At 41.8% G+C, this 60000-nt stretch overlaps 1 protein-coding gene across 1 annotated transcript; it reads right to left on the reverse strand.

Annotated features, from left to right (window-relative positions):
* Positions 1-8466: 8466 nt before the first annotated feature.
* On the reverse strand, positions 8467-34449 carry LOC308285715 (prohibitin-2-like). Its single transcript, XM_080726561.1, has 10 exons — positions 34392-34449; positions 30926-31061; positions 30141-30225; positions 29162-29241; positions 28332-28516; positions 23729-23858; positions 20430-20533; positions 15195-15272; positions 12477-12559; positions 8467-10982 (listed from the first exon to the last, which is right to left on the reverse strand). Exons 1-10 carry the CDS (start codon positions 34410-34412, stop codon positions 10955-10957), a joined length of 930 nt encoding a protein of 309 aa, XP_080582687.1. The 5' UTR covers positions 34413-34449; the 3' UTR covers positions 8467-10954.
* Positions 34450-60000: the final 25551 nt, after the last annotated feature.

Raw genomic sequence — 60000 nt, forward strand, 5'->3', positions numbered from 1 at the left:
CTCTGGCCATGTAACTAACCCTAACCCTCGTTTATAAAGGCCAACCTTTTTACAAGAGGTTTTCCAAAACAGCCGATCTACAAGCTCACAGCCGTCTCTGCACAACTTGTCCGTTTCACTGCCAACTGAATGGGATTTTATAGTCTGTCGGGCAGAAACCTTGTATCTCCATATTTAAACTTGATTTATTTGAAACATTTTTGCACATTAATGCCATACTTCACCATAGTAACAGTGTCACAAAAGTTGCAAAAATAGCAGATCTACAAGCACACTAATCACTTTTCAAGCATGGTGTGGCTCACAGCAGATGACAGAGTACAGCATCTTACAATGGGCCTGGTGTACAAGATACACTACATCACTAAGATACCCATGCACCTGACATGAATACTTCCTAAAGGTCAAGGATGTCCACAATTACTGTACAACACCAGAAGCAGCTCCACAGATCATGTTCAACCCAGATTTGGCTCAAACAAAGGGTCAAATTCATTCTCCTGCTATACCGCTAACATATGGAACACCTTACGGAAGGCCTTAAATGGGTGTAAATCCTTATACCTTCCTTTAAAACCGCTCTGAAAAGCCACTTACAGGCAGCTGCTACTCCCAAACTGGTCTTAACCTAACCTTACCTCCCCGACCTTTCTATTGTAAATACCATTTATTTTTGCATCGTGTTTTTCACCTTTTTCTTCGTGCATAGTACTGTGTTCTGTCAGTCATTCAATTATGAGTTAAAAAAGGGTCTCAATTTAAATAAGCCATGTGCTTTCTTGAATATATCGTTTTAGTTGACCTTGTACCAGTGAACTGTACTGTCATGAAACTGTACCTTTTCCTAAGCAAACTTCTAATAAATTCTTCAATCAATCAAAAACATCTGGTTTGTGCTTGTAGATCTGCCATTTCTGAATTAGAATTCTCAAAAGTAACAGTTTTGGACATAATATGAGGTCCCCCCCCTCCCCAACAGCAACAATATTTATCTTCACATAGCCTTTGGTAGCGACTTATAATTGCAATATGCATCGTAAGCATGAACTCCAGTCGCCAAACAAGGTAAATCAGGGGTCTTCAACGTTTTAAGGCCAAGGACCCCTTAGTTGAGAGATGAAGCAGGGACCCCCGCAACCTGTTCATAGATTCTATATAGTTTCATCGTTTGACAGCACAATCATCAGTGTATTTTGGATTCATGTCAAGCTTGTGTTTTCAGATATTTATCCACTTCAACTGTCATTACCTAATAAACTTGACCTTTCACTCTGTACTTAGTCTGTTCTTTTCCCCTCTACACCAAACCTCTTCGCCGAAAATAGCCGATCTACAAGCTCACAACGCCTCGCCAGAAGATCTGCTACTTTTGGCTTAAGTTCTCAGAATATGGATGCTAGGGTCAAGTGGTTAATATAAAAAAAGGAGGAAAAAAAGGTTTCTATCACACAAAGATTTGGAGGACCCCCTGTAGAAACTCTGAGGACCCCCTAGGGGTCCCGGACCCCCTGTTGAAGACCCCTGAGGTAAATAATCCCACAGATATTCCAGTGCAGAGAAAAGCGTGTAGTGCCTCAAATAAACTGGGATACCAGATTAAACAATGAACATAGCATCCATCTAAACAACACGCCATCTAAAACACATTCTTAACCTTTGTTGTCCAGAATAGATAAACCAAATCTACAGAAGCCATTTCCCATTCACGTGTATGGAATTTCTCCTACAGCGGGTGTGTTTTCAGCTCTCTCAGTAAATCATGGAAGTGCACACTGTGCAGATCATACCGTCATGAGTACATTTATCTTGCTTTTTTCCCCCCCCTCCCTTCTCTCCTTTCAAATTCCCCAGGTCAGAATCGCTGGCATCATTCGAAAAACCCTATAGAGGCTCCTGATTGGCTGAGAGGCCGAGGGGGGAGGGTCGCTCCAGCCAATCCCATCGTTCCTGTCTCTACCAACCCCCTTTTTTTTCTTTTTTTTTGCCCCTAATGAATATTCACACATGCTACATCACAGCCAGCCAGCTCACACATGAAGGCAGATGCACACGCACACACTCACACACACACAGAGAGAGAGAGAGAGAACCATACATCAGAATGAAAACACCACCGTTAAATAATCCAAGCATAAATTAATAAATCTATATAAAACGAGACTGGAGCACAGTTACACCTCATCAACCTCTATTTCCAGTTTCAAAGTATAGGCTATGACAAAAAATTACAAAAAGAAATAGGTTTGAGCTGATTGATCAGATCCAGTATATCGTCGTTGTCGGGTGGAAACCTTGTATGTCCAAAACTCTTCGTTTTGCATTTATCATTTTAAAAAGGATTTAAACTAGTGAAAACAGCCGATCTACAAGCACAGTGTGCTTGTAGATCTGCTGTTTTCACTACCTTTGTGCGACGGCCTTGTATGACGAAGCAGGGCTTTATTGCGAAAAAACGTACAAATTTGAAACTTGGAGATACAAGGTTTCTGCCCGACAGTGACGATATATATATATTTTTCAAGGTATACATGATCTTTGCTTCTTATGGAGCCTTCTTTAATCCTTTTGGAGTGGGGGTGGGAGGGTAGGGTGTATAATAAGTTAACCACTTTTAAAAAACACGTCAGTGTTTTAACAGCTGGTTCCTTTCTTCTCGTCCCCGTTAATTGCGGCGCATTTCAGCTCAGTAAAGTTGAGGGGAGTGAGTGGGTAACACTTGAACCCCGGCACATCCATATTTGCATTGTGAGCTTGTAGATCGTCTATTTTGGGGCAGGGGGCGAAGAGATTGTTGGTGCGTAGCAGGAAACAAGCGGTCAAAGTACCAGCTCTGTAAGACCAGAGAGGTTTCATCAGTGGTTTAAGGAGCAGCAGGCGTCACCACTTTGCTTTGTGTTGTCGCTCATGGTTCCGACACAATGGAAGCCCCCCCCCCCCCCCCCTGCTCGGGTCCCTCCCTCCCTCCCCCTTCCTGCATCAAGCCCCCCTCTCATCTCCCTCTGACGAGGAGTGCTTCTCGTCGGGGGCCGTCAGGGTAGAAACCTTGTATCTCCCGCAGTTCAACTTTGTTATAAACCAGGGGTCTTTAACGTTTTCAGGCCCCTTAGCTGAGAGAGAGAGATGAAGCAGGGGCCCCCACAACCTGTTCATAGATTCCATGGTTTAATTGTTTGACCGCACAATCGTCAGAGTATTTTGGATTCATGTACGTTTTTGTTTTCGGATATTTAACCACTTGAACCGTCAATATTGAATAAACTTGACCTTTCCCTCTGTACTTAGTCTGCTCTTTTCCCCCTCTACACCAAACCTCTTTGCCGAAAATAGCCGATCTACAAGCTCACAATGCCTCGCGCTGCGAGGCGTTGTGAGCTTGTAGATCTGCTTTTTTTGGCTACAGTTCTCAGAATATGGACACTAGGGTTCAAGTTGTTAATATAAAAAGGATTGGAAGATTTGGAGGACCCTCTGTAACTCTGAGGACCCCCTAGGGGTTCCGGACCCCCTGTTGAAGACCTCCGTTATAAACGTTTGTCGTAAATGTAATGGCCTGCTACGTCGTAATTATATATAGCCTAATAGTAGCCTTTATCCAAGGCGCTTTACATAAGATTGTGCCTTACATTCACACACACACATTCATTCACCGATGGCGGAGGAAACCATGCAAGGTACCGACCTGCTCAGCGACTTGCTCAAGGACACTTCCGACACCAACTCCTGGGGGAGCCCGGGATCGAACTGGGAACTTTCCGGTTGCCAAGCGTCCGCTCTACCTCCTGAGCCCCTGCTGCCCCTACGCTGTGGTACGAGTGTAGGGAAAAAGTAGCAAAAATGTAGCTTGTAGTTGTAGATGTGCTTTTTTATATATAATGTTGAAAGTGAAAGTGGGAGAAAGTGCCTGCATGAACAGTGAACCAATGAAAGGTGTTAACAAGAGCTTGTGTCTAAATAATAACTACATTGGTCGTCCAATCGCAATTATTTTACATAATCGTCATCATCGTTTACATGATGAAAAATGTTCATATATTTTCAAACACTTAATAAAATAGTGGAAATTTCCACTATCAATGTTGTTTTTTAAGTATAAAGTTGTCAAATATTATCATTTATGCCATGTGCAACGTCGAAGCCTATACAAGCCAAACAGAAACGTAATCGTCAACAAAAAACACAATTAAATCGTTAATCGCAATTATTTGAGTGACAATTAATCGTCAACTTAAATTTGTAATCGTGACAACTCTAGATCCAATGTATGTAGTTGGAGAAGTAACAGGGTTTTTTGGCGCGGACTTACGAGGTTTCACGCTGACAGTGACGTTCTGCAGTAAGACAGGCCTGGCTGCCATAACTGTAGGCTCTGGAACAACAACACACTACAGCAGCTATAAATAACCTCTCTATAAGTCAGAAAGCAGACGGATGAATCAACCAATGGTTGTTACTGGGGAAATGGTTGTCCTTTGGCTTTGATCAAAATAAAACTAAATCATTCTGTACATTTTTTCTCCTCACAAATGAAACAACACTTCAATCATCAGTTATAACACCTTACCGGAGTACGTCAGGGGTCTATATGTCACAGTGTTTCTGAGATTCAGTAAGATTGAGAACAGGAGCGCTCGTTTTTTGGGCACAAGGTGGAGCAGGCGGTGCCTCCTTCGGGGAAGTAGGAATAATTTGACTGAGGTTAGGGTTAGGATTAGGTTTAGGCATAGTTTTACTGAGGTTAGGGTTAGGTTTAGGCATAGTTTTACTGAGGTTAGGGTTAGGTTTAGGCATAGTAGCATTCACCAGGTTAGCATTCACCAGCATGGGACTAATGGGAACAACGGAGGAACAATGAGACGTGGGACCAATGCAGTCAAATGCTCTACCACTGAGACATGGGCTTCTTCCAGGGACTGCCCATAAGGTGAACTAAAACCATCGCTCCTTTCCCAGTCTTACTGGTTTTTCAAATATACTGTGACATATACTAGGTTCCCTCCTTTTCCACCCTCCTTTACCCACCAAATCACTTTGTCGAAAACAGACGATCTACGAGCTTGTGGACGTAACTGTAGACAATTCTTGAAAAACTTTGAAAGATCTAGAAATCTATATATATATATACTGTATATATATTCTTTTTTACTGTTCAGCTATAATGACATGTCCAAAATTTGGATGCTGAGGTTAAGGTGATTTCATTGTTGCTCACTCAGGCAGAATACATAATAGATACGTATCTCCATAATAAAATCTAGAGACGAGAAGTTTCTGCATGACAATAAATCAATGTTTAATTTTTTTGTAATCATTCTTTCTCGTGCTTGTGGCTTTTGGTAGCAGGGTTTTCCAGTGCAGAAAAGGGACATATTAAACTGAGGGCACAACTCCTCCCAGGCCTACACTGGTAGTTTTAGGCATAAGGCCTCATTCACTATTTCAATAGATTTATAATATATATATTTCTTAAATAATACAAATGTAATGGTTTTGGTGTCTACCCGACAGCAACTACTGTATTATGCCATAATCCATTTTGGGGTGTTTTCAGTGAAAACTGTTAAAATCTTTGAGACACAAATATGCGCCGCCATTTTTTATTCGGTTTATTCGCTTTCACCATTGGATTTTATTACAGAACCTACACGTTATATTTCATGTTATTGTTTTTTTTTGTCATAGCGCAACATATGGTGACGTATTGTAGGGCAAGTAATTGCAGCAACCCATCTTGTGCAAAATGAAAACAGGATTGCCAAAACTTTCCGCACTTCTGCCAATAATAATCATATCATTCGAGACACACTTTTTTGCCGGGCCAAACAATGAACCACATGACGTTGCTCCCCTTCCCCTATTGGCTCAAGCAGTTCAATCCTACGGTGTGATTAAGGCCTGATGACTCACACATTCACGGATGAACGCTTTAACACATCATTAAGACATGAAAAATGCCAAAACAAGACTTCTAAATCCTAATGGTTTTCTGAAAAACGTATGTTTCTTTATCTGTGGTGCTCAAAGTTTTTAATGTCAAGGACCCCTAGAATTATATGGATTTGACCGCGGAACGCATCTCAAAATATTTTGTTCAAGGGACCCCCCGAAGCAAAGATTTTAGTTAAAAATGTTCGCTTTAAAAGAATATATATTCTAAGATTTGCCAAAAAAAAATCTAGTTTTTTTTTCAAAAATAGCAGATCTACAAGCTTGTAGCGCGGGCACGCTAAAGTATAAAATAATATAGCAACAGATGCGTTCCAGGTCTAAATGGAGTAAACTCATGTTTACTTAAATGTGTTAATTGTATATTGTTAAACGTGTCCGTAATTAATTTGTATATTTACGTTATTTCTCATATCTACCCAATGGCAATTTGGGATTATGAAGCCTAAAAACCAAACACAAATTGAAATTGTATTCATAATATACAGTTCCAATGCTCAATGCACACAAACACAGTTGAAATCCGTGACTCGCAATCATCTGTGACAATTATTCGTCAACAGTCCTATAGCCACTTCCTGCAGTTACGCCGGTTCACCGCTAGTTTTATGTGCCTTCTGTTTTTTTCTGCACGATCATGCCAGTTGAGAATGCAACCCTGCTTGCCCTTAAGCTGATGTAAGCTGATTTGACAGAGTTATGCAATGTGGGCCGACTGACTGTCCCTGTGACCTCTATTCCGTGGAGCGTAAGTAAGCCGTGACGACACTCTGCCCATGTCTGTGCGGCAACAAGTGGAAAAGCAAAGGAAAGCATTCATTCCGGATTCGACAAAACCAGAGCGGGTCAAAGCGTCATCTGATTCTGAAGGCGAGTTATGTCCGTTATGTCCCGAGGTCTACGAATGCCTTCTAAACCAGTGGTTATTTATAGATTTATATATATTTTATAATGTTCAAAGATAAGATATCATCACTGTCGGGCAGAAATCTTGTATCTCCAAGTTTCAAATTTGTATGTTTTTTTCGCAAAGTGAAGCCCTGCTTCATCATTCAAGGTGCACGAAAGTAGTGAAAACAGCAGATCTACAAGCACACAAGGCCTCGTGGCGCGAGGCATTGTTTGCTTGTAGATCTGCTGTTTTCACTAGTTTAAATCATTTTTAAAATGAATACAAAACAAACAGTTTTGGACATACAAGGTTTCCACCCGCCAACGACGATATTTCATAATGTTCAAAGATGGATATACAAGCCCACAGCGCGGTACCAAGTGACACACAGTGAGCTTGTGTATCTGGTATTTTTGAATATCCAACACTAAAATATGAATTGACACAGACAGCTTTCCCAGTTTTAAACAGGTTAGGCATCCTAACAGCCTGCCACATAAAAAAGCACTTTAACCCTGGGGGTCCTTCTTATTTTGGGCCCGAAAAAACAAGCGAAGATGGTGGATTTTCATGCACAGATACACTGTATCACTTTAGTGGGTGCAATACTGGGACTCCATATATCGTAAGTAATTTGTAATTTTTTTTTAGCTTTGTAACCCTTTTCTCCCCGATTTTTGTCGTTATGGCAATTATTTATCATCAGAGCCTTCGTCCTACGACTCTACAACAAACCAAAAAAAGAAAATAGTGGGGCTGGGACACGGGGGGGGGGGGGAATCTAATTAATTAGAGGCTTAATAATCGAAATTAATCGCATGTTTAGTCACATAAAAATATTTGACTTTGAGAATTTCATTTAAACGCATTTATCAATGAGTGAGTTTAAATCTAAATTTCCCATCTACTGGGCCAAGCGAAGTGGTCTGATCGCCAGCTTCTCCCATTGTCCCACTGGGGTTTGTCGTCTGTTTTGTTGGTGCACCAGTACGTCTGAAACTCGTCCAGTGAGAAAGGTGCAAAAACTAAGCTGTTATCCCACGATTTTGAAACCCAATTGCCCAAGCTGTAATCCTGGGCGCTGCTCTCCAACCTGGGGAGAGCCCCGAACTGAGCTCATGCTTCCTTCAGTACATGAGGAGTGAGCAGGCCGCTCACCCGACTATGGGGAGGTTCCCCAGTTGGACGTAGCGCATGGAAGGAACACGTTATTCCAACCAGTTCCTTCCCCCTCCATCAGGTGCCCTAGCTGACCAGGGGGAGGCAGTATAGAGACCAGGATTACTGCATGTTTTTGTGAGGGTACCTACTCCAGGGGACACGGGGAGAACATGCAAACTCCACACAGAAAGGCCCTTTCACCAACGGCGCTGATGACGCAGAGGAGAGAATACGCTCCCAGCGTCCCCCAGTGGGAATCGATCCCAGGACCTTCTAGCTGTGCTGCGACAGCTCTACCGACTGGGCCACCGTGCCCCTGAAAAACATGTAACTTAAGTCCCAGTCCTATAAACAGTATGACAGGAATTGTGTTTTAAGAAAACTAAAAAGATGTTCTATATCAGTTATACATCATTCAAGAAACCCACATCTACAGATTTGTTCCAAAAACAATATGTATTTATTTTATTCACTCCAAATTCTGGCAGCTGCATTTGGTTTGCCAGCGGGAAACAAAAACAGCTTCTTTACAAAAACAGAAAATTATTTAATCCAGAACCGATCACAGAGAACATGTGATTCCAATCACACTGGAGTCTGGACTGTATAAACATGTATAATTGTTTAAACTTGTATAGGAACTGGTGTGTGTCAACGTGTAACACTTTGACACAAATACTCTTTGGAATGAGCTTGCTTGTGTTAATGCCTAATGTATGCCTCATCGCACAATGAGCCAAAAATACCAATCTAGAAGCTCACAATGCATCGCGTTTTGCGACGCGTTGTGAGCTTGTAGATCAGCTAATTTCCGGGTGCGGGACACCGTCGTACGACTCTTGCATAATTCAGATTTAGTGGGTTTGATAAGGGAGCACGAGTGGACACTCATTGCACCCGCTGTGGTCTGAACGCAAGCGCTTCTGAATGGAGCGTTTGTTTCCCCAAGTATTACAACAAAAACAACACAAAAAGCCACGCCATGTATGGAGTGCTCTCTGCGGTCGCTGAAATACGTCCGACAACAACGCCTTCAGTTCTGAAAGGACTGTACTTTTCCACTTGCACTGAAGTTCTGCGCTGTTATCCCTCATTGGAACGCAAACGTACGGGTCAGTCAGTCTTGGTACAGGGGAAACCCCCACAGTGCTGGTATCGAAACTTGGTACAGTACTGTGCTCAACGTTGAACACACCATTTACATTAAATCAAAAATAAATGTCAAAGTTCTCGATTCTCTTTCAAACTTTCAGAGATAAAAAAAGCGCAAAACTGTGGCAAAATAAGGAACCCACCAGCTGTAAAGTCAGGTTTACGTCTCCCAACGCTCGGCTCGCAGAGCAGCTCGCTCAGGCGTGCATCGCAGCATCTCAAACCTGGAGGCCTTGCTGTCCAGGTGAGTCTACCTTGTTGTCAAGTGATGTGTAACTCACAGCAAGGAGCGGCGTGATTTGCTGCATTTGTCAGTGCGAAAAACATACGCGCATACCGACCTCCGACACGAACGCAGCGTAGTAAACCTGATGCTAAACAGCAGGTGTAGTAACCAGGTGCAGTGCTTCATTTCAACGACAAAAAGCCACCCTACAGATCCAAGCGGCAGTAACTAGAGCTCACTGAGCGTTGGAATGTTTACATACAAAGGTCAGGTATGGAACAGCTGGAAAACTCACATCAACAATATTATAATTACATACATAAATATCTTCTTTACAATATTATATAAACCATATCAACTTCTACTGTAACAAAGATTTTCTTTTACAGGCCAGGAAATAAACGTACTTCTCACATAGTTACTGCCGTCGGGACTTAAGAGGATAGTGTACCTACCTACACTTAAAAATAATAATTCAGTCTTAATTTATCCCCCGATAGAATACAAATGGAATCAGATGGACCCTTACGGGTAGACCCAAGCAGGTCCGGGTCCAAAATATTGACTCGTCTCTTGGTTACTGGGACTCTAGTACAGGTAAATTCATCAGAAATGGATTTACCTGTATGGACCTGTGAAGACCTGTCTCAGCTTTATCAACATATTAAACTCTTTCATCTTCACTTTTAAAATGAGACATGCATTGTTATTACGTTCAAAAATCTACATCGTCTGTTCTTTCATTTCGACAGAGCCACACTTATAAAGGAGAATTACGCACTAGCCGTTTTATTACTTTAATCTGATGTTATGATATCCCAGAACGGTACAGAAAATAGCCGATCTACAAGCTCACGATACGTTGCATCGTGATGTGTTGTGAGCTTGTAGATCTGCTATTTTCAAACATTTTCTTTGCAGCTCCAACCGCGAGCTGTGGGATTTTACGCTGAATCGCTTATTTGTATCGCTCGTCTTTCATAATGTTTTGGCTCTAATTGGCTGTCGTGAAAAGGCAAACGACCGCTAGATCCCAGCCCTGGCTCACAGCTGCCATGCGCTAGAAAATAAAGTATTTTTTTTGTTCGCCTCTACGACTGTTTAATGGATGGAATAACATCAGGTTACGGTAAGAAAAGCACTAGTGGGGAATTCTCCTTTAATGTTAACAGCTGATTGAAACGCAGCCAAGTGCGGTGCGCTGTCAGAAAATATAATTATGTAATGTAGCCCTGTGCACCGGCTCCAGTACCGGGGTCTGATAATATTGAATTATTCGGTTCCATTTGTAGGCTGTCAGAGTTAAATTGACGCGCAGGATCTTATCGTGTAACGACACGACACAAAGAGGGGCTTGGGGGTCAGACGGTATGAACTTGTGTAGCATGGTTTCCCAGTGCATTATGGGTATAATACCAGTGTTCTACTGGTATCTGACTGACCAAGTGTTGGACTAGAGGTCTAAAGCGGGGTAGAAGGGACAGTCCCTGTGCAGCGGAAATACTTCATAAATCGTGTCGTAGTGTCATGTATGATCGCTGTGTGTGAGGAGGAGACTGACTGGACGTAAATGGAATGCTTCAGACGTCAGTCTTCACCGACTGCAATCTAAAGAGAGGGAGAGAAAACTAAATGAGGAAAGAAACTTTACGAGAGATTCGGATTCGAAACACGACCATCTTCGCAATAAGACAAAACTTGTATTGCACGTTTGCACGTTAACATATTTTTCAAAAATATATTGTGTCAGACCGACGCTGAAAGATCAAATAGATGAACTTGAAAATACAGCAACAATTGTAGCAAACATCGTTAGACAAAATGAAATGGTCCGCCTAAATGCTTTGATGGCAGCTGCTGCTGTCAGGATTATGAATGTGTTCTTTAAAAGCTGTGCGTCCATTAAACTCATTGAGATTTCAACGCCCGTATCAGAAATTACAAAGGCTCTCAGGTCTCTGCTTTGCAGCAGGATAGCAGGATAAACAACGGCCCTTAGCTATGATCTGTTCAACTGAAACTGTATCACTTTAAGCCGTTTTTCCTCCCTTCATGTGGATATTCGGGTGGAAAACTCATTGATATTTTTCAGGATTCTACAAAAATGTAGAGATAAGAGGTTATCAGCCCGACAGCAACGTTATGTTCCACTGTGTGGACTTTGCTTCCCCTGCGGACCTGCCATGTGTTTTAACTACTAAGTTTCTGTTCTACGTGTTGTTTTTTCACTATATGTCTAATCATTAGGGGTGTAACGATATAATAACTGTATCGAAATATCGTTTTTAACTTAAAACAGTGAAGTATATCGAAATGAAAACAGCTAAAATCGAATCGTATCGTTTTGTGTGCAAAGAATCGATTGTATCGATACTACCTATTGTGCATTGTATTTAGCATTTTTAAGAAGAAAAAATGAAAAGGAGGGGTTTAATTACTTTTCCTTTCCATATAACTCCACTGGGCTATCGAAAAATGTGTGTAATCTCTGGGTTCATGTCAAGGTGCAGGTTTGTCAATATACAATGTCCAGGTATTTGGCAGATAATCACTGTGTTTACTTATTTATATCCATTATAATACATGCTTCCCTTAAAATCCTGCACTATCCACTCCTTGCACACAGATTTAATTTCTTTGCTAAATAGTTAATATATCGATTTTAAATCATTGAATCGAATCGTATCGTATCGCCATGAATGAACCAATATCGTCCATGTATCGTATCGTTAACCATGTATCGTGATATGTATCGAATCGCTATTAAAATGTATCGTTACACCCCTACTAATCATGCAGTGAAATCAAGCCGCTACGTGGACCTACCAGTGTGTTACCACGTTCGCACCTTATGCTCATTAACTACATGGACAAATAATGCCTTGAAGCTTCTTCTAGGGTTCACGTGGTACAATTTACCATTTCAGTCACCCGTTCTCGATAAAACACACCTCCTAGTTGCGTTTAAGAGAAGCGTGTTAGTGTTCCTATCGAATCTATGAGTTAGTTAGTTAGCCTAGGTGAAGTTACAGAAGTGTGTCAGCAGGACGGCGACAGTGAGCTTTGGGACGCTTCGCGTCACACAAGTTATACACAACTCACTTGTCAAAGCTGCCGCCATTTTCTTGCAGGTTGAGCACCAGGTTGTCGGCGTTCAGGTAAACTCTGTTGTTTCCCTGAGAAATCTACAGGTGGGACAGAGAAGGACACAGAACAGTTTAACACTTCAGCCCAGTGGAACTCATTTACATTTTTTACCCGTCTGAATTCTTCAACTCAAAGTTATAACCCAGAAATGTGTCTATCAATCCATCTACACTGCATAACAGAGCTCAGGTATAAACTCATAACAGCATAACAGAGAGCTTGTAATAGCGTGAATCTTCACTGATCTCACGATTCCATTTAACTACTATTGAACAGGTAATGACTCAATTCTACTATATGCGTCTACATTTTCTACTGCACATTAATCATGTTAATACAAGCGGTCAGATGCATATTATGAACCATTTTATTTACAAAGTACTTTAATGTGGTATGCGTTTAATCGCTCTCCTTCAAACTTTAACGTTTTAACTAGGGCTGGGACTCGATTAAAAAAATTAATCTAATTAATCAGAGGCTTTGTAATTAATTCATCGAAATTAATCGCATGTTTATCGCATATAAATATTTGACCTGAGAAGCATTTTTTCAAGTAAAACACATTTTGTTGTACGAGTGAATCAACAAGTGAGTTTTTTAAATCTAAATTTCGCATCCACTGGGCCAAGCAAAGCGCTCTGATCGGCTACTTCTCCCTTTGCGTTTGTTGTCTCTTCTTGGTTGGTGCATCGCTATGATCAGTATGCCCGAAACTGAAGGTTCTGTGGTGCCAAAACTAAGTGCGATTAAAATGCGTTAATTTTTTTAATCATGTTAATTTTCTGCAATGAATTAATAGCAATTAATCAGTTAAAGTCCCAGCCCTAGTTTTAACATTAAATGTTTTACATTTTAAAACAAATCACATAAATGGCCCAGTTTACCTATTGTGAAAAGGTTCAGTCCTTAGAAAACAAAACATAAATCTTTCTGCAGTGCATTACAATTTGACAAGTGTGCTTGCTGCCTATAATAGATATGGTATTCACACAGCATCTCAATAGCAGTACACTTCGCTGTGTGCTTTGAGTACACAGTAAAATCTTTGTTCATTAAGCTCTGAGTGTAGAAATAAATATAACCAAATGGACCTGTGAAGCCTCGTCGTGTGACAGCGTCAACAAGGTGTTCTGTCTGTCTGTCAGTCAATATAGATATTGCTTGCCTTTCCACCAACAGTCAAGCATCCCACCTCTCCTCTCATACGTGTTCATTTGGCGCCATCTAGTGGCTCCAAACGCTTCCAACACACCGAGTGTCTGACAGACTGAACAAGTGAATTCCAGGTGAAAGGCTGACGATCCCTGCATGATTTCACTCGTTAAAATCCTCTTCAGGTGTAAAGACAACATGCAGGCCAAGGCAGGAGACATCTTTTTAAGGTCAAGTGACTCATCAACCGTGTGACACAAGTGTCTTTTGTAGGCTTAAGGCTCTGCGTTTCTCAACTCCAGTCTCAACTGCCGTCGGACAGAAACCTCTTATCTGAATATTTTTCGTAAATAAATGTCCTACTAGGGCTGTCACGATATGACATTTTACATGACGATTGTCACTCAAATAATTGGAGATTAACGATTTCATTGTGTATTTGTCGTTGATAATTACATTTCTGTTTGGCTTTTAGGCTTTGAAGTTGCATATGGTAGATATGATACATAACCTAAATATACAAATACATTACTGACATATTTGACAACTTACTACTTAAAAAATAACTTTGATAGTGGAAATAGCCGATCTACAAGCTTGTAGATCTGCTATTTCCACTATTTCGGACATTTTTCAACATTCACGATTATGACGATTATGACAAAATAATTGCGATAATGTCAAATAATCACGATTAGACGCTTATGTAATAATTGTGACAGCTCTAGTCCTACTTGATCATACTACAGCCAGGGTCACACAAAAGTAACAGATCCACAAGCTCAAAACGTAGCGCTAAGCGACACGTTTTGAGCTTTGAGCTCGAACTGCTACTCTTTGCCGTTTTGGAATCCGAATCATGAATAGTAACTGTTTTGGAGGTTTCCACCCTACAGACAATATAAGAGGGGACACATTATGATGGCGCAAGAAATCTATTCTAAATCATAAAACTATCATTCTCTTTTCTGTGGGTTTGAGCTATTTTATCTGTAAATAGGATATGTGTATTATAATGGACACAAAGGTCAATCTAAGATCACTAGTTCTCAACTCCGGGGTGGGGATCATGAGCGGTCCGAATTAAACCCTTAATGATATTGTAATGATATTTTTTCCTGTGATGCATCTGCAAATCTTTGTTTTGTCAAATGGGGGTCCGTGGCTTAAATGAAAATGGAAATGAAAATAGTTCAGAATCAATTCTCTAAGGTCCATCTATCTATGGTCGATTTATGGCTGATCCATGGTTTAATCCAGTGGTTCTCAAAGTGTGGGGACTTGAGGGGACTCAGTGTTCCTTGAGGGGGTTCTAAAATGACCCTTGCAAGTATGTAACTCTGACAGTATACAAATGGAACTAAATGAACCCTAATGGGTCCATTTGGTTCCATTTGTATACAGAGTTAAGATCTATCTTTGACATTTTAATGTTTGAGAACCACTGATGCGTTCCAGGTCTAAATGGTTTTAATCTATGGCTGATCTTAAGGTTGATATAAGGCTGTGTGCGGTCCGTACCGTCTTGGCGATGGCCTGGGCCGCCCGGATTCTCCGGAGCTTCAGGTAGCCGGGGTTCTTTGTCACAGCCTCGCCCAGCTGTTAAAGACACCAGAAGACACACAGGCGGGGGAGAAAAGAGAAAACAGTAATTCATGTATTTTCTCAGTAATACTCTCTTGTCACACACATAAAAGGCAGGGCGACATCTGCTAGTCATCAAGAACTACCCTCAGGACACGAGTGGAACCCGCTCGGCTACTTGTTACTGTGTGCATGTGAGCAAGCACGCACGCACACACGCAGACACACAAGTTTATATTACTATACTTGAGGGCACGTTAACATTTTAAGACAGCGATTTTATGAAGACCATATTATTCTTGTTTAGTTTAACGGTTTAGTTTATTTGCACAACGTATGATAAAACGAAATGGAAAAAGATAAGAGCAATGCATTTTGCAATACACATATGCAAATACAAATCTAAACATGCCAAGGCCAAAAACAAATGCCAAAAGGTTAACCGTAAAGCTGAACTAGAAGCTCACGACGCATTGCAGTTGTGAGTTTGTAGATCGGCATTCTTTGTATAAATCTAGGCAAAACTGTAACCCTTGCCTCTAAACTAGGGTGACCATATTTTCAGCCACTCAAACCGGGACGCAAAACACTGTTGCCTAAAACTGGGACCCTAAAAGCAATGCGCATGTTACCGCGCACGCGCATGCCCATTCTCTAACGTTCGTGCACGGCTGCACGCGCACACACGCACCGCAGGGTTGCAAACAGGCAGTGAGTGATTGACAAACAGGCTCAGTGTTGAATTCAGACACGCAATGAATTTGTTCCTTTTTTCTGATTGGTTAGGTGAGCATGTTTTCATGAAAAGAACATGATAAATGTCTAGGCAACCACTGAAAACAGCTACTATTATTTTAATTCTGGCCAAAACCGGGACAATTTTGTAGTGAATGTTGAAAACCGGGACATAATATGTCCCGGTTTTCAACATTCACTACAAAATTGTCCCGGTGTCCCGACAAATATCTCTAAAACACTAATATTATTAGTGTTTTAGAGATATTTGTCGGGACACCGGGACACGTAGCTTGAAAACGGGACTGTCCCGGGTAAAACGGGACGTCTGGTCACCCTACCCTAAACTCAAAACGTAACTTTGTACAGAACACACACACACACACACACACACACACACACACACACACACACACACACACACACACACACACACACACACACACACACACACACACACACACACACACACACACACACACACACACACACACACACACACACACACACACACACACACACACACGAGATGAAGAAAAAAAAACAGGCTGCATAACAGGCACGTGACAAAGGTAAATGACACATTGGTTTAAAACTCCTTTGTTCCTTGTAAGGAAAAGCCAAGGGGGTGTGACCTCAGCCAGACCAACCTGTTCTGAAGATAATAATGACCCATCAATCAGTGGAGGACAACACATACAGGGGTGTGTGTGTGTGTGTGTTTACTGCACAGCATATAAACATTAGAGAGAGTCTCACGGGAGAGAAAGGGAAAGGCAGCATTCCTTGGCTGAAACCTGTTGTGGTGGTATGATTATTATCGTTGATGTCGGGTGGAAACCTTGTTATGTCCCAATCCGTTCCGCTTTCATTATCGTTTTCACAACATTTTAAAATAGTGAAAATAGCGTGATGTGACGCGCTGTGAGCTTATAGATCTGCTATTTTCACCACTTTTATGCGACACACCTTGTATGATGAAGTAGGGATTTAGAGTAGTTTTAGTTTCCCAAAAAAGGAAACCCGAAATAAAATTGAAATATGGAGATACCAGGTTTGTACACAAATTATTTCTGCATTAATTTTAGATGGAGTAGGGCTGAGAAATATGGACAAAATCAGATCATGTCATGGTATTTTTGACCAATCTTGATGGTAGCAAGCAAACGAACCTTGGGGGACAGAGCCTTCAGTGTGGCAGCCCAACACTGGACTCTTTTAAGGCTGCCTTGAAAAGACTATTCTCTCAGGCTTATGGAAAACAGTTGTTTGGTTGTCAAAGTGTCCGTGAGTTCAGGAAACATAAAATGTCTTTTTAATTTACTTTTTGAAAGTATAAAATAAGGCTTTCGTCACTTTCGACACTTTTGCCATACCGGTATGATATTATGATATTCAAAATCGTAGTCTCATATCACAACCAATATAATACGGATATATTGTCCAGCCATTGTGCAGGATATCAGACAGGGGTCACCACTATGTCCGTAAACAGACAAATATGTCCGTGGCAAATTTTAGATTTTCTGTTCTTATTTTGATCATAATTATTTAATACCCAATTACTCCACATTAGGAGTCAGTGTGTCAGTGTGAACATACTATCTTTTTTCTTGTACTAGTTATGCCTCCGCTGGAAACAGCCGTAGCCAGAGGAATTGTGTTTTGTGTTATCCGTCTGTCTGTCTGTCTGTCCGTCCGTCCGTCCGTCCCAACCTTGTGAAGGTGATGATATCTCAGGAATGCATTTGAGAGAATGTCATGACATTTGCCACAAACGTCTACGACGGGGGTCAGCAACCCGCGGCTCTAGAGCCGCATGCGGCTCTTTAGCGCCACCTTAGTGGCTCCCTGGAGCTTTTTCAAAAATGTATGAAAATGGAATCGTTTTAACGATTTTTTTTATCGTCACTGTCGGGCAGAAACCTTGTATCTCCAAGTTTCAAATTTGTATGTTTTTCCCCCCCCGCAAAGTAAAGCCCTGCTTCATCATACAAGACTGACGCACAAAAGTAGTGAAAACAGCAGATCTACAAGCACACAACGCCTCGCGGTGCGAGGCGTTGTGTGCTTGTAGATCGGCTGTTTTCACTAGTTTAGTTCATTTTTTAAACGATAAATACAAAACGAAGTTTTGGACATACAAGGTTTCCACCCGACAACGACAATATATAAGACTTTTATAATTTTTTGTGGCTCCAGACACATTTGTTTTGGTTTTTTTTTGGTCCAATATGGCTCTTTCAACATTTTGGGTTGCCGACCCCTGGTCTACGAGGACTGAATAACGATGTGATTAGTAGTGGATGGTCATACGGGCCACAGTCACTGAAGGCAGAGCTCTGTCCTGACCTCCTGAACCCAATATCTCCAGGAACACCTGAGAGGGAATTTCATAACATCTGGCATAAATGTCCGCTCGGACCGAGGGATGAACTGATTAGAAGTGACCTCATAAAAAAAAAAAAAAAAACTTTCATAAAATTCCTTCAAAGTCTTCCTTCACCACACGTTGTTTCTGTCGGGTGGAAACTCGTACTTTTCAGGATTCAAGTAAAACAAATAATAGCAAAAGTAGTAGATCGAGCTTGTGGATCTGCTGTTTTTGATGCTTTTGTGAGACGCTGTAGTACGATCAAGTAGGACATTAATTTACCACACAAAAAAAGAAAAAAGTTAAACTATGTAGATAAGGTTTCTGCCCGACAGCAATGTTATACTAGTCTGGACATGGTTGTGAACGTTGATACAACCATGATGTATTTCTAAGTAAATTGTTTTAAATCCAGCACCTTTGAAATTTGTGTTTGGATGTGCCTGTACCCTCTTGGACTGCATATATTTTGCATACGCAGTCCAGTATTTGTGCTGTATTATGCGTTGTCTAATATTCATAAATATTAGACAACGCATAATACAGCACAACGATGAAGGCGACAGTGTTTTGAATCATTAGCTTCCAGTTGGACCGTAGCCAACGCAAGCTCTGCATTAAGAATGCAGTTTCCCCTCAACACTGGGAAATAAACATATAAAACAAATCTCTTCTTGAGAGAGATTTTCAGATGGTGGTCCGCGGCCAAATATAAATATCGTTAGGGGGGTCCTCCTTGGCACGAAAAAGAATGGGAAATACTGATTTCGAAGGCATTTGTAGAATGGGCCTGAGGCCTTGGTTTACGGGACATTGTTGAGAACTTCCATGCAGTGTCTAACGGCTGTTGTAAAAGAAACAATGTCCTCTTGGAGTTTACTGCTCAAGGGCACGCTCACACACAGGTGTCAGAAACAGACGCGTCCCGTTCACATCCCTTCCATGGGAGTGAACGAGCAGAGCTTCCTGGTGTGGCAAGTTGACGCGTCGCGTTCAACGCACGTTAGTTCAACATTGGTGAACTTCAACTAGGGCTGTCACAATTATTACATAATCGTCTGCATAATCGTCTATTATTTTTCATAATCTTCATCACCGTTTCCATGTTGAAAAATGTTCGTATATCTTTTTTAAAGTAAAATAGTGGAAATAGCAGATCTACAAGCTCACAACGCATCGCGACGCGTTGTGAGCTTGTAGATCGGCTATTTCCACTATCAATGTTCTTTTTTAAGTATGAAGTTGTCAAATATGTCAGTAATGTCTTTGTATATTTAGGTTATGTGTCATATTATCTACCATGTGCAACTTCAAAGCCTAAAAGCCAAACAGAAATGTGATTGTCAACGACAAAAACACAATTAAACCGTTAATCGCAATTATTTGAGTGAAAATTAATCATATAAAATGTCATAATCGTGACAGCCCTAACTTCAACCAATAACAATAAAGCTCGTGGTAGACCCCACTGGGCAAGCTTTTTCTGTAGTTTTCTTTCAGTGAGCCAGCTACTCCAACGTAGGTCAAACAGGCGACACACAAGAAAATAATGTTCATGCCTTACAAAGGTAAAAGACTGTGGTTGTACTGGTCAGCTCCCAGTGGTCGGGTCAACAGTGGAAGACTGTTTTTGTACCACCTGAGAGACTCTATGCATCTACTGTACACTGTACATATAACGGCAGTATTCTAAGGTTGTCAAGGAATATCACTTCAAAAACACTCGCTATGTTTTGAATATCAGTTGCAAAAAGGAGATACAAAGCTCGGAAATTCATTTAAGGTCAGATTACAGAAGTCCTTTTTCAACGTGCACAGTGCATTTTGAGGCTAAATCTAGGCTCTGGCCAGGGAGGGGTATAGGCAGAACAACTGAGTCTTTTATGTATGCAATTCATTTAGTTTTATTTTTTCTCTGGGGTTATGTCAAGTGTGTGTATTACGTGTTGCATACGAGGCTGCCGTGTCACAAATACACATTTCAGTGAAAGTGCATGGAATCCAGTTGACACTACAAGGGGTTCCTTCTATGTGGTGGTGAGTGTTTGTGATTGACAGCTCACCATCTTAGCAGCCTCTGCTTCTCCTTCAGCCTGGATGATCTTCTGCCTCTGGTCCTGCTTGGCCTTCTCCACCCAGAAGAAGGCTCGCTGCGCCTCCTGCTGGGCTGTGGAGGAACAACACACAGCGGGTCAACACCATATAACAGAAAACAAATCCAGATCACAACTAGAGTAAAGTCCACATAGTCTGCAAGTTGCCTAATGAGCCATTGGGCTCCTCCTAGACTCGTTTTTTGAATGAAAAGTTGAAGCAAATATTTTTATACAATGTCGGCACATCGCTGCAGAAAGGCATCGCTATTTTGGGCAAAATGTAAAGGAAATGTACACATTCTTTGAAAATGGGTGACAATTCTATGATGTCAAAAAAACGTAGGGGCCAAAAACAACGACAAGGGGCACAGTCACAAGTTGGCCGCTAACGTCTGCTGTGTGCAAGCGAACGAAGGGGCAAATGAAACTTTCACTGTAGGTGGCAAAGCAAATAATGCACATCTCATGAGTTCAACAGTAAAGAAGTGTGTGGCTGTTATTGAATGTGCTTTTCTTGAGCCAAGATGTTGGGAGACAACGCTAGACACTCGTAGATACAATGTCCATAATGTCCATATGGACAAAATGATGACATCAGGGATCTCCATATATGGGCATAAAAGGGACAAGGACGGAATTAATTTGTGTGACTCTTGTCGGGTGACAATTCCCAGATATGGGCTTAATATTGATGACATCAGGGATCTCCATATATGGGCAATGGGCATAAAAGGGACCAGGGCAGAATTAATTTGCTATGCCCCAGTCAAGTACCTGGACACTAAAACTGATATAATGGATGTTATGGTCTCTGGATCGGGTTCTGGTGAGCAGGCTTTTTAAAAATCGTTTCAAGATTAAAAAATAAATAAATAAAAAATAGCAGATCTACAAGCTCTACGTGCTGCATTTCGAGCTGTATTATGCTGGAGCTTAGCCAACATTTACTGGTATATGGAAATACTGTCACTTTCTCTGACTCTAGAATGCATTATAAAAACATACCCATAATGCAATCTTACAATCTACTTACACCGTATAAGCAGATTTATACCTGACCGTATAAAGCTTTCTGTCTATAAATGCACTGAACCTGTGCATGTGTGTCTCGTTCATAAATCAAGCACCGTCCAACCTATTGGCTCAAAACTTCAAATCACTGGGGTGTGTTGTTCCGAATGTGAAATGCATTACAGACACAGAAATGTTACCAAAGTCATGGGTATTGGCTACAAGTCATAACTTGTTTCATTTCTTGTTTTCCTTTTTTTGGTTGGCTCAACCATCACTGATAGCCAGAGTTATTCTCCACGCCTATTTGGGAGTGTGCAACACCACCGGTTAGCCTATTGTTACTTGAAAATTGCCGACCAAAGGAATTCATAGGCAAGGACAGGCATGCAGATCACTGACTGTGTAAATGATCTACGTAAACTTCAGTTGCTCGGGTGGCACAGGCGTAAAGTACCTGTCCAGTACCGTGGAGTCTGGGGGTTAGAATCCACGGAGGTGCATTTGGCTTGGCCAAGCATCTAAACCAGGGGTCTTCAACAGGGGGTCCTGGACCCCTAGTAGGGGGTCCTCAGAGTTACTACAGGGGGTCCTCCAAATCTTTGAGAGCTAGAAAGTTTTTTTCATTGTAGGGCAGGCCTAATGCAAATCAAATGAAAGAGAGATGTAGGCCTACTGTAGCTCTACTTAACAATTGTACCATTAGCCATTTGGTAGCTAAACAGTATGGGTAATCTATTTTAAGTAGATTGTTTGATTCTATTTGATTTTCCTTAGCCATAACTATTTAAGTTTATTTTCTGTAAAAAGCCATTTGTGTATAACATTGTGAAGCAATTGAAAGAGAGATGTGCTCAGCTATACAGTATCTTTAATGTTGTTATCTCGCTTGATAGCAGGCAGACAGATATCAACCCAGACAAATAGCAGACAAATGTAAATTTGTGTTTGTGTGGAATATGCTAATTGCACAGAATTATTAAAAAGAGAGAAAATGTAGCAAATTACTTTGATTACAAATTGTGTCATTGACAGAATATAAATGTAATTCCAAGCCATACAATAATTCACATTGCACTTGTCTTAAGTAATGTGGAAATAAAGCAAATAAAAGAGAGAAGTTATCAAGTAATGCAATTTTATCAACTGGCCCGCGGCCCCTTGACATTTTTGTAATGTGGCCCACAGGCTCAGAAGTTTGAGTATCCCTGCCCTAGGGTACAACAGCAGTGGCAACACATTAAAATAATAAAAAGATGTAGAATTTCGTGTTTCTGTTTGAAATTGGAACAAAGCACAACAGCACTATCTGGTGGTGAAATGTAAGATGGCGACAAAAGTCAAATTGGAACACTGAGGCTTGTGACTGTTCACAATGCAGGGAACTCTCATTGTCCACCCAAACAGAATAAGATAATAGACAACAGAATGAAGTCTTGCTTCATCTTCACAGATAAGACACAGCTGAGCCATGCTGTGTTTGAAACTACTTTCTCACCAAACTGTTTTGCATTCGCTCTTTCAAATGTTGCATCACAGATGGAGAAAATAAATAAATCGTCCGGCCAAAGACATGAGACTATGCCACAAAACCTTTCAGATGGGGGTCTGCGGCCAAATAAATAAACGGGGGACCTTAGCATGAAAACATTTGAGAGCCATTGTGCTAAATTGCCCACTTTGGCCATCATCAAGATACCAGAATATCACATTTTGTAGTTGGCTTAGATTCCCATGCATGCAGACTAACCCATTTAGTTTGTATTATAGTAATCACTTCTTGAATAACTGATCAAGAAACATGTTTTTTAATTTATTTTCATCTTACAATAAATGCACCAACTCTTCTGTAATACACGTTCATCAAAAACTTTTCCACCCACCGACTTCAAATTTGCAACGCAAAGAAAGGGAATTAAGGGGCCAAAACCCCCCTTTTTACAGAATGGGTTCCCAGATTGGTACACTAGTTCTTTTCAGGATGAACACAAAGTCCAATGAAACACATTTCATGTCTGTCGGTGGAAACCTCATATGACCAAAACTTGTTATTTTTCGGGATTGAATTTCAAAAGTATCAAAGGTAGCAGATCTACAAGCTCAATACACACTTTTCGAGCTTGCAGATGTGCTACTTTTGTGTGACGCCGCAGTATGATCAAGTAGGCCTTAGCCCTTAGGGCATTCATTTACAAAAAACAAAACATGCCTGACAGGCGACAAGCAACGATTTCCACTGTGAGGTTTGCCCTTACCGACTTGTTTGGACTCCACAGCGGCAGTGTACTCCTTACTGAAGCTGAGCTCAGTGATGGACACATCGTCCAGAATTATGTTAAAGTCCTTGGCTCTCTCGTACAGCTCTCGTCTGATCAGCAGTGACACCTGGAGGGACAAACACAACACAGCAGAGGGGGTCTCAGACATTTACCGCCAGTTTCCACATCAAACAAGAAGAGAGTAAGAGACTGATAGAAGTCCTATTCGATAATGCTGTATGATGTCAGATCTGTCAAACCTGGTTTAGTACTGAACTGCATAAGGCGGGGAGACACAGTCAGAACCATCATTGTACACATTCACTACGGTCTGTGGCAGGGGTTAGGCAACCTTTTGCACGGGCCATGTTGGCACAGGGGAGAGTGATTTTATTTTAAAATTGAATTATAATCAATTAAATGCAGTCACCTAATTTACAGCAAATTACATCCTGCACATAATTCTACATTCATCAAAACTCTGACTGGGGAGGGAGTCTGGAGAGGTGGATTATCAATATGGCTAATTATTATCGTTAAAACAATGTCCTGCCAATCAAAATATGTCTGCATTTTTGATGGCGTGTCATTAAGGCTGGCCTTAGACTAGCAGATAGTCGGGCGCGATTGATTCGGGTAGCATTAAACACTACAGGATCACTTTTTCAGATTCTCTGACCAGATAATCTAAACGGGCTCACACTAGCCGTTTTGAAAAGTCGGGCGCTACGCACGCTACAGGATTCTATTCAGACAAAGCAATAATACACATAATATAATGAATACAAAATGTCACGGGGGCTGTTCTTCGCCTTGCAACACACACGCAAACACATTAACGTTATCCACACAACAAACCATTGCATCGCTTCGCGCAATGAAAAAAAAAAAAAAAAAAAACGCTTCAATAAGGAATTTGTGTCCCATTTTGATGATAATATGAGTTCACTTTGACACGTTTCATGTCCATCCATGCCTCTGTTCAACTCTCTGACTTTTACCCTCTCTCTAACACTGCTAAACTTGTCAAGTGCTGCGTGCTGTCTGCTTCTCATGGTGCCTGATTAATGATTCGTTGTATGACTGTGTGGCGCACAGAACATTAGATTTCCAAGGTCAAACTGTGTCCCTCCACGCCACGTTGTAGGCTTTGTAGATCAGGCTGGGCGGCAGTGGGCATGTACTTTGCAAGAGCAAAGCGAGGGTACTGTTCCCAGTCTGTGACTGGTAGTGACTATTTCTGCTGATATAAAACAAACCCGCTACCATTGAGTTTTAATTCCCATCCCAAGCAATCATGATACAACCTGGACGGATGGATGTGGACGGTATAAAAAGTGTGTGCGTGCGCTCGCGTGTGTGTGCATGTATGTGTGTGAGTGAGACTGTGAGAGAGAGAGAGGGAGAGAGATGGAGAGAGAAAAAGAGAGAGATCTGTCGATCAGCAGCTGTCTTTCTCTCGGTCACCCGCTGCTGTTCCAGACGAGTAGGGATCCCAGAAAAATATCAAACATTTTTGAAAAGAGTCAGGCTGGCCCCCGATCGCCCTCCGAGCCACTCGTCGGGGCTCAGATTGAATCTGTGAGCCCTCACGCTAGACGACATTTATGCCCGATTGTCGGGCCTGTTTCAGTCGGAGCCAGACAGATTGTCGGTAGGATAATTAAATGCCCCGATTATCGTGTAGTGTACGGACAGCTTAAATTGTATGTTGACATGGTACACTTGACTATCTCTAGAAAATAAAAACATGGCACTTCATTTCAAAAAAGGTTGCTGACCCCTGGTCTTATGGTCAAAGTCAGACTCTAGACTCTTGCGTTCACGGACAATACAGACAATGAGCTAACGTTCTCAGGGGCCAATAGGCTCTGTGCATAACTGTCCTCCCACATTTTCAGAGCGTGGCATAATCCGTTTCCTGTTGCAGTTCGGTTTCCCTTAGCTCGGTTTGGATTGGCTCGGCAGCAGATTTGAACTGGAAACACATGTGAAGGTGTCACGTGTTTCCTACGATTTAAAGATCACTTATCAAAACAAACTTACAAAGTGATTTACGCAAAACTTTGATCTGTGGAAATTCAATCCAGAGACCAGCTCCTGGACGAAGGTTCAGCCCAAGGGAAATGGCCCCTCTGTGTTCAACGCTGTTCGTTGCACGGCGGGAGATCGTATGATCTTTTCAGCACACTCACACGGTCACACCTGTGCACTTCCCAGTCTGAAGATGTTATGCAAGCCAGTAGTTATTCAGTTTGGTCTGGAGCAGTAACTTGGACAATATGGACAAATCTCTGCCACAGGACCACCGGGGGTTTCAAAATCTTGCAGAAATGTGTAAAAATAGCAAACAATTGCAGTTCTACAAGCCCAAAACGGATTGCCTTTTTGTAAGTTTGCTTTATCCACCTTCAAGTCATGTCGTCCATATTTTGTATTTTGGGCATGTCATCGCAGACAAAGAAATATATATTTTTTCTTATTTTTACAGTGTGGCTCTGAAACGCTAGCCATCTTTAACACTCATGGAGCCAAACAAGTCCAGGAACGAGATAAGGGGGGGGGGGGGGGGGGGGGGTGCTGTTCAACGGCCACATGCGAGTTATGACATGGTTACCTGCGCCACATTACCAAATTATCAATTATACATATATATTGTGCAAATAATCAATTAAATCGATTACTTTGAACTGCTGCAGTGCACCCCTTATTATCAACAACTAATAGCACGTACTCTATAACGCAGCATGTATGCCTGCCAACATGTACTTGAGTAAGAAAATTAATGTGTCAGTTTGTCAGACGCAACTCGTTAACGGCGTGGCTAATTGCCTGCAGGCCGTCTGTGGCCATAAACAGCATGTGCTCTGTTATTTACACACCAGCCATGCCGTGTGAACATCTGGCTCAACGCTACAGTAAAACAAACAATAGCAATCATTCTCAGGTCTATTCACAACAGACAGTTAATGCTGCATTCTTTTCAAAACAAAGGTGATAGACAGACAGGTAGATATACTGTAGATCAGTGGTTCTCAACCTGTCCCAGGGGGGTCCCCAGATTATTTTGGGGGGTCCCCAGATGATTAACTTAATGTGAAACATTGTTTTCTCACTCAACAGTAAACAAACCAACAAAGTTTAAGTGTATAGCACATTTCTAAAGTGACAATCGAAGGAGTTTTTAATACCTCTGAAATGACAAATTAAACATTGGCCAAATTGTCAAATATCAGAGGCAGAAATTCTATTTTCACAATAGAACCGTGTTATACAAAATGTAATGGCTCAACTCTTAGTGCTCGTCAGGGTGGGGGGTCCCCAGTTAAAATATGATTATTGTGGGGGTCGCGGCCTGAAAAGGTTGAGGACCACTGCTGTAGATTAGGGTTGCCATCCCAAGGAATCAGATGCTATCAGTTCCGTTTCCGGAACTGGTTTTTAAATCACACTGTCAGAGCTGGTATGTGGACTTCACGTCAGCAAAACGTCTGCTATACAATTACAGGACCAGTGATTATTAGGGATGGGTGTTTAAAGGCAAGAAACTCACATGATACAAATCCTAATTGGACCAAAGGAGTAGAATATGCACATCCATACAACTTTGTATACAGTGCTGGATCCAGGAACAAACAGTGAATGAAAAAAAAGCATTGTCTGCACACGATATAATGCTCTCCCGTCTTTTCTTTTTATTTCTCAACTAACAAAATCCTACTTGGGTCACCATCACAATACGATTGTATCACGATAGATTGCGTATAAATTGCAATATATTGAGATGAATCACTGGAAGGCGAACTAACTATAGTACAGTGACATCTAGAGGAGTCAGGACCGGACTTCTACCATTGGTTTCTATGCATGGTTGTTTTTTTTTTCTCCAAATGTATTTGCGATACTACAGCCTGGAGTATCGATACAGTATTGTTGAATAAAATATTGTAATATTGATTATATTGCCCATCTCTAATGATCAAACTTAACAACCCTAGCTCTGAGAGGGCTCCATTGTACGCTCTCTAGAGCTACACACCTGTAAGGGTCCATAAGTAACCCAGAGGGTCCCTGGACCAATCATAACGAAGGACCCCAAAGGAAACTCAAGATCCCCAGTGGAAACAAGCAATTGTGCTTTCTTGGTTTTAAAGTCCTCTTTAGCAGACCTTGTATTGAAAGGTACTTTCCTGTGGTTTTTTTGCAAACTGAAAAATAAAGTATTCAATCACTCAATCAAGAAGGCCAAAATGACTTGTTATGCAGTCTTATGATGTGTATACCTGAGCTCTGTTATGTGTTATGCAGATATAAAAGCTCACATAAAAGCTCACAGAACGGCACCGAGTGCCGCTCTGCAAGCTTGTAGATATACTATTTTTGAAAAATCGTGATTTTCAATATATCTTTTTAAAAACGAACATTTGCAACTCAAATATTTGCTTCTGGGTGGTCCCTGGAGCAACATATTTTGACATATCTTGTATATCTGCTATTCTTCAATAGCTAAAGGATCAAATAATGGTTAAAGTGGTTAAAATCTAACATGACACAGATCTAAATGGCCTAGCAGTGTTGCACAGTGTTATGATGTGCGTACCTGAGCCCGCTGTGTGATGAGCTGGGAGGCGTTGAACTTGGCCACCACGCTCTTCAGCACCTCGTTGACGATGGAGGGCAGCACCCTCTCGTCGTAGTCCTTGCCCAGACGCTGGTACATGAGCGGCAGCTTGGACGCCTCGGGGCGAGACAGCACACGCAGCCCGATGTTCACCATCTGAAGATCTGGACGCCAAAACATCCACAACGCAACGGATCCAATGATAATGATTTAGTCACAAGCTATTGTTAATACTTTACTTCAAGGGTCAGAAACCCTTTTGAAATGAAGTACCATGTTTTTATTCTCTGGATAGTCAATGTGTCATATCAACATACATTTTAATGACTTCTGACATATTTTGATTGTCAGAACATTGTATTTGTTATAATGATCATTAGACTCAACCTACCTACTGTATCTCACCGACTCCCTCCCCAGGCAAAGAATTTTAAAGAATGTAGAAAGTGCAGTATGTAATTTGCTGCAAATTAGGTAATTTAAATGACCATGTTTAAAACAATATTTTATTTTAAAATAAAGATCCTCTCTCACACTTATGCCAGTGTGACAGTGATCACCCTTCCCCGTGCCAAGGTTGGCACCCTTGCCTAAGGCTGCCTACCCCTGCTATACTTTTTGTTGGTTAAATATGTATAAAGAAATAGCAGCTGTAGAAATGTAGAAATCACTACGCATCTCACCGTGAGCTTGTATATCAGCTATTTTCACTACTATTGCATGACACCGTCATAACGATGTAGAAAAAACATTCTCTACCTTCCACTAATGAGGATAATTTGAAAGAATGCGCATGGCGTGTGTCTCACCTTTACTTCCTGTCAAAGAGGAGATCTTTCTGGGTCTGGCTCTGATGTCGTAGATGATTGGATACTGGAACCACGGTATCCTAACAGCAAACAACAACAAAAGCAAACAGTGCTGCTTCACTTTCCATTTGCTTCACTAAACCCAAGGATTGCACTCAAGCTGGGGTCAGTCAACAGGTTTTCACACACAGAGAAAGAGAGAGAAATTATAACAACCTAAAAACCGCAGCAAGTCCCTACTGCCTAGGTTCAGGTTCAGGTTTATTGTCACACATATCCATTCAGTACAGATACAATGAAATGCTTGTACCAGGAGCACTCTCAGCCTTATTACACAAAGACTGTCATGGTCACAGTGACCGACAAGAGTGTGGACCCACATACCATGCAGGCCACACAAGACAAGTCCCAACAACGACAATACCATACAGTGTAACAGTGTACAGTTTAGAAATGCGTACAGTGCCCATCCTACTCGGGCAAATCCTACTCGGAAATATTGACATCCGACGACGAGTAGGGCTGTCAATATTATGCCGTTTTACATGACGATTAATTGTCACTCAAATAATTGCGATTAAAGATTTAATTGTGTTTTTGTCGTTGAAAATTACATCTGTTTTGCTTTTAGGCTATGAAGTTGCACATGGCAGATATGACGCATAACCTAACTCAACTCAACTCAACTCAACTTTATTTATATAGCACATTTACATGACAAGTCAACCAAAGTGCTGTACAGGTTAAAAACAAAAAGCAACATTGCAGTAGCATACAAGACAACAAGACAATAGCATACAGTAGAAAAATTATAATCAAACAGACCTAACCTAAATATAACCTAAATATACAAAGAAATTACTGACACATTTGACAACCTTATACTTTAAAAAGAACATTGATAGTGGAAATGGCACTCGTAGCCAGTCAGGAGGGAATATGGGAAAAGGAAAAGAATCCATGTTGATGATCTTCCTACCTAAAATGGAGTCCCTCGGACAGCACTGTGTCCATCTGCATCCCTCCGATTCTGTTAAACACGATGGCCCTCTGTCCACCTTCAACTGGAGAGAGAGAGAGAAGGGGGGGGTGTCAAGTGCAGTAGCCATGAAATAATCATTCTTAACCCAATTAGGCCTAGAAGTATTGAATGCTTTAACCAGTGAAAAATAGCAGATATACAAGCTAACAGCGCGGCACCGAGTGCCGCGCTGCAAGCTTGTAGATCTGCTATTTTTGAAAAGTCGTGAAAATGGGTGCAAATCTTTGAATATATGTATTTTCAAAGCGAACGTTTGTAACTCAAATTTTGCTTCTGGGCGGTCCCTGGAATTAAATATTTTCAGATGGGTGTCCGTGGCCAAATACATATCATTTTGGGGGTCCTTCTCATGAAAAGGTTAGAGAACCACTGACACAGTAGTCTCTCAAGAACAGACTAACTGAGCTCCAGTTAAGTGAAAAGGACATTTTCTTTGACTATGGCTATAACCAGATTGCTGACATAGAAACATAGGTTTTTTCAAAAAGTCTTAGAAGGATTCAAAAGACACTTATATAATCGGGTCAAAATTCAATAGCAGATCTACAAGCTCGCAGCGCGGCACTCGGTGCCGCGCTGTGAGCTTGTATATCTGCTATTTTTCACTGGTTAAAGCATGAAATAATAATACAGTATAACGTGTACCCGTTCTAAATGGGTTAATAGTCATGATGATATTGGTACAGCAAATAAATCATCATAATTCCTGTGATGATGACTACCTGTGTATGTGGCCTCCTTGACTCCATACGCCAGTGCTCCCGCTCCCATCAGCAGCTTGACGCCCAGCGCCGGGCCTCGACCTGCCCCACCTGAAGACATCCTGCCTGCTATCTGCCTCAACTGCTGCAGCAAACCCTGAGAGAAGAGGAGGAAGCAGCGGGCACGTGAACACACATTCATCTAGGGGTGGGCGATATGGTGATAATTATCGTTGAGGCGATACAATGTCTCCATGATATGCCTTTTCACTTTCAGAGCTATCGTATATATCGTGATACAATTGAGAGAGCCTTGTAAGAGATCCTGTTTAATCGTTAATACAGAGATTCGTTGCAGAATTAAATTTAAACCTGCATTTTGGTCTAAATCAGTAGTTCTCAAACTTTAAAATGTCAAGGTCTTCACTTAACTCTGATAGTATACAAATGAAACCAAATGGACCCGTAAGGGTCCATTTGGTTTCATTTGTATACTGTCAGAGTTACATACTTGTAAAGTTCAAATTAGACCTCCCAAAAGGAACCCAGAGAGTCTAGTTTTTGTCAAGTAACTTGAAAAATAACCATAAAAACCATATCTATATCTCCCACCCCTACATTCATTACCAGTTACCAGTGGTGTGAAAAGTACTTTTTACATACACAAGTATTAATAGTGCAATGTAGAAATACTCTGTTACAAGTAATAGCCTTCTGGAATTCTAAATTTGCTTGAGTAAAAGTACAAAAGTATTGCTTTCAAAATGTACTTAAAGTACCAAAAGTAAAAGTACTGATTAGGCAGAATGTCCCATTTAAAGTTTTCAAATGTATAAAAGTCTTTTGAAAATAGCAATGCGACACATTGTGAGCTTGCAGATCAACTATTTTCAATTGACCTAAATATATAAAGGACTGAAGCGTTTGTGTGTTTTTAGTAATAATAATAATAATCAAAATGTCAGTCTGACGACAGTAAACAGAAAGCCATAAAGGAAAGGCAACCTGTGTTTCAATGGATCCAATTCTGTAATTTAGTCATTGGTTCAATATTTATAAAACTGCTAGTGACGTGAAAGAATCAACAAAGTAGAAACATATGGAGACACAAGGTTTCTGCTGACAGTCCAACAACATGCCAACCTTTATGGCATTTGAGGCATGTACAGTATTTCTCTATTCTTTAAATGAATTTAAACACATTAGCAACTCCCTAAAAATGAAGTCATTGTCCATGTTGTCGTTTCTCTGAACACACATTTTCAAGAAAACCCGTGCAGTCTACAGTATGTCAGTGGTTTTCAAAGTGGGTGCCGTAATATGTAAGACGCAGAATACTTTGATAATATTTGGAATTTATCAATATCACTTCAGTTTAACCACTTAAACCTGGGGTCTTCAAATGTTTTCAGGCCAAGGACCCCTTAGTTGAGAGAGATGAAGCAGGGACCCCCACAACCTTTTCATAGATTCCATATAGTTTTATCGTTTGACAGCACAATCATCAGTGTATTTTGGATTCGTTTCAATTTGTGTTTTCAGATATTTAACCACTTGAGCCGTCATTACCTAATAAACTTGACCTTTTACTCCGTACTTCGTCTGCTCTTTTTCCCCTCTACAGTCTACACCCAACCTTTTTGCCGAAAATAGCCGATCAAGCTCGCAACAAGGCGTTGTGAGCTTGTAGATCTGCTATTTTTGGCTAAAGTTCTCTTCTCATTCTGGATTCATTCTGGATAGGGTTCAAGTTGTTAATATAAAAAGGATTTGAAGATTCAGGTGAAGGACCACCACCTGTTGAAGACCCCTGACTTAAACCACCTGTAGGCTATGTAGTAAGGTGGACCACCAAAAATAGCAAGCTCACATCGCGTAGTGAGCTTGTAGATCTGCCATTTTTGGTCAATGTTCCCCCCAGAATAGGGATGCAGGGGTTTAAAATGTCAAGTATGAAGTTCTGGTCAATCTGTCGTAATAGAAGCTACAGTACTATTATTCTCTCAAGTTTTTGAGCGGTGGTTACACCGTCTCCTATACGTGGCCGTGTGCGTGCGTGTGTGTGTGTGTGTGTGCGTGTGTGTCTGTATGTAGCCTGCAGGCCTGCAGTACCTTTTATGACCACACATGTTAAGGGAGGGGCGCTGTTGTTCAGGCCAGGCCAGACCAGGCACACACACACACACACACACACACACGCACACACACACAGGGGGGAAGGGGGGGGTAAACCACCGCTCAGTTCACACGGGTGTGATTTTTCTCTTGACACATACTGTATCTTAGGGGGGTAGATTTACATATTCACGTACAGTAATATGACATAATAAATGCAAGGTTTTATAAAGTAAAGATGTAGTTCAGGGATGCCTTGGATGAAAACATTATTTACATGATGGGATTTCTGTTTTGTTTTCTGAATTTCCTTGAGTATTGTCATTTTGAATTTATGGGGGCTGTTTTCTCAGGTTTGCGTCAGAATGTAACCTGACAATGACAATATAACAATTAAGTTGCAAAGAAAACGTTATTTACAGGAGTGAGTCAGATCCCACTGGCCTAGTATGTAGGCTGGATTTGAAAGTCATAACAAAATGTGTCTCGAGTCTGATGACCATCATTCAACTGTCAATACTCACTCTAACATTATACTACCAGGACTCAGCTGTTGAAGTTGTTAGTATTATTTCAATTCAAATTCAGCGCACCTCTTAAAAATAAAGTAACAGCAACAGTAATCATTATTAATCTTTTCGCCTTTTCTTTGTAACTTTGTGCCTTGCAAAGCTCTACAGTCTACACCATTGGTTCCCAAAGTGGGGTCTGGGGACCCCCAGGGGTTCCTGAGGGAGTTCCAGGGGTTCCCCTGCTGAATGATATAGAACCAAATGGACCCTTATGTGTCTTATGTGTACAAATGGGTCCATTTGGCTCCATTTGCACACTAGAATCCGAGTTAAATAACATTGATTTTACAAAATGTACATTAAATGGGGGTCCGTAGCCCTGATGCATATCAAACTGGGGGTCCTTGAAATTAAAATTATTCAGAGTCGCAAAAATCTTGACCAGACGTGACCAGAGCTTGGGGTCCCTGGCATATCTTTTCAAATGGGGGGTCCGCGGACTAATAAGTGTCAATTTGTGGGTTCTTGACATGGAAAAGTTTGAGAACCACTGCACTTACAGCATTGCATTTTACATTTTATAATTTAAAACTAAACTAAACAACACAGTTTAGAGAGACGTTAGAATATGAAGAGGATAGATTTCAGATGTTCATCATTTACGTTTAGTGCTGTGTCAGTTAGCAGGCTGCTAGCAGCTAGCATGCACATTTCTACTGTAAACATGTCATGTGTAACTTTACACAACAATGACAGTGGTAGTCGTTCACATTGCGTAAGACAGTGAACTAAAACACACTGTATCATATAATACACCCTGAGCACCGTGTCGTTCAACATTAGAATTATAACAAACTTACAGCGGGGTCTTTATTCGCCATGCTGCTCGCTGATGTTGCAAACTTGCACACGAATTTCAAGTCAACCAAGGTCATGTGTCGGTGACGTACTTTCTTTCAGTGAGTGGAGCATTATGGGAAATGTAGTGTCCGGTCCGGAGAGCTGGTTTCTTATTATAACTCAATCTGGGAACCCATCGTCAAAGAAGAAAGGGCGACACCTATCGGTTGGCCTAGCGTTCTCTGAGGCTGTTCTTGAGAGACTAATTATAACTAGGCTACTTACACCCCGTTACAGTGGTGGAAAACGTACTCAAGTGTTTAGCAAAAGTATCAATATTGCAATGCAGAAATACTCTATTACAAGTAAAAAGTCAGGAATTCTAATTTTACTTGAGTAAAAGTACAAAAGTATTGGGATCAAAATGTAGGCTACTTAAAAACACTATGCAAAATGTCCCATTTCAAGTTGTGCAAATATTACAAGTTATGCAAGTATTGAAATAGGACATTATGCAAAATGTCACATTTCAAGTTTTCAAATGTATAAAAATCTTTTGAAAATAGCAGGTCTGCAAGCTCACAATGCGTAGCATCCAGGTTTTCTTCTGAATATATGACACCGTAGTAGTAGCCTATAGTGTCATAGGCTACCCAGTGGTTTTCAATAACTCTGAGAGTGTACACATGAACCAAATGGACCCATTTTATATAAAAGGCCATTTGTATGTAGGGCCTATACACCCTCAGACTTACAGACCTGTTCACCACAAGCCAGCATGGTGATGACCCCTGGTTGCAAAACAGAATACAAGTCAAATGTAATAAAATGTCAAGTACACAGGCAGGGCATCTATATTGTGATGCAGGGTTGAGGGAGTTTCAGGGGGTCCCCAGCTAAATGATAGTTAGGAACCACCAAATGGAACCTTATTGGTTTGGAACTCAGAGAGTGTACAAAGTTTAGGGTCCATTTGGTTTGCAGTAGATTAGAGATTATCATGATTGATTATGTGTGACGTATACAGTAGATAAAGTGTTCATTGATTATATTAATATCTAGCCTAATGACACATCATTGATACTGTAAAGCTTGTAAGAGTCTAGATGTCTACCTAGGACTGAGTAGTTATTGTTTTGGTAAAGCCTATCTTGTTATGGTACAGCTCGTTCCAGAGGCCTTGAAGCCACAGTATAACTCTAGTGTTTGACCATTCTTCTTGGCAGAACTACTTTACCACTGCCCAGAGTGTTAAACTGTACTTCTGTCCATGATATCATGTTATATAAACTTGACCATACCACCACCTAATATAATTGTCTTGTCTCCTCATTCTCTCATGATTATTGATTGATCTGAATTCCTGAATTCCAGGTCCCTGGCATATCTTTTCAAATGGGGGTCCACTGGCTAGTACTTGTCAAATTGGGGGTCCTTGAAAAAGTCCCCCCAATGAAAAAGTTTGAGAACCACTGGTGTAGAATGCTGCTGTAGTCAATGAAGAACTGTCTCGCGTATTAGAATCAGTTTTATTGCCATATCACTGAAGATTCACAGGAGTAGGGTCTCAAACCAAGGTTCTGTGACCATCCTCTGGCAAGGATGTTTTGATGATTGATTTGACCTCTATGGACCCTTTATAAAAGATTTAGCTCCCAGGTCCCTCGCAAAAATCCCAGGCTTTTTTGCTAGAAGCCGCTAGAGTTGGTGTCCCATTAACTTTACATTACAGGGAAAAAAAGCAAAAAAAATATCTGTTTTAAGTAACATATGAGGGGTCAAACTAGGGGTGTCTCATGATTCTGAATCCATTAGAAGCATCTGTTTTGCACAAAAAACATTCCTTGGGCTAAAAAACGGCCCACAAGACTATGGTTTAGTGATGAAAAGTGATGAGTCATCACTTTTCACACTTCTGTGGGGGCCGTTTTAGCCCGATGAATGTTTTTTATGCAAAACAAATGTTTGCAATGGATTTAGAATCATGAAAACCCCCTAATTTGACCCCTCATATGTTACTTAAAGCAGATACATTTTTAGCTTTTTTTCCCTGTAATGTAAAGTTAATGGGACACCAACTCTAGCGGCTTCTAGCACAAAAGCCTGGGATTTTTGCGAGGGACCTGGGAGCTAAATCTTTTATAAAGGGTCCATAGAGGTCAAATCAATCATCAAAACATCCTTGCCAGAGGATGGTCACAGAACCTTGGTTTGAGACCCTACTTCTTTGTTGATTGCTCAATCATTTTGTAGTTTTTGTGAGAAGAGAGCAGATAGAGATAGATTGAGTACGAGCGGTAGAGGAAAAAAAACATTGGATAGAAACTGGTTACATAATCAAAAGGTTTTTCTTTTTTTTACTATGAAAACCTGCAGCTCATGTGCGTCAGTCAGTCAAGCCTCATGTCACCCTCCATATATGGCCAAGACAGAATTAATTTGCAAGTGTGACTCGCGTCACATCAACCACAATTAATTATGTCCGTGTCCCTTTTATGCCCATATGGAGATCCCTGATGTCATCCCTGTCATATTTTTCTCGGTCTCACTATTACTGCTGTTTAACACCAAGCTGCAGTCTCATCGTTGAAGTTAAGAGGAACATCACTTCTTCTCACAGATCCAGGGGCCGATAAATGAACATTGTCCATTTACCCATCCTTTGTTCGCAGGACTGTAGTATGTACAGTTCTTGTCTTCATCGTTAAAAGGTTGTCCACGGGCCCAGAACCTGCAGAGTAACATAACAGAATGTAGTTTAACTGCATACACTCAGTGACGCACATACAGTGACTTTGATAGAATTACCATAGACAAATATGTGAAAATGCCTCACTGTGTTGTCAGCGGCGTATCATCCACCCATGTCCATTTGCCCTCAGTCCTTTTCAGACCAATCCAGGGTGCATGTTGCCAATCAGCCAATCCTCTGATGAATTCCTGATCATTTGTCAATGATAGAACGATCATCATTAATATATTGAGGATTTAACTCGAATCCCAGAATTACAGTAGGCTACATCACATTCATCTATGTGGATGATGGACACCACACACGCACGCACGCACGCACGCACGCACGCACACACACACGCACACACACACACACACACACACACACACACACACACACACACACACACACACACACACACACACACACACACACACACACACACACACACACACACATGCACTAACCAGTTCTTCCTTGCTGTTGATGACAGCCAGATCTGCTCCTGTCTTCAGACAGTGTTCTCTACTTCTAGCCCAAGATTTCTTCGCAGTAACATGTCCATTATAGGAGCTTCCTCCGAACGTCTGCCATCCAGTAGAACCTAGCTTGTCTAAACATCAAACAAAAGCTTCATGTTAGAACTGACAATATCTAACAGCAGTTTTATATTATAATTGACTAAACAAACACACAAAGATTTAAATTTGCTGCACCTGCTACATAGTAAAATCCTAATGGTTACATTTGTAGGCTACACTCTTTTGAGTTCAAATAACATTTTTAAAGCAGTGAACACAGAAGGTTAATGTTCAAAACAACTAAATATATTCAAACCTCCTTTTTTTTTACTATCCCAAGCAATAACTAAATATCAATAATGTCTTTTTTACAGTTGTTTTTTTTCTCTTCTGTTTTGTACCCTTTTGTAATGTTTATATGCACTTTTTGTTATGTTGCGTGTTTTCTGTATTGGGACTATGGATGGAAATTAGCCTTCTTGCTACATTTTATAATGATGTATTATATTCATTAATATGCATTGGCCAGTCCAAATAAACGTACTGTATATATAGCCCACATTAAAAAAAAAAAAAAAAAAGGGGGGGGGGGGGGGGGGGGGGGGGGGGGGGTCACAAATTCATATTCCTTAAAGAAAAGTGTGTCAAATCTCTCACCTGCTAGTTCTCTCTTAAGCTGGTTTATCTCACTTTGCAGCTGGTCTCTCTCTATGGTCAGGTTGGTGCATCTGGTCAGGGTCAGGGTCAGGTTGTTCAGTACTGCTTGTTGTCTGAATGATCTGCAAAGGAACACAGTTGTAACTGCTAATGATGAGGTCAGTTTATCTGTGTTGAAACTTTGTCTTTGAGAATAGATCTCAACATGTATAATAAAGTATTAGGGAATCTTACGGTTGAAAGTGTATGATGAGACTATGAAATGTGACCAGTGGTGGTGAAGGTACTCAAGCCCACCCACCCAGTACTGGAGTCAAAGCATATAGATACTCGCTCCTGGTCAAATATGACTAAATATTAACTAAGGGAATGTTGCTCATGCCAAATTTGCACTTGAGTTACTGGAGTACTTGCTTTTAAAAATACTTTGACTTTTGACCAACTGATACTCACATTGCAGGGCCATGTCTATGGTCCTCACTGCCAGTAGAGCACACAGCACTGTGAGACACACTGCAGCTGCTCTGAAGGTGCCTCTCTCAATGATGATGGCTCTCTGCACAGCTGGAGGATATTAGTACAATATATAGTTCAGCTTCATTGTTCCATTTAAAATATTACCCTGTAACCCCCCCCCCCCCCCCCCCCCCTCCCCCACATGCCAGTGTGGAGACCTCATCGGGAGGACGCAGAACATTCGACCTACCCCTTCCGTCCAACAGCTCCCTGCTGACTGCTGACAGGTGCTGTCCCTGCCTGACTATATGCAGTGACAAATATCACCTTCCTCGCTCGGCTTCCTATATCCAAACACGGGTCAAATGTGTTTGTATAGATAGACACTTGACAAAGCCGTATGCATGCGGTGGATTCAAACCCACAACTTCTGCAGCAATTTCACCACTGTGACACCCGAGTGCCCCATCATGTTTATGTTGATAATAATTGATCATGGCCTGTCCCTTGTAACCATTAGGTAGCTAGTCATTTAAATACTGGGTGACAAGCTGTGGTTGTAATGATGTGAGAAGAGACAAATGCAGTAAGTGTATTTGTGTACCTTGATCTACTGTAGCCTCCTGTGAGTCTTGGACACTTTCATTGACGTACACCATGTTCACCTCCTCTTCTTCTTTCTCCTCCTGCCTCTCCTTCCTGACTCCTCCATCATACCTCACCCTCTGAGGTTTGCCAGAAAGATGTGACATCTTCACACAAAAATGTTATACATAAATAAATACATACATACAGATTTGTGGCAAATTGTCAGTGGGTGGTTTATAAAGAGTAGACAGCTGCCTACTGTCTAACACAATAGTTCCCAAACTGGGGGTTGGGACCCCCAGGGCGGTAGACAAATGATTGTGTTGGTGAGGGGTCCCCAGATGATAAGTTTAATGTGCAACACTGTTTTTCTCACTCAACAGTTAACAAATAAACATACATTATAAGTGTACACTGTACAGGGTATCTGCACATTTCAAAAGTGACAATTTAATGACTTACTGTATAAGACCTTTTAAACACCAAATTGGCCAAATTGGGAAATATGACACAAGAAGGCAAACATTGTGAAAATGCCTTGCAGTGCGAGGTGTTGTGAGCTTGTAGTTTGGCTATTTTCACAATGTTTATCTGTGGAATCAAGTCAAACTAAATGTAATGCCTACATTTCCAATTGCTTGTCAGGGTGAGGGTTCACAGCTCAAATATGATTATTTTGGTGGGTCACGGTTTTGGAACCCTTAATTGGTCACACACACAGACGCATACAAAGGCCTGAGTTGCACAGACATCCCATGCCACATTCTAAAAGAATTAATGCATTTGCAAAGGATGCAACTTGAAACAGGCTGGATAGTGCATAGTGGAAACATAACGGTTAATAATGTACATAATTATGCATTAAATAATAATTATGATATAATGTAGCCTACTATACAGTATTTCTAAATATGCTTAAATGTTATCTTACTCACTTCATCCAATATCTGATGAGTTACATTGGTCTTGGTCTTGGTCACTGTTGAATAGATTCCAAGCAACTGTCTGTTCTAGCTTGACTTTAACACTGTCACCCTGAGAAAGTGCATGGGCATTAACTTTCACTTGTGGTAGGGTGGGGTTGGGTGTTTAGGAGGAAACCAACCACAAACCCGCCACCGTTGTATTTTTCACAAACAAAAGCGAGCACCATTTTTCTGAATATTTTCTTTTCTATAGACATCTTAATAATAAAAAAATAAGTGACTGTAACAGTTAAATGTACATTGCAGCAGGAAATGTATGTATTCCTTCAAATTCTCCATATAAAATAAATAAATACAATTAAAAACAAACACAATTTTAACTGCACAACAATGACATAACAGTTTCTGGAATCTGGCATGATTTCTTCATCTAGCTGACATGCATAAAGACCACATGTTTTTTTGACGAGGACAAACAGTTACTTCCTCTTCTCAGAAACAGAGAAAACCGAAAGTATTTCACTCCATATTATTTACGTGTACTGTACATACACCCAAAGGTCAGATTGCATTATATATCGTGCAGAGTGTCCAGTATTTTTAGTATCTATATGTGACAGCTTATGTGATCGTTCTATTGTTATTTTTTGCTGGGTTGTTTTTGATGATATATATATATATATATATATATATATTAGTGATGTCCGATATTGACTTTTTTACCGATAACCGATAACCGATAATATCCAACTCTTAATTTCCGATACCGATATTAACCGATACCGATACCGATATATGCTAATATAATATCTAGCAGTGATTCTCAACCATTTGAATTTCAAGGACTCCCAGTTTGAAATGCATTACGCTACTGACCCCCATTTAATAGCATTTATATATCGCTGGGACCCCAATTAATATTATAAAATCATATTAAGAGTGTACAAATGGAATGGCTCCATTTGGTTCCATTTGTACACTAAAAGTTACAGTCCTGTAAGGGTCCATTTGGTTCCATTTGTACACTCAGAGTTACATGTAGAAGACACTGTGAAGCTGTTACAGATAAATATTAACTCCATTTGGTTGCTAACTATCTAACATTAGCTGGGGACCAAACCCTACTTTGGTTTTTGGCACACCCCTAACTGCCATACAGTAAGAACTCCTGTAAAAAGATATTTTCCGATATTACATTTTATGCTAATATCGGCCGATAATATCGGACATCCCTAATATATATACCGTTATTACCGTATATATATATATATATATATATATATATATAATTTTAGGATGACACTCACTCACTCACTCACTCACACTCTAACGCTCTCACATCCACGTTTATCTATTCACTCGCTTCAGCAACTGATCCAACGTTCACATGGCATTGGCCATTAGCATTATACAGACGGTGACGGGTCTGATTTTCATTTCCCCCAAATTCAAGCTGTTTATTAGCGTTTTCTTCACCACTTCTGTTCAACTCTACAGCCGTTGTCAGGGTTACGCTCCTTTCCTCCAGGCCATGGGATCACAATGATAACCAGTGAAAAAAATGCATGTGCTTACTCTCACTCCATGTGCGGTCTGTTGTCAGGGTTACGGTCCGGTCCTCCAGGCCATGGGATCACAACCAGATCTTGACACTAACATCATTTCTCTCCATTGTGGGTCTACGGTGTGATGCACGCGCTTGTTACCGTGTGTGTACAATGTCTCTTCTGTAAGCCTTTCATTAGCGTGTCCACCGTTGCACACCCCTGGGCACAGGACTAGTAATTTATTTACCGAATGTCTGTCTGTCTGTCTGTCTGTCTGTCTGTCCGTCTGTCTGCATGCACATTACTGATACTACAGAGTGTCGCCACTATGGTAACAGCATACTGAAACAATGCCCAAATTTGGAGATGAGCATGGTGATATCCACCATGGTAACAGCCGCATGCTGAAACGATGCCCAAATTTAGAGATGAGCATGGTGATATCCACCATGGTAATTAACAGCCACTTGCTGAAACAATGCCCAAATTTAGAGATGAGCATGGTGACATCCACCATAGCAACAGCCGCATGCTGAAACGATGCCCAAATTTAGAGATGATGTCCGCCATCTGTCTGCACATCACTGATAAAACATCATATGCAGGAAGTATTAAAGGCGATAAACCTATTACAGTACATTACTTAATCCTTTACTATTACACAGTTCTTCTTCTTCTTTCGTTACACAGTGTAACAAATTCACTGTAACCACAGTCTTCTACTCTGGTGCCTTGCTCAAGAGCACCAGGATCCAGGATTAATTTGCAGAGGGTGGTGTTGAATTGGTCTCTGAGCTAAGCTTGGAGGACACAATGGTGTTTGCTGAACTGTAGTCAATAAAGAGCATTCTCACTTACAGGCATTATAATCAGATTTATTGTCACATCTCAGATTTACAGGCGTAAAGAGGGTGACATTTTTTTCTGTGCTTGCTCAATTATGTACGTGTGCCGTGCGTGATTATGTGTAGGCTATAACAGATTACTGTACAATATTTTAGTTTTCCTTTTAGAGCAGAACATTACGATGCTGTTACACCAATGAATTAAAAAAAAAACATCACTTCTTCTCACAGATCCAAGGAGCGAGTAATGAACATTTTCCATTCTTCCATCCTTGGTCATTCTTCTTGTAGTATGCACAGTTCTTCTCTCCATCGTCAACAGGTAGTCCACGGCCCCAGAACCTGCAGAGTAATAAACAATATAATGTAATTTAACTCTATCCACTCAGTGACTCACATACAGTGACTTTGATAGAATGACGAGAGAAAAATATCTAAAATGTCTCACTGTGTTGTCAGTGGTGTTCCGTCCACCCATGTCCATTTGCCCTCACTCCTTTTCAGTCCAATCCAGGGTGAGCCATTCCCATCACCCAATCCTCTGATGAATTCCTGATGATTGAACCAACATCAATGTTCTCTAAAATATTAATATTTTCACTATAATCACAGAATTACATCACATGCGTATGTGGATGAAGGACACACACGCGCACACACTGGGCTGGGTGCAATAACCGCTATACCACCATGTGTGGAGTTCATAACCGCGATTATACTGCGATTATATTTTATAACTAAAGATATTATTTAAAAAAAGGTTCTAGCTTAAGTTGATGACAGAGTTCACACCAGAACTAGCCTTCCCTAACATTTTGGTCTAGAGGGGGCGGATTCACCGCCTATTGGTTCACGATCTGTGCCATGGCCAGCCTCCCACTTCCTATGCCAGAAATTGCAGCAGGTTACCCCAGGCTTTTTTTGGGGGGTTTCCGAGGCTACACCAGAACTATGACGACAGTTATCGTTATAGTGCTTGGTGTGAACTTCCCTTAAGGCCAGTGCACACCAACTAACAAAACTGTTGCATGCAATTACTTGCAACCATTATCTCCAATGGCTGTTGCAAGGAGTTGCGTTGGTGTGGTGGCAGTCTAGTACTAGGTGCAATAACTGCAATACAGCGGTTTTAATGCATGCTACTTTTTTTCTTAATTATTTATCATTCAAACCAACCTTTTGGGGGAGATACCGCCATACCGTCAGTAAACAGTGACTTATATTACCACCAGTAAGACTCCCTAATCGGGAGATAAGCGACCGTAGGTGGCTTATCTCCACAAATAGGGCAAAAATTTGTTTTTCCAAAATCTTCCTGATCCATGTTGATGACATGAGTGTAGACATGCTGTGTAGTGATATTCATGATTTTAGGGCAAAAACTGTAGGAGCAGTGTCCAAAAATGTGTTTTAAAAATCGGCCCGAAGGTGGCGCTAGAATAGGGCCATGTGAGAAATGAGGGGTGGGGTCTCCGCGTTGCCTTGGCGGACGAATAGGTACCGGCCCCGGCTCTCCCGGACGCTCCTAGCCCGAGTTACGGCATTTTATGTGCGCTGCAGTGGCAGGGGGTCCTCCACTGGGGGCGCCACCACTTTTGCATCCGTTCTGGAGCACCAGGAGTCGGTGGTCCCCGGGAATTCCCCGTGAGCAGCCCCGTTGGGGTGGTCATTTGGTCATTTTTGCACATTTGGTCATTTTTTACATCTGGGGGTCCCCCAGGGACTGGGGCTCCGGGGGTCCTTGGAGGTTGTAGTTTGGCAGGCAAGGAGTGTGTGTGTAAAATCTGGCATGGATCGGGTCAACGGGTGCGGAGATATAAGCAGGGAAAAAGTGTGACGTGTGAGCACATTTGGTCATTTTTTACATCTGGGGGTCCCCCAGGGACCTGGGGGTCCCTGGGGCTCCGGGGGTCCTTGGAGGTTGTAGTTTGGCAGTCAAGGAGTGTGTGTGCAAAATTTGGCATGGATGGGGGCAACGGTTGTGGAGATATGAGCAGGGCAAAAGTGTGACGGACTGACTGACTGACTCACTCACTCACTCACAGACAGCCGGTGGAGGTTTTGGTAGTAAATGCGATCTACGGTCTCAATAATAACTAAAAATCCATACCGCCCCAGCCCTAGCACACACACACACACACACACGCACGCACGCACGCACGCACGCACGCACGCACGCACGCACGCACGCACGCACGCACGCGCACACACACACACACACACACACACACACACACACACACACACACACACACACACACACACACACACACACACACACACACTAACCTGTTCTTCTTCGCTGTTAATGACAACCAGATCTGCTCCTGTCTTCAGACATTGTTCTCTACTTTCATCCCATGTTATCCATTTATCGGGTCTGTAATAGAAGCTGTCTCCAAACTTCTGCCATCCAGTGGGACATGACTCGACTAAACAGAAGTTTTATATTAGACATGACTAAATGTACAGTTTTAGAATATTTGACTTGTCTAATAGTTCAAGTTCAACAGCACAGCAACCTGTGAACTCTACTGCCCTATCTGGCGGAGTCAGGTTAGTTTTATATTAGACATGAAAAAATATCAAACAGGAGTTTTACATTAGACTTGCCTAAACAGAATTTGAGTTTTATATAAGACTTGACAAAATATTCATTAATATGTGCTGTCCCTTCCAAAAATATATATACATAAAAATAAGATCTCGAATTAATATTCCTTAAAAGAGTGTTTAAGTATCTCACCTGCATGTTCTCTCTTAAGCTGGTTTACTTCACTTTGCAGCTGGTTTCTCTCTATGGTCATGTTGTTTAATCTGGTCAGAGTCAGGGTCAGGTTGTTCAGTAACTGCTTATTGTCTGAATGATCTGCAAAGGAACGCAATTGTTACTGCTAATGATGAGGTCAGTATATCTGTGTTGAAAAGGAACTTTGAGAATAGATCTCAACATAATAAAGTATTAGGGATTCTTGCGGTTGAAAGTACGCGATGACTATGACCTTTGACTAGTGGTGAAGAAAGTACTCAACCCCACCCAGTCAAGTATAGATACTTGCTCCTGGTCATATATTACTCGACTACAAGCGAATGTTGCTCTGTCGAATTTGCTCTTGAGTTAAAGTACCGGAGTACTAGATTTTATAAATACTTAATATTCAAAGTAGGCCTAAATGCTTTAAAAATATACTTAAGTAGGCATTTTCAAAAATACAAATTACAAAGTGCATTTTCTATTTAATATCAATGCTGTATTAAATTGAAATGTATACATTTCTTACAAAATTCAAAGATTTTCCAGAACCTTTCTTTGAATAAATAATAGTGAAAATAGCTTGTAGATCGGCTATTTTCACAATATTTCACTCACATCGCAGGGCCATGTCTATGGTTCTCACTGCCAGTAGAGCACACAACACTGTGAGACACACTGCAGCTGCTATGAAGGTGCCTCTCTCAATGGTGATGGCTCTCTGCACAGCTGAAGGATATTACAGTACAGTACAGTTCAGCTTAGATTTCAAAGAATACAGCGTAAATATTATGTTAATTTGGTGCAATTGACAGAAGAACCCCTTCAGCATTTCTGCTGTGCCTGTACAATAACGTGGTTAACACATTACCCCTATGCAATTGTGACTTTCACATCATGAATAGATAGGAGAACTAAAACGCAAAGAGGAACAGACTCAGCGTTCATAATGTTTAATCCCCCCGCCCCCCAATTTAGTTGTGCAATGAATTGTTGTGTGTTGTCACTGCTGTGCTGTTGTATCCTACTGACTCACATGCCAGTGAGGAGCCCTCACCGGGAGGACGTAAAGCTTTGCAGCACTTTTTTCGACTGCGCCACTCAAGCGCCTATAATGTTTCTTTTGATTAGTATTCACGGCCTGTCGCTTGTAAATATTAGGTAAATATTATTTTAAATACCGGGTGACAAACAGTTGTAGTAATGATGTGAGAAGAAGAGAGAAATAATTAATAATACATAATTTATAACTGTATAAATGTACCTTGATCTCCTGTAGCCTCCTTTGAGTGGGAGTCTTTGACACTTTCATTGACGTACACCATGTTCACCTCCTCTTCTCCTTTCTCCTCCTGCCTTTGTCTGCTGACTCCTCCATCGTACCTCACCCTCTGAGGTCTGACTGGCTTGCCAGAAAGATGTGAAGACATCTTAAAGAACATCACAAAAAAGTAACTCAAATTAATTTGTACAAGTATCAAGGTTATGGAACATCATGGCAACACACACACACGCGCACACGCGCACGCACACACGCACGCGCACGCACGAACGCACGCACGCACGCACGCACGCACGCACGCACGCACGCACGCACGCACACACACACACACACACACACACACACACACACACACACACAGAGTACCATGAATGAGATTACCTGGTGAATTGTCAGTGTGGTTTCCTAGAGTGCTGCCTACAATGGTTCTCAAACTGGGCCAAAATCATTTTGGGGGGTCCCCATGATGGTTAGCTTAATGTGCAACATTGTTTTCTCACTCAACAGTACATAAATCAACATACAGTATAAGTGTACAGGGTATCTGCACATTTCTAAATTACATTTTAATGACTTTTAAGGAGTAGTTCACCCCCAAAATGATTTTCTTTCCTATTGATTACTCACACCATGGAGACTTGAGTTCAATAATATTTTTTTGTATTTGTCGCATTCCTAAGACAAAAAAAAAAGTTTTATAGTATATGTACCCCCATTGATTCCAGATGGGGACCCAAATGCATTTGGGTCTCCATCCACAATCAATGGGGGTACATATATTGTTAATAAAACTATTGTCTTAACAATGCGACAAAAAACAAAACATATTATTGAACTCAAGTCTCTATGGCGTGAGCTCAAATAGGATAATATATAATAGGATAATATATTCAAATAGGATAATATTGTAGGGGGTCGAGGCCTGAAAAGTTTGGGAACTCTTGGTGTAACACACACACACACACACACACACACACACACACACACACACACACACACACACACACACACACACACACACACACACACACACACACACACACAGGCGCATACAAAGGCCTGAGTTGCGCAGACATCCCATACCACATTGTACAAAATGAATGCATTTGCAAAGGGTGCGACCAAAAAAAACAACAGTTAATAATGTACATATATTATGCATTAAGTAATTATGATATAATGCATGATACAGTATTTTCTAAATATGCGTAAATGTTACTCACTTCGTTCAATATCTGTTGTCCTAGATTGGTCTTCCCTGTTCCAGAATAGATTCTGAGCTATACCGTCTGTTCTAGCCTGACTTTAATACTGTCAACCTCAACCCGAGAAAATTATTTTGGACATGTGAACCTATGGGCATTCTCTTTCACTTTTGGAAGGGCGCATGGGGTGGGGTGCACTGGGTGGAAGCGAAACCCAAACATGCCACCAATGCATTTTTCACAAACAAAAGTGAGTTCCATTTTTCAGTATCTTTTCTTTATAAGACTGTAAAAATTAAATGTACTTGATTCAAAGTCTCCATATAAAATAAAATATTACAAATAAATGCATAATCAATGATGTAGTACAGCATGTTGTCTTACAGCCTAAGAGTCTGAATCTTCAATAATAAATTACTGCTAAGAAAGTTAACAAAATAAACATTTATGTGTTATAACAATGTACAATGACAGAACAGTTTCTGGCCTGATTGCTTAGTCTAGCTGACATGCATGAAGACCACATCCTGTTGAAGAGCACAAACAGTTGTACTTCCTCTTCTTAATAGAAACAGAGAAAACCCAAAGTATTTCACTATACATAAAACCAAAGGTCAGATTGCATTATAATGTTCATGTGAATGTTTATGTGATTGTTTTATTGCTATTGTTTGCTGTTTTGTTTTTGATGCAACGTCGAGGAGCTGAAACCTAAGAAATGTACTCTTATGACACATGACAATAATCTTGAATCCACATGAGCCCCAGGGTCCCTACTCTGGTCATGTCATGAGTTGAACATACAGTACAGTACATCAAAAAAGTGCATCTACAAGCTCACGGCACGTCGTGCTGCAGCAGCGCATTGTGAGCTTGCAATGTCGATCCACTATTTTCAGAATTGGTGTAAAAATAGAATGCATTTGCGTGAACATAGCATGTGCATGCCATGTTAATGCATCCTCACTCCCAACTCGTCATTGTATTGATACTTGGTCAAGGCACTCTTCGTGAACGTTACTCAAAACCTATCCCTTTCTCTTACTGTACAGTAGTACCAGTAGTAGAACAATGCTGAATCAGCTAAGTGGTCATCGCCACGCTCGACGCGTGCACTTCACTCGCTCAGCTGGAGCCTCGCTCATGCGTGCCTCACAGGGCGCAAGGCCGCTTCTGATGGTCACTTTTTTAAATGTGTTTTCCATGTTTTTCATTATGTTTTTAATGTTGAGTCTACATGGTGACCACTATGCATCACACTGACTACCCTGAACATTAAAAAGCGACGCTAAAGGGGTACTCAGTTTGTTGTTGACTCATGAAGCCAAGGGGGTCCTGTCCAGATATCAGTATGTGACAAATTGGAAGTGATAGTGTGTTGCATGTACACACAAAAACACATCGTACAGAACAATCAACTCTGTGTTATTACTTCTTGTGCTTCATTGGACTGGCATTTGATGATGCAGTTTGCACAAGGGGGCGTATCTTAATAAATATATTGATTGAGGTATTATTATATCATTTTTGTAAGGATTTTTTGGGCCTTTTGCTTTTATTGACAGTACAGTAGGTAGACAGGAAACGGGGAGAGAGAGATGGGGAGTGACATGCAGAAAAGGCAGTCTGCATCTGGACTCGATGTGAGAGCAATGGGGCACAACTCCTCTCAGGCCTACTCTGTCCGTTTAACAGTCCTTATCCAGAATTTGCTCCGATACCACACATGTGTTAGAAAAACCGGGGAAATCTCGCTCTTTCGAACGACCGTCATTTTGACAAAGGAGCGTCGGGGGGGTTAGCCACTCACCCCACGGAGGTTAGGGTTAGGGTAAGGGTTAGAGTTGGGTGTCGAAAAGATGACACGTATTAACAGCGAAACGCTCCCAGAAAATCCATGTTGTTTGTTGGAGTGACCTTTTCCTAGATGCCCTGCATGCTATTTGCCCATAGCTGGGACAGTATGAAAGCAGGTATCAGGGTCTGGGTGTATAAGCATGTCACTGCGCGTGGGCCTGCTGCGTGCCTTGTCTCATGGGGCCACTTCCTGCTTTGAAAACCCCACAGTTTAGTCTGGGACCGCCAAGTACCCAGTTAGCGTGTGTGCGGCCAAGAGGAAGCAACACATGAGTCTTGGTGGTATAAAGGCTGTGTTTCGGCGGAAGGAGACTTACACACATCTCTGGATCCTATTTCTACCCCTGTAAAGAGAGCTTGCTAGCGACAGCAGCTGATAGCAGAAAGTTGCAAGCAGAAGTAGCACGATGCAACATGCACTAAGTACACTACTGAACTACTGCACCTTACCTACACACCCTGATAACATACACTGCCATGCAGTATTAGCTCCACCAGGCCGACGGGCTATCTATGACCCCTGATCTTGACACGTTTGAGCTTGTAGATCGGCTATTTGAACTTCAAAAAGTAGTTATACTGTAGCATGATAGGGACCTGGGTTCTTACATGGATTCACAATGAAAACACTTTTTTCTAACTTTGAAAGAAAAACACCATGTACATTTTTACATTATCATTAATATCTTGTTGTTTTGCAAATACCCTCGAGGCCCACAGATGGGCCCGGCTCGCACATTGAGACCCACTGCAATACGTGGTCCTTAGCATGGGGGTCTGCTTGGGAACTGCTGATTTGGGGGAGGGATTTGCTGAGTATACTGTATGTAAGCTCTAGGTCAGCAGCATCAGCCAGCTTTTCTCAGGCCATGTGGGGATTCAAACTACAGCAGTGTACATCAGGTCAGGAGGCGGTCCTCCTGACCTTCACTGCATCATGTGACTGCTTTTAACCTGCAGAGATGTTGGTGTTCCACAGCCAGCTCAGGAACAGATGGAACTCTGACCCATAGGACTGACAGGGAAGGACAGGCACACGCGCATGCATGCACGCAGGAAGGACAGGCACGCACACACGCACACAGGCAAACACACAGGCGCGCACACCAGCACACAGGAAGGACGCGGACACACGCATGCAGGAAGGCACGTACTTGCGCTCACACACTCCCACACTCACACGTAGAGCCAGAACAATGTCAAAGAGAGAGAGAAAAGCAAACCAGAGAGGATCGTCATTAAAGAAAACCTTCCTCCACAATCATCACAGAGAGAGAGAGAGGGAGAGAGAGAGAGAGAGAGAGAGAGGGAGAGAGAGAGAGAGAGAGAGAGAGAGAGAGAGAGAGAGAGAGAGAGAGAGAGAGAGAGAGAGAGAGAGAGAGAAGAGTGGGACAGAAAGACAGAAGGAGAACTAATGTATTTTCATGGTAATTATTATATTATATATATATATGCAACATATTATAATCAATCAACACACAGACAAAATTCTGCCTCTCTAACCTTCCAGCTCCTACTGGCCTGGTCATGACCTGACCTAACCTTACCTTCACCACACAGGGTCGCCAGAGACAGAGAGAGGCACAGTACACTATACTGTAGGATAGGGAAGAAGTTTCAACAACTTTCAAACACAAAAATACCAGATAGCTACCTTGTATTAATCTATATTAGTGCAAATCTATCTGGCTGAGGGTTGAGCGTCGTTTTCCACAACAACACATGTGCCCTGCATGTGTACATTTTTTTGGGGCCCCCCAAAAGCATGGACCGGTACAGCACTGGTTGATTGCACAGATCACTCTGAAAATGTGAAGGCACGCAAGGATTAAATGTGAGTCTTGTACCACACCAGCCATGCTCATAATAGGGCTGGTGTGACATTTAAATCGCTTACATTTCTATCCCACGATTTTTTGTAACCCATTTTTCACCCATGCAGTGCCAATGCCTAAGCTGTAATCCTGGGCGCTACCTTCCCTCTGCCAACCTGGGGAGAGCCCCGAACTGAGCTCATGCTTCCTTCAGTACATGAGGAGTGAGGCGGCCACTTGTTATCACCTGACAGGGCGAATTTTCCCCGGTTGGACGTAGCGTGTGGAAGGAACATGTTATTCCAACCAGTTCCTTTCCCCTCCATCAGGCTGGCCAGGTGGGAGGAATTATAGAGACCAGGATTACTGCATGTTTTTGTGAGGGTACTCATGTACCTACCCTGAGATTTTGTCTTTGTAAGGCGATTTTTAAGTGAAAAGGACGGTGCTCTCAAATCTGTGTGAAAGCTGCAGATTTAGTTTAGTAACTTTTATCGACGCAGCAGGGGAGGGCTCTTGTTTACACTCAACTGCAGATTTTGTAGCATGGGACGTGCTCCATGAGAACACAGAGGTCATGTTTTTTTTTCTGGGGATTTAGCAACCAGAGGTGCAGTCTGTCTCTTATATTTTTACTGCACTTTCTGCTAATCCGTATCCCGTTGCTTTGCATGATGTCAGTATTTTGGGAGAAGTGTACAATAAAATCCTTGGTGTTCATGTAACCCAGAGACACTCTCTCAGAGATCAGTCTGGAGAGAAAGAAAGACCATATTATTGTACTTTTTTCTTGCAGTATGTTCTAATCTTCAGTGTGTATACCCTTCAAAAACTCTTCTCTCTTTTGAAAAAATCGAAATGAGGTGGATTAGATTTTTCTGCTCTATGCAGGTAGCGATATGCAGGAAAATGAAGGTGATAAACCTATTACATACATAGTGTAACAAATTCTCTGAACAACCACAGTCTTCTACTATGGTGCCTTGCTCAAGAGCACAGACAGCAGTTGTTAGTGTGCATTGGAAAGCATCAGTGATTTAATATTCCTTTACCAGATTACCATTTTTCTTCCATTTAGTCATTATGCCAATTGCCATTTTTTTCCCACTCGCTTGTCGTCTTTGTCTCTCTTAAAACCTTACAGTTGGTCATGTAGGAGGGTGTAGATGATATAAAGAAGAGCATCACCCGCACTCTCCTGAGTATTTTCTTATGTTGAAACACTGAGGAAGGCCGGCGTGCCGAAACGCGTCCGTTTCTCCAGACTGCCACTGTTGTGCCTTCCTGTTAATAAAAGACCATGAGAAACTACTCAGGAGAGTGCGGATGATCCTTTCTTTATATTGTCTTCAAGAATCTGCACCCAGCAAAATAACTATTCTTCAAGGGACTCGCATAGAGTTGGGCGCGCCTTCCCCTAATGCTGTTGGTACAACATAAGTTCAGGAGGAATAAGACCACACCGGAGAACTATCTCCCCACTATGTTATTGCCTCCAATCTGGCTAACTTCTACTTCTCCCAAGCTCACCTGCTCGTGATCCCATTGATAACAACTCCTCCCTTATCTCCTCCCCGAAACCAATCAAGGGTTGTATTTATACATGACCACCTCCACCTGCCATCCCCTGATCCGTTTCTCGCATGGACACACACAAGCTCAGGCTCACCAACGTGTCCCTGGGTCAACTCAACCGAACCGATTAAATAATATTAATCACAAAACGTAGGCCTACAATTCCTCCTCCTACAACCGACAAGATGCCAGGTCGTACTCCAGCGATGCCATCACTTGTATCCAGCACCAGGCAGCAAGCGAGATCAAAAACCAACCACACAGTCTGTGGCCACTAACTTTAACATGTTTCGCCAGCGGCCCGGTTTCACACGCCGTCTCGCGGCAGTCCCGGTTCGGCGCATTACAACGCCACCACCGTCCTATCCTCACACAACCAGTCAGTCCAGTCCCGACCGCCACGGTGTTTCGAGTCACCTCCGCGGCTAGCAAATAGCCCTTTTTCTCCCACGCCGCCATTCAAAGCCGGCTCGCTCCACGGGACTCCGCCACAACTCTCAGCGATGACGTCACTCCCAGATCCAGAGTTGCTCAGCCCTGCTTACGATTTTCTGTCCAACACTCAAAGCTAAGTATCTTTTCACACACCCGACTCCCACAGCACATCTGTGTCTCTATCACAATACATGCACTACCGGCCGTCTCTCTGGCGCCTGTCAGCTACCGTAATGCCTGGACTATTGTCACAGGCGCATTGATACCAACTCAGCTGCGCTGAGCTACCGTATATGACACTCACCTACTCATTCGTCAACCTCCACCATTCTACATTGATTCATTGAATACTATCAGTCCCAACAACAATACAGGCTAGAGCAAAGGTACCTTACAATGATCATTTCCATTGCAGCCCTACATTAACCGAAAAAAAAAAAAAAAAAAAAAAAAAAAGTAGCCAGTATTCATTTCAAGCCAGTATTCATTTCAAGCCAGTATTCATTTCAAGCCAGTATTCATTCATTCCAAGCAAGCATTCATTCATTTCAAGCCAGTATTCATTCATTCAAGCCAGTATTCATTCATTTCAAGCCAGTATTCATTCATTTCAAGCCAGTATTCATTCATTTCAAGCCAGTATTCATCCCAAGCCAGTATTCATTTCTTCCAAGCCAGTATTCATTCATTTCAAGCCAGTATTCATTCATTTCAAGCAAGCATTCATTCATTTCAAGCCAGTATTCATTCCAAGCCAGTATTCATTTCAAGCCAGTACTCATTCATTTCAAGCCAGTATTCATTCATTTCAAGCCAGTATTCATTCATTTCAAGCAAGCATTCATTCATTTCAAGCCAGTATTCATTCATTTCAAGCCAGTATTCATTCATTTCAAGCCAGTATTCATTCATTTCAAGCCAGTATTCATCCATTTCAAGCCAGTATTCATCCCAAGCCAGTATTCATTTCACTCCAAGCCAGTATTCATTCATTTCAAGCCAGTATTCATTCATTTCAAGCAAGCATTCATTCATTTCAAGCCAGTATTCATTCCAAGCCAGCATTCATTCCAAGCCAGTATTCATTTCAAGCCAGTACTCATTCATTTCAAGCCAGTATTCATTCATTTCAAGCCAGTATTCATTCATTTCAAGCAAGTATTCATTCATTTCAAGCCAGTATTCATCCCAAGCCAGTATTCATTTCATTCCAAGCCAGTATTCATTCATTTCAAGCCAGTATTCATTCATTTCAAGCAAGCATTCATTCATTTCAAGCCAGTATTCATTCCAAGCCAGCATTCATTCCAAGCCAGTATTCATTTCAAGCCAGTATTCATTCATTTCAAGCCAGTATTCATTCATTTCAAGCCAGTATTCATTCATTTCAAGCCAGTATTCATTCATTTCAAGCAAGCATAGATTCATTTCAAGCAAGCATTCATTCATTTCAAGCCAGTATTCATTCCAAGCCAGCATTCATTCCAAGCCAGTATTCATTTCAAGCCAGTATTCATTCGTTTCAAGCCAGTATTCATTTATTTCAAGCCAGTATCAATTCATTTCAAGCAAGTATTCATTCATTTCAAGCCAGTATTCATCCCAAGCCAGTATTCATTTCATTCCAAGCCAGTATTCATTCATTTCAAGCCAGTATTCATTTCAAGCCAGTATTCATTCATTTCAAGCCAGTATTCATTCATTTCAAGCAAGTATTCATTCATTTCAAGCCAGTATTCATTCCAAGCCAGTATTCATTCCAAGCCAGTATTCATTCCAAGCCAGTATTCATCCCAAGCCAGTATTCATTTCATTCCAAGCCAGTATTCATTTCAGTATTCGAGATCCACCAGATCTTGTCGCGGCTTCTTTTGGGCTTCCGTACTGTCCAGCCGCTCCGTCCTCATCCACTCAGACTCCAGTATTCACTCCAGTATTCACTGCCTAGCAGGTGTTGTTGCCACCTTCCTGTCACCTAACCAAAGCGTTGTCGCCGCTTTACTTAGCAGGTGTTGTTGCCACCTTCCTGTCCCGAGGCACCTCCCTGGCCTCTTCTTTTCCCCATTCTACCTCCAAACGTATTTCCATGCCTCCATGTTCTCCAAATCCTCACCATTCCAGCATTCACCCATACCAATGTTCAGGCATACCAGTATTCAGGCATACCAGTATTCAGGCATACCAGTATTCAGGCATACCAGTATTCACCCATACCAGTATTCACCCATACCAGTATTCACCCATTCCAGTATTCACCCATACCAGTATTCACCCATTCCAGTATTCACCCATACCAGTATTCACCCATTCCAGTATTCACCCATTCCAGTATTCACCCATTCCAGTATCCACCCGTTCCAGTGGTCCAACCCTGCCCATGCCATGTGTTCGTGGCAAACAAAGCACCACTTTTTGGGGCCTTAAAGCGTAAACTCGGCGCCACTCCAGATCCATGGACCTCGGCGCCACTCCAGATCCATGGACCTCGGCGCCACTCCAGATCCAAGGACCCCAAAGCCAAACACCCAGGGTCCATCGCCCCCTGGAACCACTAACCGCCACCTGCTAGCACCCAGACCAACAAGCACCCACACCTATTCAGCCCATCTCCACCGCACAACTCATCTACACCACATGACTCATCTACACCACACCATCCTCAGTACTCCATCCCTCAATCAGTCTCCATTCATACACACTGTATCCATTCAATAAATACAACCCAACTGATATCGTTTGATGGCGTGGTCTTTACTAGTGAAATGCTGTTGGTACAACATAAGTTCAGGAGGAATAAGACCACACCGGAGAACTATCTCCCCACTATGTTATTGCCTCCAATCTGGCTGACTTCTACTTCTCCCAAGCTCACCTGCTCGTGATCCCATTGATAACAACTCCTCCCTTATCTCCTCCCCGAAACCAATCAAGGGTTGTATTTATACATGACCACCTCCACCTGCCATCCCCTGATCCGTTTCTCGCATCCCTCCACCACCCCAATCTCCACACTTTTCTCATGCGCTCCACTAACATTTCCTCATCCTTTACTTCAGGTTCCAGATGGGGCCTTAAAGCGTAAACTCGGCGCCACTCCAGATCCATGGACCTCGGCGCCACTCCAGATCCATGGACCTCGGCGCCACTCCAGATCCAAGGACCCCAAAGCCAAACACCCAGGGTCCATCGCCCCCTGGAACCACTAACCGCCACCTGCTAGCACCCAGACCAACAAGCACCCACACCTATTCAGCCCATCTCCACCACACAACTCATCTACACCACATGACTCATCTACACCACACCATCCTCAGTACTCCATCCCTCAATCAGTCTCCATTCATACACACTGTATCCATTCAATAAATACAACCCAACTGATATCGTTTGATGGCGTGGTCTTTACTAGTGAAGCGGTCTGTGATCGTTAGGAAAGTTGCCTTGGAGGGTGTAGATGACCGCAGACCGCATGATGTCACCAGCTGCTTCTTGCTGCTACCTGCTTCTTCACCTTCATTGAGGAGTTTCACCCGGAGGTTGTTGTGGAGGAACAGTTCCGCACCCAACATGCCATCCTGTAGGAGTCTCTGCAGCAACCAATTTTTTTACCCCCATTGTCTACCAAATTTAGTTGTTATGCCAATTAATTACTTGCATGTAGTTCCGCCCCACACACATTTCTGTGTTGTCAGTGTCACTGCTGTTGTATCGTACTAGCTCACCTTCCAGCCCCCACCAGGAGGACGTATAGAGCCTTCGTCCTACTCCTCCCGCCACAGCACTCAGGTGCCGCCCCAGCCTGTAGGAATACATGATGCAGTGACAAATATCACCCTCTCCGCCTGGCTTCCCTCCCGTGGGCATGGGCCAAATAGACGCCCGACAAAACTGGATGCACCAGAGTGGATTTTCGAACCCATGATCTCCGTGGTGGTGGTGGGCAGGGACGTCACCCGAGCGCCATTGAGATCGTTGTTGTGTTTGTTGGAGTATCCAGCACAAGCCGGATAGACCGCTGAAGATTCAAGCCCACTTGTCTCTCAGGGTGGTAGGCTGGAACGTTATTGATTGATTCATTGAATCCTTTATTACTTGCGCCCATCAGAAAAGCAAGGCGCAAGTACTGCGTTCAGTTGGACATTTTTAACAAATTGCAAACAGTACAGCAGTACAGTTACACAAGTAATGCTAAAAGGATGTCACAAAAAAGCCCAGAGAGGGCATGTTTTCATTGTGGTCTTAGCTGTGGTTATATCTCTGTGCCACTCGCAGACACCCCAAATTGAACAATTTAAACCAGCTCTATACTAGTGACTTTTCAGTTTTCCCACTATATTAATATCTTCGCAGAAAATAGCCGATTGACAAGCTCACAACGCGTTGTTAGCTGCCCCTACTGATTTTCTGTGAAAGGTTTCCCCAGAATGTGGATGCTGGGGTTTAAGTGTTTTAAGTAATTTAGCTATTTGAAGCAGTAGCCTTCCTGTCACAAACAGGAAGGCTAGACCATGTTATATAGACCAAGTAAAATCTTTTTAACTCCTGTGCACGTGTGACTCCTGATGTCTGCAGCACTTTACATGCATCTACAGGCACTGTAAGCATTATGAGATGAAAGACTGAACAATGAGGCAATGACTGTTCAGCCAAATGTACAGTAGGCCTATCTATATTCATCTTCATGCATGGCTATTTATAGCTGCACTTGATGTTGCTCCGGATATGTTAAAATGCATATCCAGCTAAACGCGTAAAGCGTGTGTGTGTGTGGGTGAGAGAATATCTTAGTATAATCAGAAAACCATGCAGTAAGCATATGCTGCCTTTTCGTTTGAATAAACAGTTACATTACTCATCAATGCATGATAGAACATAGCACAACAAGGTATGATTTGTGCTAAAATAAAAATGTGATGTCTGCTAAATTGGCACAAACACCTTAATTCCATATATGGCTTTCAGCTAAGCACTCTAAAACCTACATACATATACCGGTAGGCCCTACTGTAGTGACAAAAACATTAAAACATGAAAATAGCCGATCTACAAGCTCACAACGCCTCGCAGCGCGAGGGGTTGTGAGGTTGTAGATCAGCTTGGCTGTGTTGCTGCTAGTAGGCTACATTCGTTTTAGACATAGGCCCCCTGGAACCCATCTTAAACCCACTGTAACAAACCTAGATGTTAAAATGGACAGGGATTTTTTAATGGACAAGCAAATAAATGCAGTTTTAAAATCTTCTTTTTTTCAGTTTAGGATTTTATCAAAGGCCAAGCTTTTTTTATTGTTTGTGGACTTTGAAAAAGTGATTCATGCTTTTATCACCACGCGCCTTAATTACTGCAATGCACTTTATTTGGGGGTTAGCCATGGCGGCCTTCATAGGTTACAGTTGGTACAAAATGCGGCTGCTCGCCTTTTGACAGGCACCAGAAGGCGTGACCACATTTCCCCTGTGCTGGCTTCACTCCACTGGCTCCCTGTGCATTTTAGGATTAAGTTTAAGATTTTATTGTTTGTTTTTAAATCTTTTCATGGACTAGCCCCAATTTATATATCTGATCTCCTCGAACTCAATCTCAATGTCCCCAAAAGGACATTGAGATCAGCAGGCAAGCTGCTGCTGGTGGTCCCTAGATCCAATCTAGTACATAGGGGTGATCGAGCCTTCTCTGTGGCTGCCCCTAAGCTCTGGAATGAACTCCCCCTCACGATCAAACTGGCACCCTCACTCACTGTTTTTAAAACCCGTCTTAAAGCACATTTTTTATTCCCAAGCTTTTAATCCAGGGTGAATTTTATCTGTGTTTGTTTTTTGAGTTTCTATTTTATGCCCATCTGTGTTTTTATGTTTATCTTTGTTTTTATTGTTTTTATTTCAGATTCCTTATTTGCTGTGATTTTTGTAAAGCACTTTGGTCAACCCTGTTGTTTTTAAATGTGCTCTATAAATAAAGTTGGATTGGATTGGATTGGATTGGCTAAAGTTCTCAGAATATGGACATTAGGGTCCAAGTGGTTTGGAGGTGTGTGATTTGGAGGACCCCATGTAGTAACTCTGAGGACCCCCTAGGGATCCCGGACCCCCTGCATTAGGATCTATCGTTGAGCCAGCATCCATATTCTGGGGGGAACATTAGCCATGATCTGTACAAACTTTGAGCGTGTAGATAGAGAACATATCTACAACAGCATTATGCCCAAAATAGGGCATAGCAGTGGCGGCGATTTTCTGGTTCCATCGATCAAGACCCCATTTATTTTTCCCAAAGAGATTTCCAGAAATATGTTATGATCATGATTCACTAGGATCCTGGATGGCTTGATTCTAGGCTTAAAATAATTCTGGAAATCTCTGAGTCTGGAACAAGGTTGAAAGTGGTTAAGTAGCCTACTGTACCGTATGTCTATGGCTTTTATAAACATTTAACCAA

This window comes from Nannobrachium achirus, assembly GCF_963921795.1.
Source record: "Nannobrachium achirus genome assembly, chromosome: 5".
In the NCBI taxonomy this organism is placed as follows: Eukaryota; Metazoa; Chordata; class Actinopteri; order Myctophiformes; family Myctophidae; genus Nannobrachium; species Nannobrachium achirus.

Bases quoted from the DNA above. Each gene is read 5' to 3' on its own strand.
- LOC308285715 (XM_080726561.1), bottom strand. From the start codon at position 34,412: ATGGCGAATAAAGACCCCGCT. The intron at 31,062-34,391 runs GTAAGTTTGTTA...CTCTTCTCTCAG, and splicing joins TGGCGAATAAAGACCCCGCT to GGTTTGCTGCAGCAGTTGAG. The intron at 10,983-12,476 runs GTGAGTTGTGTA...CCCTCTCTTTAG, and splicing joins AATGGCGGCAGCTTTGACAA to ATTGCAGTCGGTGAAGACTG.